Source organism: Babylonia areolata, chromosome 4 (genome assembly GCF_041734735.1).
Source record: "Babylonia areolata isolate BAREFJ2019XMU chromosome 4, ASM4173473v1, whole genome shotgun sequence".
Lineage (NCBI taxonomy): Eukaryota > Metazoa > Mollusca > Gastropoda > Neogastropoda > Buccinidae > Babylonia > Babylonia areolata.
This window is the reverse complement of record NC_134879.1, coordinates 25,458,131-25,530,071: the sequence shown is the minus strand read 5'-3', so window position 1 is coordinate 25,530,071 and position 71,941 is coordinate 25,458,131. Positions and strand designations below refer to the sequence as shown.

At 46.0% G+C, this 71,941-nt stretch overlaps 1 protein-coding gene across 1 annotated transcript; it reads left to right on the top strand.

The window, feature by feature from the left end:
* Positions 1-33,629: 33,629 nt before the first annotated feature.
* On the top strand, positions 33,630-59,071 carry LOC143281421 (uncharacterized). Its single transcript, XM_076586630.1, has 7 exons — positions 33,630-33,901; positions 38,191-38,353; positions 40,856-40,869; positions 41,666-41,829; positions 53,865-53,994; positions 56,170-56,290; positions 58,143-59,071. The coding sequence occupies exons 1-7, from the start codon at positions 33,723-33,725 to the stop codon at positions 59,046-59,048; spliced, it is 1,677 nt and encodes a 558-aa protein (XP_076442745.1). The 5' UTR covers positions 33,630-33,722; the 3' UTR covers positions 59,049-59,071.
* Positions 59,072-71,941: the final 12,870 nt, after the last annotated feature.

Here is a 71,941-nt window from a genome sequence, read left to right as displayed (position 1 = left end):
TGATGATGATGATGATGAATCAACGCCTGCATCAAGCTGCCAGCTGACTGAGGAATGTGAGACCCGCGTGGGACTGTCTGACTGGGGGCAATGTGTCAACTGGCAACAAAGGCACACACACACACACACACACAGCCACTCACACACACACACATACACACACACACTCACACTCACACACTCTCTCGCTCGCTGTCTCCCTCCCACCCTCTCTCTCAACCACACATACAGATCTTTTATTTACGGTTTTCATGATAGATCAGTATGATTCTGATTCTACACACACACACACACACACACACACGCACACACGCACACACTCACACACACACACACACACACACACACACACACACACACACACACACACACACACTCGCGACCCTCTCCCCCTCCCTGCCCCCCGCCCCCCATACCTCCCCACCCCCACACCCCCACACCAGAACCTGAGCGGTGTCAGTAGTGCTGTAAGATTAATTTTCTATATACGCAGTTAAGAACTACTCTGTGTGTGTGTGTGTGTGTGTGTGTATGTGCGTGTGTACGCGCGCGTTGTATGTATACGTTGAATGACGAAGTTTGTATATATCAGAGTCAATAACTGTATGGGAAATGTCTTCCCTTGGTCTAGGATGTGTGGGCCTTCATCACGCAGTGCACTGTTCTCGCTCCCTTTCTATCTTTCTCTCTCTCTCTCTCTCTCTCTCTCTGTCTTTCTCTCGCTATCTCTCTGTCTTTCTCTCTCTCTCTCGCACACACACACACACACACACACACACACACATACACATACAGACTATTAATTCATTAGCGGGCCGTGTGCCACCAGCGGCGCCAAGGCAGGTCGATCTTCCTTCGTCGTCCTCCATGACTATGTGCCTCTCCCCCAAAATGAAAAACGACAGAGGGGACAGCACTCTGGCAGACAGCGCAGAGGCCAGGGAGGTCACCCAGGTGGCGACACTTTCTCCCGGTGCACCAGGGGCAATTAACTCTGCCAGCGACCAGACGGGGGTGGTGAGTGGCGGGCAACAGAAAAAAAGCTGACAAATCAAGCGTTGAGGATACGATTCCATTACGGCACGGCTCGCTCTTTGTCTCGGGGTGCATGGCAGGGCAGGGAGAGTGGGAGGGGTTTGGGTGGGGAAGGGGTGGTTTTGGGGGGTGTGGGTGGTTGGGTGGGGGTTGGGTATGGGTGCTGCGCTTTGATGGATAAGCAGGTCAGGCGGTGCGGGCTGGTGGTGCCAGACAAACGAGCTCCTGGCACAGTCTGGCACTGCTGAGCCTTGTCATCATCACCACCACCACCACCACGCCTCCCCCCCTTTTTTTATGGACCCTGGCTCTGTCGACCATGATTTGCTTTATGCCTTCCCGAAGAATGATGATTTATCGGGGGCATTAATATGTCGTTACGGGATCTTGGAGTGAGAGTGGCGCAAGAGGAGGGTGTCGCTAGTTTTTATCAAAGGCTTTTGTGTGGTCAAACGATATTCTTGACGCTCTGATAAAAGATGACTTGAAGCGCAAAGAGCAGACACTCTTAGATTACAGTTTTCCAGGATATTAGGGTCGCGGGTAACCGCGGTGGTATTTTTTCGGCTATATCCACAATTCACCCCCCCCCCCCCACACACACACACACACGCCCCCCAACCCCCTGAAATCGAAATTAATAGTGTTCACAACAAGCCATGGACGTTGACTCCGCCAGTCACACAGAGGTCGAGTGGAGGGGAAAACATGTGGACACAAAGTGGTCGCAGTGATGGTAAGTACGTCTTGGCATGTCCTCCACAGCAGACGTATTTCTTTGGGATGTGCACCGTACCCTCACTCTTCATGCGATGTGTGCGTGTTCTGGGCAGGTGGGCGGTAATGACGGCTTTCAGGAGAGAAAAATAGTTCCTTGATTATCGTCTCTGCGCTTAGTAAACCCCCCAACAACCAAACGTTTATGTAGCAGGCCCACTTCAGGCGTCTGTCGTGCCAGACATTCTGAACAAACCGTGGCGGCTGCTGCGGTGGTCAGCTTGCTGGAATGGCAATCGTTTCCAGCTAATGGCATCTGGCTATTCTTCTGCAGAGTTGTGGTGCTTTGTGTGATGCTGAAGTTCGCTGAGTGCAGTCATACTCTTTTTTTGTTATGTGCTGACGTCCTGTCTCGTTCCACTTGCTTCATGGGGTCGGGGCGAGACTCGGCAACGACGAAACACTGCCGACACTACACGTCTGGACAAAGGCACCAGGCGAGGATGTTTTTTGCCGCTTTCACGTGGGTGGGTGTTTTGGGTATTATTCTGAGAACTTCGCACGTGCTGACCGCGTGAGGATCGCTGATGGAAGAGGAGATGAATGTGTTTACGTTAATTTGATATGGTTTGGGAAGGGGGTTGGTGGGAGGCGTGGGGGTGGGTGTGTGTGTGTGTGGGGGGGGGAGAGTTTGAGCTCCCCAAGTCGCCGGCATTTCACTTTTCAGGGAAGTTTGGTGGGGGGAGAGAGAGAGAGAGAGTCTGTTGGATCTTCGTTTCTGTTCAACAGGGTTGGGTCCTGTAGCAAAAGAACCGTGAGTGCCTGTCCTTCGGAGTTTTTTTTCTGTTTTTGTTTTCGTTTTTTTTGTTTTCTACCTGAGCGAGAATGTCCACGCTTTGTGAGAGGACTGGTTATTCTGCTGGTGTTGAAGAGAACATCGTGCCGTCAGATTTGTGGGGAATACGAGCATCCCAGCCTTTTGGAAGTTTTGTGCCAGTCATTTCCTCTTTTCTATTGCTCTCTTTGTTTCTTGCCTCTTCTCTTCCTGCTTTTCCTTCTGTCCCGGTCCACCCCCACACCTTTTTTTTTTTTTTTTTTTTTTTAGCAAGCCAAAGCCATTTTCCCCCACACCGTGTATTTTGTATTTGTATTTCTTTTTATCACAACACATTTCTCTGTGTGAAATTCTGGCTGCTCTCCCCAGGGAGAGCGCGTCGCTGCACTACAGCGCCACCCATTTTTTTGTATTTTTTCCTGCGTGCAGTTTTATTTGTTTTTCCTATCGAAGTGGATTTTTCTACAGAATTTTGCCAGGAACAACCCTTTTGTTGCCGTGGGTTCTTTTACGTGCGCTAAGGGCATGCTGCACACGAGACCTCGGTTTATCGTCTCATCCGAATGACTAGCGCCCAGACCACCACTCACGGTCTAGTGGAGGGGGAGAAAATATCGGCGGCTGAGCCGTGATTCGAACCAGCGCGCTCAGATTCTCTCGCTTCCTAGGCGGACGCGTTACCTCCAGGCCATCACTCCACTGTGTATGATGTACTGTCTGTGCCGTTTTGCTCTGATTAGGTACTGATATCGTGTACACTGGGATGGGCACCAGCTGTCCATTCTGCAGTATTGTTTCCATATATGGTCTTTTAAAGTTTTGTGGGGGTTTTCCTGTGGTTTTGAAGTATTTTAAAATCCATTTTTTTAACGATTTGTTTTGTAATCTTGGGATCATAAATTAAGCGGAATGGTTTACGTCCTTAACACAGTCTTGTCTTCTTTGCCTTAAAGAGCTAAATGGTTAAGATAACGTAATGAACTTATGAACTGTGGTGTTTAGATTATTTTTTTTTCTTTCTTTCTTTCTTTTTTTTCTTCTTAAGATGTGTGTTTTGTGTTCAGTTGGGTTGATACTTTTCCCTTGGTGTAGGCTTGTCTAGTCAGCCGGGCTATAAACCACAGTGTCAAATATATTAATGAGAACGTGGCGTTAGTGGAATGATTGTGTCGTTCAATTAATCAGGACGTGTCTTTAATGGACTGGCTATGTTTGGTTTTAATGAGGACGTGTCGTGAGTGAACTGGTTTTGTCGTAGAGTTAATGAAGACTTTAGAAGACGACTGGTTGTGTCAATTAGTTCATGGAGACTGTGTCATGAGGGGGGGCGTGGTTGTGTCGTTTAGTTAACGAGGACGTGACACGTGTTGATTGGCTTGTTTTTTTTTTGTTTTTTTGTTGTTTTTTGGGTTTTTTTTTTTTCTTCCAGCATGGTTAATGAGGGCGGGGTAGCTTCCAGATCCAGCTGCCTTGTCCCCTCTCCACCACCACAGAAATGGGGAAATTAGCGGGCCGTCATTTGCCGCTCTAAGAGGAAATCAATGCTCCCAACACATGCGCAGAATGACTATTGTTGCTCATTAAGTTGTTGCCTGCCTGGCTGAAGACGGCTCTAAGCTCCTCGGCCAGCTCGCCTGATCCCTCTCCGGCTTTCCCTGGGCTGCACACAACGACGGCTCAGGTAGCTGCTAATGCCGCGGCTTCCTTCTAACAACCTGCAGCAAGGAATAGACACAGTCGTCAGGAGGAGGGCGAAACTGTGGAACGCTATTTTTGATGGAAATGATGAGCAGCGATTTTTACAACCCCCCCACCCCCCGGTCCTTTATGGGGGTTTTTTTTAAGGGAAAGAGGGACGGTGGGGGTGTGGGGTGGGGTGGGGTAGGGTGAGGGTATTCATTTTTCCTTCAGCAACGAGTTTGATTGTTAGCCGAAGGAAATTTCACAATGGACGTGACATTTTGTGCGTTGTCCGTGGAAGATCTCCAGTGATCCAGGTCTGTATCCCCCTCCCCGTACCAGCCCTTCCCCCCTTCATCCCGGGGAGGGGAAGATTCCCCGTTCTACTTGATGGTGTCATTGGGGACACAGCGCAACAGTTTAGGATTCTGCACATTTTCTGCGAGCTCTGTGGTTGTCAACAGACACCCGTGGGTGATAAGAGGATTCCAGAGCTTTATGCGAGCGTTTTGACGTGGTCAGGAGATGTGGGTGCTGTGTTCTTTGCCTTTCGTGCACTTTGTTGTCTTGCGTGAAAGCTAAAACCGGCGACGATTTCAAAAGGGCAAGAAAAAAATTATAATGTGAAACAAAATATTTGCGAAGTGCAGAAATTATTCAGAAGAAAAGTAAAGCAAGCAAAAGTAAAGGAAAGGATACTCATCAATGGCGCGGTCGCGATATACCGGATTGTGATATGATTGAAACCGAACAATATACGTTTGGTTGTCGAATGACACGATGATCTGAGATACTTTTTTTTCCTATCTTTTTTTTTTCCTCTTCCACTCTCACTCTTCATTCTCACCTGGACGTGTGTGTGTGTGTGTGTGTGGGGGGGGGGGGGGGGGTGGGGGGGGGCTGCATGAGCGATGTTAGCAGCGCTAAATCAACTTTGCGTAAAGAATTTTCCGAAGCCTGTCATCGTTGTTGTGACCGAAAATTCATCACGATGAGCAAAGATCACCCCTTCAACCCGGCCAGCCCCGATAGAGAGCTGTGAAGACAATGCAGGCACAGACAGACAGTTCTGACTTCCAGACTGTTCAGTTTTAAAGCTGGGGGATATTGGTAGTAGCATTGTTTTACAATATCATGTATTCATTTGTTTTATTTCTTTACTTACTCTTTATGAATATTTTTTATGTTATTTGATACAAAATGATAATATGGTTCATCAGCCGCCATGTTAAAACTGAAGTGCAACGTTGTGAGCACAGTATAAGCTTTAAGCTTGTTGATGCTCTTTTGTCGTTGTAATTATATGTACTGTTTAACAAAATTAATAAAGATTATTTAAACCAAAGCTGAAGAAGTCACTGGGGTTAAAGGCAACCAAAGTGAGCAGTCGTGAAGGGAAGAAAGGTGCAGAAAGAAAGTCTTGCCATGCCCAGTCAATTAGCAGGTCCTGAAGAAAAAGAACTCCAACACAATGTTGTTGCTTTTTTTTTTCTTCTTCCGGTTTCAAGGCGTGATGGAAGCATTAGCTGTCCAGAAAAGTTAGAAATGAAGTAACTTTTAACGCATCCTAAAAGCGGAAAGTAAATGTGCGGGTTTTTTTGTCATCCAGTGTAATAGCAGTGGATGTATCTGCACTTTCCCTTTCGTAGTTTTTTATTTCTTATCAATATGCAGAACTTTGCGAATGTGTGTATAAACTGCTAGAACTATAAACAGCTACACCGGTAAGTTGATGGAGGTGCCCAAAACAGCTATACCGGTAAGTTGATGGAGGTGCCCACACTGTTCCTATAAACATTCCAGATCACGCGATAACACTGTTGGGGAGCGCTGAAATCGGCTTCAGATACCAGTGTGTTTGAAGTACCTGCATTTATCAGTCAATACGTATTTCTCTTTCGGCGTTTACATCTGATTTTTAGATAGATTGGTTAACTGAGAGAGAAGAAAAAAAATTATCATGAACAAGGTAGGATCAGCTTTTGCTAAATGCGAAGGTGATCAGACGGTTCACGATACTGACCCAAATGATTGATTGTGAAGTCGATCTCCTCTTGAAAGTTCCTCCTCGCTCTCTTCTGAACAAAAAACGCATTCAGAGTAAAGGGAAACCCATCGTTCTTCACAAAGGTGGGATTGGGGGAAGGGATATGTTTCTTAAGAAGTACAGGCAAAAGATCGTGGGACGAAAAGAAGAAAAGACCGGGTGAGGGTGGAGAGGAAGGGAGAGATCCTCAGGGGACGCGGCCAGCAGTCGGTCATTCCCTCCTTTGTCATTCCCTCCCTTCCCGAGGTCCGGCCGGACGTCCGGCCTGTCTCCCAGAGCCAGTGACCTCAGACGGGCGTGAATGGTAATTGAAGTTTGCCTGTTGTCGCTTTTCTCGCTGTGTCTTGGGCGAATATAGATCTCATGCATATTCATGGGGCAGGAGTGGTCATCTCCGCGGGCGCCGATGGATCAGTTTTGTCAGCGGTGAAAGAAGCTGGGGGCCGGGTGGAGGATGTGGGGTGGTGGTGGAGGAGGGGGGGTTATGCCCCTAGTGTCGTCTGCCTGATCTGGTTCTGCTGTCAATGGGAGTTGATGAGCTCGGAGTGCTGGCCAGCGTACGTCTTCTGTCTGCTTTTTGAGGAAGGGGGTGGGGGAAGCACGTGTGTGTGTGTGTGTGTGTGTGTGTGTGTGTGTGTGTGTGTGTGAAAGAGAAAACCATCGTGAAAATAATTATGAGGAGCGAATGATATGCCCCCCCCCCTCCCATCCTCCCCCTCTGTACAAGGAAGTGTACTGCAAATACACGTAAGTGCAAGCCCTTGCATGCCAGTGCAGCACTTCAGTTTGTTATTGCCCTTTTTCTTACTACGACCATAATCGACTGGAATGAATTATGTATCAGTCATTGATGGCCATCTCGAACCATGAAGACGTCAGTGACTCCGGAGATGCGAACCCAGCCCAAAGGCACACGCACAAATGCGGCCGCACTGTGTGCAGGCAGTACCAGATGACGGGCATGGTCTTCTCTCTTTAAGGGATTGACGCTTCTGGTCTGGTGGAGGTCCAGAAGACCCCTCTCTCCTCAAACACCAGAACTTTTTTTCTGGACAGCCAGTCGCACCAGGTGTTGCGGTCAGTGACGAGGGTTTTCCACCTGAGTGTGGGATTGCTGCAGGCCTCGAGGGAAGCTTTCAGGCAGTTCTTGAAGCTTGTCAGTGGCCTTCCGATGTTCTTGTCTCCAGCAGCCGGCTTAAAAGAAGAATGTCTGGCAAATCGCGTATCGTCCATTCGGACTATTATGTCCAACGACACTGATGGTGTGATTTCTTGATAGTGCTCGAACCCAAGTGTTTTTTGCTCAACGAAGCACCTCTGTGCTGGAAACTCCGTCCTCCCATGAGATGCCCAGGATCTTACGATCAGGCATCGGAGGTGGAATTGATCCTGTTTTCCTGTACAGCGTCCATGCCTCGCTGTCATTTATCAGAGAGGTGATGACAGCCTCCTCATCTGCCAGCTGAGGGAGAGGTCAGTTTGATGGCACGTTCACCCCACGCTCGTGATCCACAGTCTGCAGAAGGGGGCACCTGCCGGAGCTGGTCTGTTTGAGACTTTTGTCCGTGCTGCAGGGCACGTGAAACTCTCCACACTCTTCAGAGTCGTGCAGTCTATAACGGTTTGAGGATCTGGAGGGGTATGACCTGATGCAAGCCGGAGCACTACTCCTGTTTTCTGCAAGTTGATGATAATCATTCCAAAGGCCTTTGCTGCTGCTGAGAGTGGCTATATCCAAAGCACACGAATGCGTTCTTGCAGGCAGGCTTATTCACACCTTGGAGTGGGTGGGGGCGTAGGGGGGGGGGGGGGCGGGGGGGGGGGGGTATTAAAAACCCACAGTTGATTTTATCGAACAAATCCAAATCCTGTTTTACCACAAGGTAAAAGGATAACATCTCTTTTATTATGGTCTTGTCTTTCGACACAATGGCGGAGACGTTGTGATGTGTTTTACTGTTGTCCGGTGTTGTTTTTTTCTCCTAACTCCTCGCCTTTTTTCTCCTGTGGCTCTGTCAAGAGCGACGGTGGAGGGAGGAGATTTGGCGGCCATGTTGGGAGCTGTTCCGGTGCTTAATTGGCGTAGTTAATGCCTGAAACGCTATCCTTTTCCACAATGCCGCGCGAGCAGTCGAGTTGCCCGGGCAAAGCTCTTGTCAAGACTTTGCCTGGGAAGAGGAGGCAAAATATTGATGTTGGCAAAAGACGTGTTTTGTTGTTGGTTTTTTGTGTTTTGTTTTTTTCCTCTGTGTGTGTGTGTGTGTGTGTGTGTGTGTGTGATTGCAGGGACACCAGCAGCGCTGAGATCTTTTCAGTAAGGGATAAAAAAAAAATAATAATAGTCTCTTTTTTTCTTTTTTTTAAGCCGTTGTCAACTGGCTTCGATGTTTTCTGCTGCTCCTGTTGCCGCTGCAACTTGCAGCTCTGTCTCTGTCTCTCTCTCTTTGTTTCTCACCCCCCCCCCCCCTCTCTCTCTCTCTCTCTCATCTCACTGTCTCCACCCTCTCTCTCTCCTGTCTCTCTCTCCTCTCACTCTGTCTCCCCCCCCTCTCTCTCTCTCCTCTTTCTCCCCCCTCTCTCTCTCTCCTCTCACTCTGTCTCCCCTCCTCTCTCTCTCTCCCTCCCTCTCGCTCTCTCTGTCCCTCTCTCTCGCCCTCTCTCTCCCTCTCTCTCTGCCCTCTCTCTGTGCCCCCTCTCTTTCTTCTCTCTCTCCCCTCTCCTTCTCTCTCCCCCCCTCTCCCCCCTCTCTCTTCTCTCTACCCTCTCTCTCTCTCTCCCTCTCTCTCCCCCTCTCTCCCCCCTCTCCTTTCTCTGTCCCTCTCTTTCCCTCTCTCTCCCCTCTCTCTCCCCTCTCTCTATTCTCTCTCTCTCTCCCTCTCTCCCTCTCTCTCCCCCTCTCTCTCTCTCTAACTTTTCCTTCCTCCTGTGTGTCATCACTCGATCTCATTCCTGGATAGTTTGTAGTTTGTGCACTGTTTTCTTTTTTCGTTTATTCTGTGTCAGGTGAGGATTTCTTTTTTTTTTTTTTTTTTTTTTTTTTTTTTTTTGTCCAGAGATTTATGTTGTCACCTCCCTTTTACTTTTATATTTGTTCTCTTGCTTTGTGACCGGATGTAGAACGCAATGTATATGTGTAAAAGAAAACAGCAACATTAAGCAATGTTCGTGCTTTTTCCTTTCCCTCGTAAATAATCTCCTCACGCTCTCTCTCTCTCTCTCTCTCTCTCTCTCTCTCTCTCCCAACGCCTGTCTTTCTCTCCCACTTTCTCCCTCTCTCTCTCCCTCTCTCTCTCTCTCTCCCTCCCTCCCTCCCTACCTCTCTCTCTCTCTTATTTTCATTAACTGCTATTTGTCACGGTTTTTTTTGTTTTGTTTTGTTTTGTTTTTGTTTTTATCAAGCACTTACATTTTAGAGAATTTGCTGTAAATATATAACAAGAGTTTAGAGAAATTGCTGTATCTTTAATATATTGTACATTCTTCTAGACTGTTCTGTTCTTTTGTTGTTGTTGTTGTTTTTTATTTTGTGGATGCGGTTCACTTGATTATGATGGGATCATGTAATTTGAGACCTGCTTTTTTGATCGTGTTTTGTTTTGTGATGGTTGTGGATGATGTAGTTTGACACAGATTTTTTGTTTGGTTGCTGTAGTTCTTTATTTTGTTTTTGTGATGGCTGTGGTGGTGGATACGTAAATTGACAAAACCTTTTTTCTCCTGTTTTTATTGTTTCGTTTTTCTGGTGGTTGTGGACAAGGTATGTTGAAAACTATTTTCTTTTGTCTTTCTTCTCTTTTTTTTTGTGGTGATTGTAGATTTGTGGTGATTGTAGATTTCGTAATTTTACACAACTTAATCTTTTTGTTGTTGTTGTTGTTGTTGTTTTTGTTTTGCAGTGGTTATGGATTATGTAATTTGACACCGCCCTTTTTTTTTCTCTCCCTCTTTCTTTTTTTTCTGCTTGTTTTGTTTGCTTGTTGTTGTGCTGGTGTCGTTTCTTGTTTGTGAAATGATATTTTTTGTTATCTCTGATGTGGGCGCGATCGGTTACCTGGGTTGTAAACAAAAATAAACGCTGAGAACAGCACGGTTTGTTTTTGTTTTGTTTTTTTCTTCTTCTTTTTTTTAATTCACCCCTGTTGAAACTGTCCAGGAATGTTTAATTGCCCCTGTTTTTGAATTAGGTTTCTTCCCTTGCCTTCTTTTCTTTTGTTTTTTCTCTGTCTCTCTCTCTTTGTCTCTCTCTGCCTCTCTCTCTCTCTCTCTCTGCCTCTCTCTCTCTCTCTCTCTGTGCTTGCCTCTCTCTCTCTGTCTCCCTCTCTCTGCCTCTGTCTCTCGCTCTCTCTGTCTCTCTATCTCTCTGTCTCTCTCTCTCTGCCTCTCTCTCTCTCTTTCTGTGCCTCTCTCTCTATATATATATCTCTCTCTGTCTCTCTTTTTTTCAACAGTAAAGAGGGTTTGGGGGGTGAAGGGGAGGGGGTTGAGCGGGAGGTGATCATTAAATTGAAGCAAGCTTCCATTAAAAAAAAGAAAAAAAAAGGATGTGTTCTATGGAAGTTTTTTTTTTTCAAAGGACAAGAATCAGGCGACATTTATCTCTCCGCTTTGGTTTCAATTTTTTTCTTCTTATTATTCGTCTCTGTGATTGGCTTGCTCAACTTCCAACTCCCATTTTCCCCTCCTCCCCCAACCCTCCCCCCCTCTCCGCCCCCCCCTCCTTCTCTCTCTCTCTCTCTCTCTCTCTCTCTCTACGTCTCTCTCTCTCCGGCTCTCTGTCTCTCCTTTTTTTTCTTTTTCTTCTTCCCTCATATCAACCCATCCCATTTGCTATTCGTTGTGGTTTTGTTGTTGTTGTTTTTTTCTGTTGTATTTTTAAAGCGAGTGACGCGAATATCTCCTATAGGAACATTACTTTACCATTTTGTTCAGTTCTTGTCATGGCTTTAGTTTCTGGCTGCTTCAGGAAAAGGTTCTGTCCAAACCCATCGAGGCCTACATGCGGAGAGTCAGAATACTGTCAGTATTGTCAGCCCACGCCGTGACTTGTATATACTATATAGGAACATAATTTGGTTGTTGTTTTCTTGTGTGTGTGTGTTTGCTTTTGGTTTTTCGTCCGCATGACAGACAGCAGGATCCCGAAGATGCTTTTGTATGGCCAACTGAAGGAAGGCCACCGTGAACTTGGAAGACCCTGTAAGCGCTTCAAGGACACCTTGCAGACAAACCTCAAAGCCTGTGACATAGACATTGCTTCCTGGGAAACTGATGCCCTTGACCGCTGTCGCTGGAGGATGCTGTGCTCTAGTGGCATAAAGACGTTTGAAAACAAGAGAACGCTGGCCATTAAGGAGAAGCGTGAGGGAAGGAAGCAGGGCTCAACTTCTGGAGACGTTTTCCCTTGCAACACCTGTGGGAAGTGCTGCGCATCCAGAATCGGCCTCTTCTCCCATATGAGGACACACACCGACAGATAAGCCTGCCTGCCTACTCATCCGTCGGACCGACGGGAGACTCCATCGTGGTTTGTTTTTGGTTTTGTTTTTTGTTGTTGTTTTTTTGTTTTTTTTGGTTCGAGTTCTTGGCTTTAGGTTCTGGCTGCTGCAGGATAGGTTCTGTCCAAACACATGTATACCTGCAGACAGTCAGAATACCGTCACTGTTATCTGCCCACCCCATGACCTGCATACACCTGCTATATAGGAACATTATTTTGTTGGCTTTGTTTTTTTTGTTTGCTAGTTCCTGACTTTAGTTTCTGGCTACTGGAGGAACGGTTTGGTCCAAAACACATGTGTACCTGCAGACAGAAAGATTATCGGCTCCATTTTCTGCCCATTCCCCTGATGTCTGATTATCTTTATTTTCATTGCCACCAACTTTGTACCATTTTGAACTCGGCCGGTCAAAGACTTATGCCCGCTGTACGTTGTTTTGACGCTTCTGTCAGACGCTGAAGTCGTCAGTTCCTGTGGGTTTGTTTTTGTTTGTTTTTTTCGGGGGGGGGGGGGGGGGGGTTGGGGGGGGGGTTGTTTGTTTGAATCTCTTTTGTTGTTTGTCTTTATTTGTATTTTTCTGCTGTGCCGGTGACCCCACCGTCACGTACAGTGTTCAGTTGTGCCGGCGATGTGTCCAAATCCCTCGGAAAACCCCAGGCTTGACATGTGCCGTGTCTTCCTACGAGTTAATCCCCTCCAGAATTAGTGGCATAGTTAGAGATGGAAAGGGCGGAGCTGACTTATGAGCTGCTACTTAGACATATTTAGAAGGGGCGGGGAGGGGGGGGCAAGGGGCGGGTCGGGACTGGGGGTTTGGGGGTGCTTATTGTATTATTGTATACAGGAGCGAGTGCACACAAACTCACAAATGCACGCATGCATGTACACATGTACCCCACACATGCACACAAAACATGATATGCCCATTGTTTACTTCCCCCAACCTTTCCAAACACACACACACACTCACACGCGCGCGCACACACTAGCACACACTAGCACACACACACACACACTAGCACACACACACACACTGGCACACACACACACATATGCACACGCACGCACTCACACACACACACACACACAAACTTGCAACACACACACGCGCGCGCACGCACGCACGCACACTCACACACTCACACACTTTTCCCCTCCTCGATCACACTGGTGGCCAAAGCGGCACCATGTCTGACAAGCCGGGAGTCCGTCTGAACACAAATGAAGACAAGCCGCAGGGAGAGAGAGAGAGAGAGAGAGAGCGAGACACTAAGCGATCTCTGGCCGTTTGTTTTGGCAACAGCGGCAGGTGAGTGCACGTGCCAACTGTCGCCGTCTTTCACACCTAGAGGTCGGCGCTGGGAGCCACCCAGCAAGGAACTGATTCTAAAAGACCTGTCAGCCCAGGTGTGTGTTTGTCTTTTTGCTCTTCGTCTGCGTTTGTGGGCTTGCAAGCTACCATGCATGTTTATTTATGTTTTCGAAATGGCATATTTTTTTACGCGTACTATCGTTTTCACTCTGCTGTTAAAGATTCATGTTTTGGGGGTTGGTGTACACTGGATGTGCTGGAAGCTGAAGCAGCACAATGACTGACAAGTGAGAAGGTTGGAAAGAACATGGATGAAGATAAGCTGAGGTGAAGCAGTCACTTATACGCTGCTTCTGGCCGTTTTGTGTTTGGCAGTGGCAAGCATCTGCATGCTGTCGCCTTTCACAACTTCAGGTCCACCTTGCAACCACTCTCTGTGTCTGCCCAGGCGTGACACCCGTGGCTTGTATGACGGGTTTTTCTGTCTGTCCATCTGCCGTCACGTGCCAGTGCATCAAAAACATTGCAATAAACAGATCTCATTAGGAACTTATCTGAGGATCTCTGAGTTAATAGATAATGGGGTTTTTTTTAGGAATTGGTTGGGTTTTTTTCTGTCTTTTCATAATGTGTGAAATATTCCAATTCTTCTTTCAAAAATGTTCTGTGCCACCCTAGTGATACAACAATCCGTTGGTCACGATCAAATCGGGTCTTTCTGTACAGTGGAAAGATCCACCAGGAAATACCTGACAGACGTGTATCCAGTCTGTTTAAACCCCCCCTCCCTCCCCGAACACCACCTTCCCTAAGTGGTATCGTTAGAGAGGAAAGAATCGATGTTTTGCTGATGGTCTGCAACAGGTCATGTTCAGGATTTGTTCTTTGTGGGCGATGGGAGGAGACAGGTAGGTTGGCGTGGATGCATATGTCTCCAACACGTACACGGTCACACACACAAGCGAGCACTGACAGACACACGTGTTTGCATACATGTGCATATGCTTGCACACACACACACACACACACACACACACACACACACACACACATTTAATACACATAAACGTGTGCACGCACACTTACACATTACACACACGCCAAACCAACACACCACCACTGACCAACCCAATCCTATCCTCCACCACCCACTGACTACCCACCCACCACCAACCATACCACAAGCACCAACACTACCACCACCAACAAAACTACCGCCTGCACCAACATCACCAACACCAACATTACCAACACCACCACCAGCACAACCGTTCACCACAAAAGACAACACTGACGCTTATGGCCAAAGTTCAGCATGTCTGACAAACCCAGAGGTTGGTGGAACAGGGATGAAGACGAGCCGTGGAGGCGCTCAATATAATAATAGTCTGGTTTGTTTTGGCAGCGGAAAGCGGGTGCACGTGCCAACCGTCTCCGTCTTTTATACTTACAAATCTGTCTGTCTATCCGGGAACCGACCAGCTAGGAACTGATTCCAAACGACGTGTCTGCTCCCTGAGGACGCCACACAAGTTCTGCTTTGGCAAGATGAGTGTGTCCATCAGTGAGATGTTTCAATAAAACCGTGTCTCTTTGGAAGTATGGAGCTGCAAGCAATGGTGGGAGGCTGGACAGCCAATGTCATAGGCTGGACACTGATCACTGGTCCCCCCCCCCCCTCCCCCCACCTCCCAAGCAGCCTCTCGCAAGGAAAGTTTTCCCTTTTTTATGCATAGCCCGGTAGAAGAGAGAGTATTGCAAATACCCATATGTGTAAACCATTGCACAAATGTGCAGAAATTCAAATTTCATGTCGTCGTGCTTTAACGCTTTTCAGTTGATACGATCTCTGGCTTTTGCAACAGTTAATCGAGGAACTGAGTTTGTTTTTTTGTTGTTGTTTTGTTTTTTTGTTTTTTTGTTGTTGTTTTTTTTTTGTTTGTTGTTGTTTTTTTGTTTTGTTTTTTTTTTGGGGGGGGGGGTTCTGCCGTTACGTGTCTCCATATAAGCTTCGGAAAGTATTTCTTCTTTAGTTGATGTTTTTCTTCTTTTTTCCTTTGGTGATATGGATGGGATATGAACGTGAGGTGGATGGGAAAAGGCACTGGCTTAACTGTGTGTATTCCTTGACCTCTTTAAATTATTTTTTTATGTTTCGTTTCGTTTTTTCAATCTATATCCACGTCTGTCCTTCCACTTATTTCTCTGAAGTGAGTGAGCTGAACCCCCCTTTACCCCACCCCCTACACCCTTCACCAAAAAGAAATGCTACTTTTTTGATTTGTTTTTTTTTTTGTTTTTGTTCAGAACTGGTTCCTGTCTTAGTGTTTTTGCTGCCAAGACAGGGTGTTCAGAGTAACTCACTTAAGTACTCTCTACCCAAATGCCCTCTTCCTGACACAACAGCATCCCCTGTGAACTCAGCCTGGGCCTTGTTATCTGAAACTGTTTCGACAATTCAGTCAAACGATGAGGTCGTCAGTTCGTGAGTTTTTATGTTTGGCGTTTCTTTTCCCCTCTTCGTTGTCAGTGCTTCCCTTGTACAGGGGCAGAGCTGTGGTATAGTTCTCTGTGTGTGTGTGTGTGTGTGTGTGCGCGCTCCCTCCGAAAATCCCCAGCCGACGTGTGTCGTGTCTACGTGTTAATCCCCCCAGCATTAGTGCCATCGTTGGGAGGGGAGGGAGGGAAGGAGGAAGTGTTACTGACTGATCTGCTGCTTGTCATGTTTGGGGCATTAACTGCCCTCTGTGTGTGTGTGTGTGTGTGTGTGTGTGGTGGAGGAAGGAGTTTGTGGAGGAAAGTGTGAGGATTTGTGTGTGAGTCCATGCATGTGTATACGTATGCGCACGTTTGTCTTTCCTTCTGTGTGTATGTGTGCGTGCGCGCGTGCGCCTGATTTTCTTTTTCTTGGGCTTGTTTCCTACGTGCGTACGTCCACACATACGAACACACACATGTACGCTCACGCACACTCACACACTTTTCCCCTTCTCAATCACACTGGTGTGGCCAAAGCGGCACCATGTCTGACAAGCGGGGAGTCCGTCTGAACACAAATGAAGACAAGCCGCAGGGGGAGAGAGAGAGAGAGAGCGAGACACTAAGCGATCTCTGGCCGTTTGTTTTGGCAACAGCGGCAGGCGAGTGCACGTGCCAACTGTCGCCGTCTTTCACACCTAGAGGTCGGCGCGGGAGCCACCCAGCAAGGAACTGATTCCAAAAGACCTGTCAGCCCACGTGCTCTTGAGCAGTGATTTTTTTGGGGGGAGGGGGGCGGGGGGGGGGAGTGGGAAGGGTAGGGGATTTTTTTTTGTGTGTATGTTCTCAGGCTGCATTCCCCACATTCATTGTGTTTGTGAGTAGGTGAGTAGGCTTTTACGTGTGTCATCATTTTTATTAGGCAACCATGCTCCGTTTTCAGTCACTGTGTATGGGAAGGGATGGGTATACTTGGTATGTTCATGTTTTCCGGAATCCACAAAACTCTGCCAAGGACTTGGTGTGTGAAATGTATGTGTTTGATTTTTTTTTCTCTCTCTTTTCTTTCTTTTTTAATTGAAACCACACAGAGAGGACAAAGACACCAACAGATACATATATACATATATACGTTAAGCATGGGTTGGGGGAGGGCGGGGAGGGGACAGAAAACTCCCTCAACTTATCAGATGCTGTTGCTGAGATTCGAACCCAGGATTCTCGGATAAAGTCCAGAACTTGAGGCAGTCTGGGGCCGTATTCATGGGGACTGACTTGCATAAGTCGGGCATAGAGCAAAACGTCTGGACTTTGAACGTCAAGACTTTCACTGCAGCTTCTTCTTCTTCTGCGTTCCCCGTGATCATGGTCTCAGACTTGCAGTCCTATGTTGGAAATGAAGGTGGTGGTCTTGATGAGGTCTTCTTTGGTGCCCCAGAGCTTTTCTGCCAGTGTGGCTCCATAGGGCCACTGCTGCGTCCGTGCATCTTGATACAGGGGGCAGGACTGCAGGATGTGCTCCGGTGTTTGTGGGCTTGTCTTACACGGGCAGTCAGGAGTGTGTGACAGCTTCATTTGGTACATGTGGTCTCGTAGGCGGCAGTGCCCCGTGCGTAGTCGGAATATGATTGTCTGCTGGAGCAAAGTCGGTATTCATGGGGCGGGCGTGAAGGTCTGACAACGAACGACTGGACTTCTCAAGTTCCCCAGTATGCATGCTTGTCAGCTGCTGAACGAAGTCAAATTTACGCATGGTTTGTTCAACCTGGAGTTCATTGGTTTGTTGTGTCCGGAAGAGATCACCAACACGTGTGATCGTATAGCATGCACATGGTTGACAAACTCCAGCGAAGTCGCTGTTATGTTTTGAAGCACCAGTGTGTGTGTGTGTGTGTGTGTGTGTGTGTGATCATAATATTTATGTATTATGTTTCTTTTTGTTGTATTTGAGGCACAATAGAAATTAAACTTATTATTTTCATCATTATCATCATCATTAACATAATTACATATTTGACACAATAAGCGGTCGGAACGGAAGTCACGCGTGTCCTATGTTGTAATGAAACTGTAAACACCTGGAGCCAGTTGCATTGCTCGGACGGAAGAGCCTAGTATGGTGGTAACCCGCTGCTAACTGTGTGTAGTATGGAACTGACCAATGGCGTAGTTCGGTCAACGTAGGCATTTAGTCACGCGCAACTGTCAAAAAGTTAGAACCAAGCAATGCAACTGGCACCGGGTATGATAGGTATTGCACCATGTAAGTGGCTTGTTTGCTTTTGCAATAGACTCTACCTACATGCCTGACAATAAACGGCTACTATATCGTAGTGTAGTGTAGTGTACTGTACTGTACTGTACTGTACTGTACTGTACTGTACTGTGTACTGTTATGTGTTGTATTTGTCTATGTGACATTGAAGCTCAGTGGACGCCAAAGCGATTTGTCGAAAGAGCACATTCCTTCGATCAAGCCGCTTCCAAATCCTTCCCCAAAAATGACACTGTTCGTGCTTGTGACATTTTGGAATTTTCAGACTTTTTCAGTCAGGGAAGGGAAACGATAAAAAGCGCACCTGTGTGACATTTCGACCTTTGCAGCCTTTTCTTCAGATGGGTAAAAGAAATCGCATGATTTCAGGAGAACGTTGAAATGACTTAAGAACAAATGGCAAGAGCTTTTGATCACTTAACTTTTTTTTCTTTTTTTTTCACAAAGAAAACCTGTAAAACGCACGCTGTCTTTCTCCGCTTTTGGAGGAAAAGGAAAACCGATAACTCTCTCTCTCTCTCTCTCTCTGGATCTCTGTCTCCCTCTGTATGGATATGTATGTGTGTCATGTTCTGTCAATCTGTATATTGATTTTTGGATGAGACAATATAGCAAAGTCTTGCATGTAGCGTGAGGTGGGTTTTTTTTGGTGGTTGTTTGTTTGGTTGGTTTGTTGGTTTTTTTTGTTTTTTGTTTGTTTTTTGTTTTTGTTTTTGCGCACGTAAAAGAATCAGGCTACAAGAGAGTTGCCCTGACAAAAACCTGAAGAGAGGTACATTAAAAAAAAAAGAAAAAAAAAGCAAAAGCAAAAGCAAATGAAGTAGAATAGTTCATAGTTCGAGGGTTAACCTAGGCAGAACTGTACAGAAAGCCCCACATCGATAAAGTTAACAAACGTGCGCTCGATAAGGGTCGTATGGGGGTTAGGGTGGGTGGGAGGTGTGTGTGTGTGTGTGAGAGGGGGGAGGGAGGGGAGGGGAAGAATGTGCCATTCTTTTAAGTGGATCTGCGCTGCACCCCTTCACGAAAATGGATGTGTGAGGGTGTGAAGGGGGCCACTTTAAGAATGGAGCTGTCTGCCTGGCTGGTCCGCATAAAACTCACTCAGGGCCGGCCTGTAATAGTGGCTGCTTTTACCGGCTGCCTTTTTGGTGGTACCTTTGAGGGGGTCGTAGAGAGAGTTAGCGTCCGTAGGTCCATTGCGCCTGCAGTGCACCGTCGCCTAAATTCTAAAACGATGTCTTTCTCTTTCTGTGTCTGTCTGTCTGTCTGTCTCTCTCCTCTCTCTCTCTCTCTCTCTTTCACGTACGCCTTCATGAGGGGCATTGGCCTTTTCATGAATAAACCATCTTGATTCTCTCTCTGTCTCTCTCTCTCACTCTCTCTCTCTCTCTCTCTCTCTCTCTCTCTCTATCTCACCCTCTCTCTCTCTTGCCCCCTGTATCTTTCTTTTTCGCTTTTTTGACTTCTCTCTGTCCCTGTCTCTCATTCACTCGTACACATTCAAACGCGCACGCACGCATGCACACACAAGCACACACAAACACACGCGCACACACACACACACACACACACACACACACACACCACACACAGTGAGGGAGAGGCTGTCAGTGATTGCTGCCACTCACAGTTGTATCGGTCGTTTGCGAGGTTTCCTTGGTTGTTTGCTGTTCTGCGCTGATATCTCACCGTTTGTAATTGTATTTCTTTTTATCACAACAGATTTTTCTGTGTGAAATTCGGGTTGCTCTCCCCAGGGAGAGCGCGTCGCTATACTACAGCGCCACCCCTTTTTTTTTTCTTTTTTTTAAAATTTTTTCCTGCGTGCAGTTTTATTTGTTTTTCCTATCGAAGTGGATTTTTCTACAGAATTTTGCCAGGAACAACCCTTTTGTTGCCGTGGGTTCTTTTACGTGCGCTAAGTGCATGCTGCACACGGGACCTCGGTTTATCGTCTCATCCGAATGACTAGCGTCCAGACCACCACTCAAGGTCTGGTGGAGGGGGAGAAAATATCGGCGGCTGAGCCGTGATTCCAACCAGCGCGCTAAGATTCTCTCGCTTCCTAGGCGGACGCGTTACCTCTAGGCCATCACTCCACATTGGGACAAAAATCGACATTCAGACTGCTGGTGATCAAACAGTGCAGAACACATGAACTGACGTGTTTCCAAAATTAAGAAAAGTGTTGTTGTTGGGTTTTGTTGTTGTTGTTGTTTTACTCCTCTCAGAAGTGCCTTTCTTTAATAAAGAAGGGGAGGGGGGGGGGTTATGTGACGTCCTGCCACACATACCGCTGATTCTGGACACCTAATTAAGTGTTCATGTTCACATTCGACAGCCTCTGTGTGATTGTAGACATATAAGTGTTCTTCGTTTTCACATTCGAGACAGCCTCTGTACTATTTCAAACCGCCTTCCACCTCTCCCCCTCCCCCTCCCCCACCGCCCCCCCCCCCCCCCCCCCCCTCCTCTTCGCCCCTTTCCAACACTACCGGCCACCCACAAGTCCACACAGCATTATCGCAAAGTGCCAAAGTTTTTATGTCGTCACTAAAGGGCGCTACAGGATCTTTCATGACCCTGGGTGGTTGGTTGGTTGGCTGGAAGAGAGAGAAGTGGGAGATGGGGTTCGTGGAGGTGACTCCAGTAAGCACTTACTGCTGGAGACTGGCTTGAGGTGTGTGTGTGTGTGTGTGTGTGTGTGTGTGTGTGTGCACAATGACTTGAAGCGTCACTTCAACGACAGTTGCCGGGCTGTGTGAAGACGACCTGTTCGAGTTTTCGGGACCTTCTGTCATAGACCGTGCGAGTCTTAGGAGTGATCACTTATCGAGCGCGGTTGCGCGACAGTTGTGGAGCGTTTAAGTGTTCGTATTGTGTTTATAATATAGCTGCTGCACACGGAAGGTGGGTTTTGAAGTGATTGTTAAGTGTCGTCAGCACAATACGTGACAGCGGACATTATTCAAGTGCATGCAGGTGGGTGTCATTTCATGTTCGCGACAAAGGACATTGCAGTTTGTGCATGTTGTATCATCCGTATACAGGAGCTTCAGGACAGATGCTACCAATGTCTCTGTGTATTACCTTGCTGTCAAGCGCATGTCATGACGTGATGTCAGTGCACTAAACGACTGGTGTTCAGGTTTTAGTTGCATTGCTTGGTTCTAACTTTCTGACAGTTACACGTGGACTAAAATTAATGTCAACGTTGGCCGAACTACGCCATTGGTCAGTTCCATACTACACACAGTTAGTAACGGGGTTACGACCATACTAGACTCTTCCGTCCGAGCAATGCAACTGGCTCCAGGTGTTTACAGTTTCATTACAACATAGGACACGCGTGACTTCCGTTCCGACCGCTTATTGTGTCAAATATGTAACCAGGTGACTCCCGTATGAGTGCTGCCAGTTGCACTGACGACTAAAACTGACATCAAAATGGTCGTGTAATTATCGGTGTGCACAATGACATCTAACTGTTTCATTAGTGACGTTGACGATGACATCCTAGTGTTCGTGGTTGTTAGTGCAAGCAAGTGCAAGACATCCTGGTGCTTGCAGGTACTGAAGCACAAACGGTTAACAAATAGTAAAGAGTGATCACTCTCGATTCACAAGGTAACACAACTTCAAAGTCAATGCTGCTTATGCTACCGATTCAGCTAGCACGCAGGTAAATAACAGCGCATTTTGAAGCGCTCTAGGTGTGTCTTAAGTGCCACAACAAGTGACTTTGAAATGCTTGTGCTTTCACTGTGGTAGCGATCGATTGACATCTGACAAGTGACCACATTGCCGTTACCGCTGATGATGCATTTACAGCGTGCCAGGCGAGGCAACGTTGCACACGACGAACAACTCGACTCGACTGCTGTATATGTCACCTAACTTTCCAAGGTTTCCATGAGCCAGTTGCATTGCTTGGTTCTAACTTTTTGACAGTTACACATGACTAAATGCCTTCGTTGACCGAACTACGCCATTGATCAGTTCGATACCACACAGTTAGTAGCGGCTTACGACCATACTAGGCTCTTCCGTCCGAGCTATGCAGCTGGCTCCAGGGGTCTCTCCACAGCAAACATCAGTGTCTGTGAGTGTGTCAGTCGGTGACGACTGTGATACTGGGCACGTTGCGCAACGAATGAGTGATCCGTGTTCGATTACTGAGGCCAAGCGTTGGCATAGTGCGTGGGTGAGTGGGAATAAGGAAAGGGTGGGTGTGTGTGTGGGGGGGGGGGGGGGGGGTGGGGGGGGGGTATGTACACTGCAGACAATGTTTGGGGTGGGGCGGAGATGGGAGGGAGACAGACATGGAAACTGTGTACTATATCATTTTTATCATAAAATCACTGGTGGTAAATATTTGTACAAAACTCCCTCTCCTCCTCTCTCTCTCTCGCTCGCTCGCTCATTCTCGAGCACACACTCACTCCACACACACACACTCTCTATCTCTCTCTCTCTGTCGTTCGCTCTCTAAGCTCGCACGCACGTGCACACACACACACACACACACACTCTCTCTCTCTCTCTCTCTCTCTCTCTCTGTGAGAGAGATATATAAACTCTGTCCTCCAGTTTCCCCGAGCTGTGTAAACACAATGTGCACGCGCGCGCATGCTGGCGTATCGGAACTGCCGGCAATTTACCTCGTCTCCGTCGTGGCGGGTGCAGAAGCTGTTTTGCCTGTAAACAAGTGAAGGGCTATGGATGTAACATCCAGGGCTGCAGTGTTTCAAACAATCCGGGGCCCATGCAGGGTGGTCTGTGCAAAGCTCAGCACGTGAAAACGACGACATCGTTTTTTTTGTTTTGTTTTGCCTTCTAACACCGATGCAGCGCTAGCAGCTCGTGTTGGTGTTCTTTTTTTCTCTCCACTAGCGTAAAAAAGCCGGGGAGAGCTTTGTCCAAATCACATCTGGTAACAGCCCGGTAAAGGATTTTTTTCTACCGTCTGTTTCTGAGCTTTGTTCTTCTGTCCTCGAGTTTGTTGTTGCAGCACCCCCAGGCCCCCCTTCCCCGCGCCCGCCCCCCTCCTCCCCCACCCCCTTCCTGTGTAAATTAAGGCCGAGAGTTGCAGCAGGAGGGGTATTGGTGGGAAATCCATCTGGTACGAGCTTTGACACACAAGAAGACGAGCGAAGCCGACGCGTGTTCATTTGCCATTGCCTGTGGGTTAGTATAGTGGTGCAGCTTTTGTGCAGTCTCGTTACATTCTGGTGTGACGTTCGTCGACTGTTAGATTGTTCCGGTAATGTCGCAGTTTAGCATCCTATAAAGTCCTGGAGCTGAATTTAGGATTCTAAAGTGGGACGGAATGTATAGTAATGTTGCAGTTTGGCGTCCTTATTTCCTGGAGCTGAATTTAGGATTCTAAAGTGGGACGGAATGTATCGTAATGATGTATCGTAAAGTTGCAGTTTGGCGTCCTTATTTCCTGGAGCTGAATTTAGGATTCTAAAGTGGGACGGAATGTATGGTGATGTTGCAGTTTGGCGTCCTTATATCCTGGAGCTGAATTTAGGATGCTAAAGTGGGACGGAATGTATGGTGATGTTGCAGTTTGGCGTCCTTATATCCTCGAGCTGAATTTAGGATGCTAAAGTGGGACGGAATGTATGGTGATGTTGCAGTTTGGCGTCCTTATATCCTCAAGCTGAGTTTAGGATTCTAAAGTGGGACGGCGCGGAATGTATGGTGATGTTGCAGTTTGGCGTCCTTATATCCTGGAGCTGAGTTTAGGATTCTAAAGTGGGACGGAATGTATGGTGATGTTGCAGTTTGGCGTCCTTATTTCCTGGAGCTGAATTTAGGATTCTAAAGTGGGACGGAATGTATGGTGATGTTGCAGTTTGGCGTCCTTATATCCTCGAGCTGAGTTTAGGATTCTAAAGTGGGACGGAATGTATGGTGATGTTGCAGTTTGGCATCCTTATTTCCTGGAGCTGAGTTTAGGATTCTAAAGTGTGACGGAATGTATGGTGATGTTGCAGTTTGGCGTCCTTATATCCTCGAGCTGAGTTTAGGATTCTAAAGTGGGACGGAATGTATGGTGATGTTGCAGTTTGGCATCCTTATTTCCTGGAGCTGAATTTAGGATTCTAAAGTGGGACGGAATGTATAGTAATGTTGCAGTTTGGCGTCCTTATTTCCTGGAGCTGAGTTTAGGATTCTAAAGTGGGACGGAATGTATGGTGATGTTGCAGTTTGGCGTCCTTATATCCTGGAGCTGAGTTTAGGATTCTAAAGTGGGACGGAATGTATCGTAATGTTGCAGTTTGGCGTCCTTATTTCCTGGAGCTGAGTTTAGGATTCTAAAGTGGGACGGAATGTATGGTGATGTTGCAGTTTGGCATCCTTATTTCCTGGAGCTGAATTTAGGATGCTAAAGTGGGACGGAATGTATCGTAATGTTGCAGTTTGGCGTCCTTATTTCCTGGAGCTGAATTTAGGATGCTAAAGTGCGATCATACCGATTATTCCGTATTTTACATCTTCATCTGTCCAATACCGTCACATTTTTTTTCCATATATGTCTGTTCCCTGTCTATTGATGCAACCACAGTTCTATAAGGACTCGTTGCGCGCGGTTTTAATTGTCAGCTGGGTAACATGCAGTGTGATTTGATTTGATTTGATTTGAATCGGCGTCTCCTTTAGCGGGCTTGCCACATGCAGTCCTGTGAAGGTGTGAGTACTTGGTATTTTCGTGTGAAGAAATCTCGATCGATCCTTTCAACCAGTCAGGGCAAGACATTTCATTGATTCAAGCAAAGTTAAAGAAGAGCGCTCGATAGTTTGGCACAAAATGACCTTTACAAGATACGTTCTCCAGTGTTAGAAGGCGTATTAGAGTGGTAATCCCATGTTCTTTTCAGTTTTCTCGTGTGCATGTGTATAGTTTGAACAGTTTGATCGGTTTTTTGATAATTGAGCTTTGGGCGCCGTGGGTTGGTAGAAGGGTTGAAGCGAAGACAAAACATACATGTAACATGTAATGGAGATCACTGCGCCACAGTCCCATTCATTCGAACACAGAAAATATAAAGATGCATCATTCCTCCCTTAAAGAGAGCTCAAAGAGCTTTACAATCAACATCAAACACATACTCACACATACGCGCGCGCGCGCGCGCAATAACTCACAAAAGAAAGAAGAAAAAAAAAAAAAGATTTAGCGTACAGTAATATAAAACAGATTCAGACACTACGCGTATTACATAATTACACACACACACACACACACACACACACACACACACACAACGAAAGAGAGAGAGAGAGAGAGTTTGCATGGCTTATAACTGAAAAGGTATGGAAGGTCTATGGATAGGCGTTTTCAAAAAAGATGTGCTTTCAGACCAGTTTTGAAATGAAGGAGAGAGTGGCGAAGATCGTGAGGTAAACTGTTCCACACATTATGTATAAAATAATACGACAGGGGAATTACTCCTTTACTTTTTTTTTTTTGTAATTTTCTTTTTATTCGATCGTAATCTGTTCGGCTGACTTCTTAACTAAAAAAAAACCAAACAAACAAAAAAAAATCATTGAAGAAGTATAAAGCAAATGTAGAGAGCATTTTGTTTGTTTGACATGGTGTGGGTTTACTACACCGCGAATCCACTTCGTGAATCACCTGCCCCTTGATTTGTTTGTTTGACGGGGATGTCAAGCCCGTATTGTGATCGATCAGTTTGAAGTGATCGACGACTGTGCCCGTCCCAATCAGTGGCAGCACTTGAAGTCCATTACCTGGAGGAAGCACACACGCAGCTCTAAGAGCAGACGTGTTGCTGCTGAGTGTTGGTGGGTGAAAGAATGCAGGACTGAGCCAGTGTGACTGACCCACCCCTCCGTGTTGCCGTTTTGTTATCAGCGTGGGAAGGGGGAACAGTCAAGCGGTGAGGACAGGGAGGTAAAGGGTGCAGTGAGACACTGTCCTAATCCTCTTGTGTGCAATGAAAATACCTTAAAGCAAAAAGAAAAAAGAAAAAGAAAAAAAAAACCCACCCTGCTCATACTGACCCTTGTTTTTGATCACTATCACAGAGTGAAACAGGCATGGAAGTGTGTGTGAGAGAGAGAGAGAGAGAGAGAGAGAGAGAGGGGGGGGAGGGGAGAGATCCTGAATGTGGACAATATAGTTCATGTCTTACAAGTGCAGGTGGTTGTAAAAGGCCACGTGCACACAGCAGAAGAAAGAATGGTCCAGTGACAAGGCTCAGCAACACGCGTGTGTGCTGCGTGTTGGGCTTCAGGTGGACGTCGTGTTTTCAGTGGAACAGACGTTTCACGAAGAAAGAAAACGAAGCAAAGCAAAAACAACGAAAAGATTATGCGCTTGTTCTCTCTCTCTCTCTCTCTCTCTCTCTCTCTCTCTCTCTCTCTTTATCTATCTATATCTTCTCTTGCTCTCTCCCCCCGCCCCCCTTTAGATAGAAAATCGGTTATGCATTGTGGGTGTGTTCATTTATTTGGGCTTAAAAAATTTTTAGGGGTTGAAGTGAGAACACCCAATGATTTAGTATATGGAGAAACTAATCGGCACCCAATCTATATTAACTCTGCTATTAGATGCATTCGTTACTGGTTAAAGTTATTAAAAATGAATAATACTCTACTGCCAAGTAAATCTTACAATATGCTATATGATTTAGACTTAACTCACTCAGTACGGCCAGTCCTCTCTTCTCCTCCACACAGACCCCTCGGATGTCCAGTGGGTGTCTGAATGACCCAACCTTTAGCTTCCGTCGTCAGAATTGTGGTATTCTTTGTCAACATTCACGTCTTCAGTATAAGAGCCTTCCGCTTGCAATATTTTGATGATGGTAATTGGGGTGAAACGCTGTTAACGTCGTCTCTTTCGCCGTTCGTATGGAAAGAGTTAAGAGGCAAAACAAATTGGGTATCGAATGTACGAATGTGTTTACGTGAACTTGGTTCTGGGTATGTATGTATGGGAATATCAAGGAGTAGGGGATGAAATTAGATTTGTGCAAATTCTTCAACGATTGATAGACTGTAGGTGGCAGGAGTGGGAAAACCATATTCAAACGAGTGAAAGATTTGAAATTTATCGAAATTTTACCTCTGATCATATAGTAAAGCGATACCTTTTGTTTGATTTTAACAGACACCTCAGATTTACATTGACCAGATTTAGATTTGGAATCTCTAAAGTAAACACACACAGATATCGTTACAAAGCAACATGTCATTCTGAACAATTGTGCCCATTGTGCAAAGAAGGATGAAGTTCACTTTGTTTTAAAATGCCCCGTGTTGACTGACTTACAAATCCAATTTATTCCCCCAAAATATTATATAAATCCATGCTTGTTTCGGTTATGTTTATTAATGGCATCTAACGATGAAAACATTATACGTAGTTTTGCTATGTATCTTTATAAAGCACTGCAATTAAGAGAGACACTCATTTCTTAGATTCACTGATAGTTTGTTGTGAATGACGTTGCATTGTTTATATTACCAATTGCAATGACACATGTAAAACTGTTATTACCCCCTATTCATATGCGGCTATGGCCTTAATTGAATAAACCATCTTGAATCTTGAATCTCTCCCCCCCCCACCCCCCACCCCCCCCCATCCCCCCTCTCTCTTCCTCTCTCTTTGCGTGCATGTTCATGAGTACTCAAGCGCTCGTACCCGTATTTGTGTGCGCGTGGGTGTATGTATGTATGTACGTGTGTGGATGTGTTTGTGTGGGTGTGCACTTACGCTTGTGAGACTTGTGCGCTGGAGAAAAAAAAAAAAAAAAGTCGCGGAGAGAGGTCCTTCCGGGTGTGCAGAACAACAGCAGAACTGCGCCCCCCCAACATAAATGTCAGTGGCTATTGGCAATTCGCAGCATCCCCCATCTGCACTTCACGCTATAAAGGAGAGGATGTGGTGTGAGGATGCAGACGCTGCCCCCCCCCAAGCTGCTGGCTGAAAACGACTTGTCTGGGAAACGGTTCTGTTAGAAGGAGGGTTGGAACAGCCTCACAGAGAGAGAGAGAGAGAGAAAGAAAGGTGGGGGGGAGGGAGAGTGGGGGTGGCGGGGGGCGTTCAAGGGGACTGTTGGTGAAATTCATGTTTGCATGCGGACGAGTACTGACATGGGTGCGTAGGGTGTGTGTGTGTGTGTGTGTGTGTGTGTGCGTGTGTGTGTGTGTGTGTGTGTGTGTGTGACTTTTGCGTGTGTATTCGTGCGGTTGTGTGTAGGTGGAGGAGGCACGTGGTGTGTGTGTGTGTGTGTGTGTGACTTGTGCGTTTGCATTCGTGCGGTCGTAGGTGGGTGGGTGGAAGAGGGGTTTGGTGTGTGTGGGTGCCACGCGCATGCATTTGTATTCGGATGATGATGATGATGATGATGATGGTGGTGGTGGTGTGTGGTGTGTGTGTGTGTGTGTGTGAATACGTATCCAGAATTTTTCGATGACATCACTCATGTGATCAAGAGTCATGTTTACAGCTCAGTTTGTACCTCCAATGTGTGATCGTTCTGTTTCGAGAGTTCGTGCCTGCTAAGAAGATCAGTTGAGAATTGGTAAGCTTTTAAAGAGCGTCAGATCCAGTCATTGGCACGGAGATCGCTTTTTAGAATCACCTACACACACACACACACACTCATCTTCTCTGTCGATTCGATGCCATGAGAGACAGATCAGGCTTAGAGGTCGATTTACATCTTTACAATTGTCTGAGTACGAGTGTGGGCTGGTTCACCTGACGCACGTTAATCGAGGATAATTATACGTGTTGTTGTAAGAGAGAGCGAGAGAGAGAGAGAGAGAGAGAGGAAGATTATCATATGGTTTGCAGACGATTTCCGGGGAGCAAACATGAAAAATGTGTACCGGAAACAGATGATTTCTGCCACAGGGGTTGGGGAATGTTGGGTTGGAGAGGGAGGCGGGGGGGGGGGGGGGGGATAAGGGAAGGGAGTTAGTAGGGGGAGAGGAAGTGAAGAGAAAAATGAAAGAGGAGGGGGGGGGATGTTGGGGGGATGGAGAAAAGAGAAAGAGAGAGAGAGAGATCGCCTGATTGCTCTTGTCTTACCTCTTTCTTAAAAGCTCGGGTTTTACTTTATGCAAGACAAGCCGCGATTCTTGTTTGTTGTATTACGTTGTCGCATGCCACCTTAGCACCAGTTTCAAATTCGCTAAAAAAACCTTTCCAGAACATCTCGACAGAAATCTGCCCAGTCAGAGAAGTAAAGAAAAAGCAAGAAAAGAATGGAAGACTTGACAGCACTGTCTTTGGTACACTGTGTGGAGAAGAACGGGCACGGTTTTGTGGGGGTGATGGTTTGGGACAGGGGGAAAGGGGGGGGGGGCGGGGTAAGAGGAGGGAGGGAGGGAGGACAAGAGTTCTAACCGCTCCACCACCTCCACCACCCCGCCTTCACTTCCCTTTTTCAAGCACTTGCAGCCAGCAAGTGGCTGGGGGAGTGGGAGAGTAGCAAGGAGGAAGAGGAGGAGGAGGCGGTTGTGGCCAAAGATAGGAAGGAGAGAAGGGGGGTAGGATGGGGGCGTGGGAGGAGGGGCGGGGGGTGGGGGGAGGGAGGGGTTCTGGCAGTGACTGTATACTGGAGCACCAGATCGATGAAGGGAAGGGAAGTGAAGTTGTCTTAATGCACTTTGCGCTGTCTTTGATGGCCCTTTAAGTGCCTCCTCCTCCTCCTCCTCCTCCTCCTCTTTCTCCTCCCACGCCCGCCACCCAGCCCAGCGCTTCAGACGTCCGTGCTGCTCTTAACATGGACAACTCCCACCCCACCCCCTGCCCCCCCCCCCCCCTACCCCCCACTGACTCCCCTACCCCTCCCAGGGGGGGTTGTGCCAGACTCGTCAGGGTGACGGTGCCTAAAGGGCCGTGTTGGGGTGAAGTCACAAAAAACAGCAGCACCCTGTCTTCAAAACGGTCTTGTGTTGCTGCTCGCAGGGTTTTTTGTTTTTTTATAGTTTTTAAATATACTTTTATTCCCCTACTCCGTTGTGTAGGGGAATAGAAAATTGAACACGAAAATCTCTTCATGTAAGTGTTCCCGTGTGCATGCGTGCGCGTGTGTGTTGGGAGGTGGGGGTGGGGGTAGGGAGAGAGGGAGAATAAAACCTCCAAACTGGTGGATCAGCTGTGGTGGTCTTCGATAGAAATGGCGAGATAAGTCAACTGACAAATGTAACTCAATGACTTTAAAAAAAAAAAAGAAGTAAATTGACCGGTAAAACACAAGATTAAAAAAAAAAAAAAGTAATCAAGGTGAATTTGTTGACGAATTCTATGGTTACCCTATTTCTCGTGTACCCTCGAATTTACGCATTCTTTGTCTTTCTCAAGTAAGTTACTTGTTAGAAAGACAAGGAACCTCACTGAAAACAATTTGACCATAAAAACACCGGTTGAGAAACAAAACCTTTGGACGTTTTTAAGAGGCTACGAAGTGACTGGACTATCAGGATTTAGGATCCCTGAGAAGAGCCATTAATGTGTGTGTGTGTGTGTGTGTGTGTGTGTGTGTGTGTGTGTGTGTGTGTGTGTAGATTGGGGGGGGGGGGTGTTGTTAACGAAGGCCAACCTTTGGAAGCTACAACTTAACCATCATCATCTTGTTTATAACGGGTTTTAATCTTGTGTAAAAATGTGTTCTCTCTCTCTCTCTCGCTCTCTCAGCCAAGTCACCCATTATCCCATTATCTCCGATCTTTTCCTTTGAACGATTTTTGATGCTACCAAGGAAGAAAACGAAACGTATTGTTCGACCCGAGATCATTGATTATCGGGGATGATAGATAAGTAAAAATGGGATCTGTCCCCCTCCCTGCTCCTCCTCCCCTCCCCCCTTTTTTTTTAAAAAAAAACGTTGAAGAGGGACACGCATAAGGGAGTAAAAAAAAGTCCGCCAAAAAAGGACGTGAACAGAATGTTCAAAGAAACAAAATGTCTCCACCTCAACACAGTCGCTCGTATTGATTCAGATACACAAAACCAACATCAAAATGTCATCTGTAAACTACGTGAGAGAGAAAGACACAGACAGACCGACAGACAAACAGACAGAGAGAGAGAGAGACACAGACAAACAGACAGACAAACAGGCACACAGAGAGAGAGACAAGACAAATGGTTTATTGTACATTGGTCTCAGGCCATTTTTCAAACACATGGGAAGGGGGAGGGGGTGTTGGGGGGGGCAGGGTCTGGTGCGGTCTGGGGTCGGGGGGTGGGGTCAAGAGAGAGAGAGAGGGGTATGTTGTTGAACTGTGATCACAAACGTAAAATTAACAGACTTCAATTTTCCATCCCGATATTTTACAACGCACCATCACCATTGAAATGAATCAAGTTTGTGCAGCCTCCGATACTAAAAAAAAAAAGATAATTAAATGAATTATCCAGCTCCCTTTGTTCAGAAGTCAAAACGATTTTTTTTCCTGGGATTAAGATTTTAGGCACGGCCTATTCTCCCAATCTGTCCTCGCTAATCTGCATCCATTACAAAATAGTGCATACACATGTGATAATGGGGGAAGAGAGAGATAGATCTGGAATTGCTCTGAATTAGATTATGCATGATTGTAATATATCGAGAGGTGGATCGAGAACATTTACGAACCACCCATCGCAAAACACTTGCTGTTTCAGGATGGCAAAGACGTGTGAATTCTAATTCTCTCGATATAACTGCATCCCTCACGATACTCTTCAGACTTGAAGTTATCGTCACGAAAATCGTGTACTCCTTATGGAATGCTGCTCACCCATCCACACTCTCAGAACACACACACACGCGCGCGCGCGTGCATGCACACTCTGTGTGTGTGTGTGTGTGTGTGTGTGTGACACAGAGAAAGAGTGTGTTTGTGTGCATGTGTGTGTGATAGTGTTGGAAAACGTGTGTGTGTGGTCATGAATGTGACAAGTGCGTGCATGTGACCATATTTGAAACGCACAAAAACACACTGACACACACAAAAAATGCACACGTGGTCACCTGCTGTCAGTCAGATAGTGTTTATAATTTATGTTTCCATGCGTGACTGTGGAGTGTTTGATTTGCCTGTCGGCGTTGTCTTGTGCACGCGCGCGTGTCGCCTTATGTTCTGGAGAGGGACGGGCGCAGTAGCCGAGTGGTTAAAGCGTTAGACTTTCAATCTGAGGGTCCCGGGTTCGAATCTCGGTGACGGCGCCTGGTGGGTAAAGGGTGGAGATTTTTCCGATCTCCCAGGTCAACATATGTGCAGACCTGCTTAGTGACTGAACCCTCTTCGTGTGTACACACAAGCAGAAGATCAAATACGCACGTTAAAGATCATGTAATCCATGTCAGTGTTCGGTGGGTTATGGAAACAAGAACATACTCAGCAGGCATACCCCCGAAAGCGGAGTATGGCTGCCTACATGGCGGGGTAAAAACGGTCATACACGTCAAAGCCCTCTCGTATACATAAAGTGAACGTGGGAGTTGAAGCCCATGAATGCAGAAGAAGAAATTCTGGATAGGGAAGGGTGCTTTATGTGTGTACGTGTCGTAGTCTTCAGTCGTAGTCTTTCCACTCAGTGATGTGTGTGTGTGTGTGTGTGTGTGTCTAAAGAGAGAGAGAGAGAGAGGGGCGAGACGGAGGGTGGGGGATAAAAACCACTGCTGTTTTGAACGCATCTGAGGGTGTATTTTTGCGTGATGAGTGTTGTCCACCACATGCCTACTCATCCTCCTCTCAACTAACCGCAAGCAAACCACTTGCTGATTGAAGAACCCAGACTTTTAGTTTTGGATTGATACGTCGATGAATAATATGTCATTGTTTAATTCTGGCTAGGCTTATTCCAAAGTTATTTCCATGTCGCCCCAACCCACATTTACTTCCAATGCTGTGTGTGTGTGTGTGTGTGTGTGTGTGTGTGTGTGTGTGTAGAATCCATTTTCCCCTTCCACCGTTTAGGTTGTATCTAAACCATGTCTTTTCTTTTGCTTTTTATGTTGACCGAAGCTAAATCCGGATTTGCTCCCAAGTATTTTTGGCCTTCGATATATCCCAGGTTTATATCATGTTTTCAGAATGTAACAGTGTCTCACAGAACATGCCTCTGTTTTGTTTGGGGTGTTACAGGACCAGATCGGAGTGACCGGACATCACACCTTCCCCTGACCACCAGTGGACTGTGTACACACACACACACACACCTGTACACACACCTGTACACACACCTGTCGATCATCAGCATTCCCACAGACCAGCCTGGTGATTTTGAAAAGCCGGGGATTCTCCGCCACCCTGCCGACGTTCTAAAGACCTCGGGGGAAAGAGTCCGGCAAGCGGTAGAAAGAATTAACGGTATGAGTTTCCAGACGACCTAAGACTTCAGTCCACAGTGATATTACCAGCAACAAAAAAAAGTCAGCAGCAGCAGCAGTATAGAGTGCTTTTTGGAAGATTCTCAGTCTTAGTTGCCAGACCATCTGAGACTTCGTCCAGAGTGATATTACCAACAACAAAAACGGCAACAACAGTAGCATAGATAGTGGGGTTTTTTTGGTTTTTTGTGTGTGTGGTTTTTTTTTAGATCTCAGCCTCAGTCCGAGACCTTTATTCACCACAGACACCATAAAGAAACATTGACAGACCCCCGATGGTGTCGATGGTTACGTCATTCTGAGAGCCTGAGTAGTGTAGGAGAGAGAGAGAGAGAGTAGATCGGAAGGGCAGGGGAGAGAGAGGGAGAGAGAGTGACTGGGTTTTTTTCCCCCCCCACAGCCGGTGGATGACGTCAGCCTGGTAGGGCGACGTAGCCTCTCTGGGCGCTGTGACGGTCATCCTACATGTCGACGACGCTGAGCGTGCTGCACGTGCTGATGGCAGGCCCCGGACGTGACGTCAACCTGCCGGCCCATGACGTCATCCAGGGGGCAGGCGGGCTGCCGGGCCTGGACCCGCTGCTGCAGGACTTCTGGTCCGCCTTCCCCTGCCCCCCGCCCTGGAACCATGCCCTGCTGTTCAGGTCAGATCATGTACCTGTGTAGTCAAGTCTGCTGCTATGGTAAAGTCCTATTTCAGCGTCCTGTATTCAATTCAGGAACCTTTTTTTGTTGTTTTTGTTGTTGCTGTCCAGCTATTTTCTGTGCTTGTATGAAGCGATATTTATCATTAGTAGATGTTGTTGTAACCCATTTCAGTGGATTCGGACTCTTTTTATTTTTTGTCCGTTATTTTACGCAGTTTTGATGCGGATTCAGTCACTGGAACTAACGAACCACCACCTTGCTTTTTTTTTTATTCCAGCCTTTTGGTCCCCAAAACCACGAAAATGTAACCAATAGGTGCAGTGATTTAAGGACGCTGAAACAGGACATTGCAGTGATGGATGTATGTAGTTATTATGGATTTTTCTTCTTTTTTTCTTTTCTTTTCTTTTTTTTTTTTGATTGTGTATTGTGAATGTGACGGACTTGCACGCGCGCGCTAGAGGCGTGTTCTGGGTCTCTGTCGTTGTTCTGTGAATTGCCTGAAGGTTAGGTTTTCTCTTCCATCCAGGGGCTTACTTCTTTTGAGGGTTGAGGTCGTTTAGCTTTTATTCTCGCAGTGGCGATCGTGCTCTTGCGCGCTTGCGTCTGTCTTCAGACTTTTTTTTTTTTTTTTTTTTTTTCCATTTAACCTTTCCTGTATGACAAACGCGCAGTCCATCAACAGTAATTGTAGCAATGAAAATATTATGAGAAAGAAAGAAAACATGTTTTGAAGTCGGTTTTTAGTTGTGGGGGCGGGTGAGTATAACGTAACGTGTCCTCAGTTCGGATGTGTGGCTATGTGAAGTCCGCTGTGCTCTGTGTGTGTGTGTGTGTGTGTTTGGGGGGGGGGGGGGGGGGGGGGGGGGGGGGGGGCGTGTGCGCCTGTCTCTCTGTGTGTTTGTTAGCGTGCGTGTGTGTTTGACATTTTGCCGTGCATTGTTTTCAGCTTTTTTTTTTTTTTTTTTTCGCTGTGTCAATTTTGTGTTTCAAGAAAACATAAATCCTAATTTCTTATGTTTTTGTAGGGCCAAGAGAATTGAGAAAGAGTAACAGGTTTATTGGCTGATTTAGGGGAGCCCTTTAGCCATTTGGGGTTGTTGTTCGGTTCGTCCAGCCGAAGACACACGCACACCACAAACACACACACACACGCTCTCACTCACGCACGGGAGCGCACACTTACCCCATATGCCCCCACCCACCCACACACACACACGCGCGCGTGTACGCACGCACATATATACGCGTACGCACACATACATACACGTGCGCACGTACACACACACGCGTGCGTGCGCGCGCGCGCACACACACACACACACACACACACAGAAGCACGCTGAGGAATCGTTTTCATATCGGCATGGGACAGGGTGTCGGCAATGATTTCTCATAACTGCGTTAAGGACGGCTCTTTCTCACGCTGCGCGCTTTCGCTCGTCCGTCAAGGGAAGGGCAAATTAGTTTAAAGGACATAATCCTTTGTCACGGGAAACCCCTCAGCTCCTGTCTCTCTTTATCACTAATTGCTTCCCGGCTGTTTATGGGGCTCAGGGCCTCCTTGTTTATGGACCCCGAAGAGAATCACGTTTGCGGGAAAAGGCCTGTTTAGTGTAAATTGAAATTTAATGCAGCGTGCCCATACAACAGTAAGGAAGTTTGCGCATTCGGCAATTTTGTGTGTGTGTGTGTGTGTGTTCCCCCCCTCTCTTCTTCACCACTAGGGAGGAGATAGATTCACGGGAACGTGTTGGCAATAGAATGACTTAATGCTGTCTTTATGATGCGAAAGGTGGATGGGGCGGGGGCGTGGGCGTGTATAGGAATGGTTTACTGTCTGTATGTTTGTCACCGATAGCAGTACTGATCCAGTCTGCTGGCGTGGACGTTAATTTTGCTTCCTCCCAGTCCAGCGCATTATAACTGCTGAGCCAACGCAGCGTTTTAATTCCCTGTGGTTCCATTATGTCAGTGTGTTTGAACCTGGGCTCTGAAGTAGTACTTTTTTTTGTTTTTCTCTCATGATCGCCGTGAGTTTGAAGTTGTGTGCCGTGTGTTAAAACGTGGTTAGGACTTGGGTGTGGTGATGGATAGTGACCATGCCACAACGTCCTGTGCTGTGCTGTACTGTGTTGTGCTGTGTTGTACTGTGTCGTACAGTGCTGTGCTGTGTTGTGTTGTACTGTGCTGTGCTGTGCTGTGCCGTGCCGTGTGGCCCCTTTATGGACATCTCTGGAGGCAGGAGCATCCTTCGTTGCTTTTCAGCTTTACGTAATACTGATTTTGATTTTAGACTTTTGGACAGGAAAACGAATGTTACAGACTTCGATGGAATTATATATATATATATATATATATATATATATATATATATATATAAACACAAGATAAATCCTGGACCCGCTGGCACCATCCCATGAAATTGATTCCACAGGGGCAGATTCTTCTCGAAGAAGAACCAAAATCAAACAGCTGTATAAAACCCCAAAGAAAAGAATTGCCATCCTTTTTTTTTATCCACTCTCAAATTTTCTCCCATTGGGCTTCACCAGGAGAACGTCTTGTCTATCTACGTCTGTGTCTCATGATGAAGAGGTATGGGCGGGTAAAACAAACTGTGTACGATAGCCTGTTGTTTTTTTTTCTTTTATGGCTGTCCTTTTTGATTATTGCAGTCGTATGAATGTTATCATTGTATGTGTCGTTAACTTTCAAGTTAACATTTCAAAGGAATTTGTATCTTTTTATGAATGCATAATTATAAAATGACTGAGGTGTTCTCGTTCATTGTTTACGCGTTTTCACACCAGACATTGATTTTTCTTACTCGGTGATAAGTAGCATATATATATCCCCCCCGCCCCCCACCGTATTTTTTAAGTCATTTGGGGCGTTGCACACTAGAACTGTTCACCAGGAGCTAGTTGCATTGCTCGGACGGAAGAGCCTAGTATGGTCGTAACCCGATACTAACTGTGAGTTGTATGGAACTGACCAATGGCGTAGTTCGGTCAACGTAGGCATTTAGTCCACGTGTTACTGTCAAAAAGTTAGAACCAAGCAATGCAACTGGCACCAGATTCCTCCAGTTCTGTGGGTCGTGTGTCAAAAGCCTGGGTCTCTGCAGATGGGTTTCCTGTCCATTCTTCAGCAGTGTTGTCACTCCATCGACGGGCGCAATAGCCGAGTGGTTAAAGCGTTGGACTTTCATTCTGAGGGACCTGAGTTCGAATCACGGTGACGGCGCCTGGTGGGTAAAGGGTGGAGATTTTTACGATCTCCCAGATCAACATATGTGCAGACCTGCTAGTGCCTGAGCCCCCTTCGTGTGTAAACGCATGCAGAAGATCAAATACGCACGTTAAACATCCTGTAATCCATGTCAGCGTTCGGTGGGTTATGGAAGCAAGAGCATACCCAGCATGCACACCCCCGAAAGCGGAGTATGACTGCCTGCATGGCGGGGTAAAAACGGTCATGCACGTAAAAGCCCACTCGTGTACATGCGAGTGAACGTGGAAGTTGCAGCCCACGAACGCAGAAGAAGAAGAAGTCACTCCATCGTTTTTTTCTTCTGTTTTTGAAAGGGAAAGGCAAAACGTTTATTTCTTGCCGCCACCACCCCCACCCCCCCTTGGAGGAGGAGGGGTGGGGAAAAGTGGGCGTTAAAAGGTTACATTAATACTTCTTTTACACGTAACATAATGGCATATTCATTCTTCAGTCTGTCTGCCTGACTCAACAGTTCCTTTTGAGGATTTTTTTTTTTTTTTTTTTTTTTTAAGCAAAGCTGCTAGGTTCTTGCTACATGGCCATGCCAGCATCGTTGTATTGCATAACTCTTTTATCACAGCAGATTTCTCTGTTTGAAATTCGGGAATTCGGGCTGCTCTCCACATAGCGCGTCGCTACCCTGATAGCGCCCCCCCCCCTCCCCCCCGCCTGCAATTTTATTTGCTTTCCTATCGAAGTGAATTTTTCTACGGAAATTTGCCAGGGACAATCCTATTGTTGCCATGGGTTCATGCTTCACTCACACACACATACATATAATTATATATATAAGCTCCTACGCGCAGTAAGATTGAAGTTAGAAGCCTGGAATACCCAACCAGTAGCGTTTGCAGCGTTGTGTTCTGATGTACATTGTAATAATTACACACACACACACACACACACAGACACACACACACACGTCAAAAATTGTAAAGCCTTCCAGACACCTGCCTCATACTAACTCAGCGCCCACGTGCGTGTTGTGTTGTGTCGTTTCCTGTTGCAGGGTGAACTGGACGGCCTGTGTGGGCCAGGCGGTGGGGGAGCGGCTCAAGTGGTTCCTGGCGGACCGCTGCCACATCCCGCACGACGGCACCCGGCTCCTGCCCGTGCCGGGCGGGGAGGAAGGCGCGGAGGGCGAGATGGAGGCGCCCGATGTCTATGCCCTCGTCCCTTGCATTACTTAAAATGATTGTCTACGCCTGGCCATGCCTCACATCTTTCTCGCTCTTCAGTTGACACCTTTTGCTTGTTCATTCTTTCGTCGTACTGCATGGTGGTTTTTGTATTATGGTTTGTATATTTATTTTGTATTCTCATCATTGCTTTTTGAACAACCGGTAGTTCCGGTTTGTTGCTGCATGATGGTTGGTGCGTGGGATTGTTGTGGTTAATTATGTGAGTGGTTAGGCCTTCTTGGTGGGTTCGGGTGGTAGGTGTCATTTGTGTGTGTGATGTGTGTAGACTCTGGGGAAAGGGGAGGTAGGGTTCAGTGTGTATATGGTCAGAGTGTATGTATGGTGGGGATAGGGAGAGGCAGGTGTCCATGTGTGTGTACGAGTATTTTTCATTGTGTGCGAGTGTATCGATGTATGTATCTGGGGAGAAGGGTGTATGGCGCGTGTGTGTGGTGTGTATGTGTGTAGGGGGTCTAGGGGGTTACGGGCTAGGTAGGTGTGATTTGTGTGTGTGTGTGTGTGGAGGGGAGGTGGAGGGGTTAGGGGGTAGGTAGGTGTCAAGTGTGTGTGTGTGTGAATGTGTGCGAGTGTGTATGTATCTGGGGAGAGGGGTGTATGGTGGGGAGGGTAGGTATCTGTGTGTGTGTGTGTGTGTGTGTGTATTTGTCATCGTGTGCGAGTGTATCTATGTATCTGGAGAAAGGGGTGTATGGTGTGTGTATCAATGTTTCTGGAGAGAGAGAGGGGTGTATTGTGTGTGTCGGGAGGGGCGGGGGGGGGGGGGGGGGGGCTGGAGGATAGGCATAGGCATGTGTCAGTGTGTGTGTGTATTTGGCATTGTGTGTGTGTGTATGTGTATTTGTCAGTGTGTGTGTGTGTGTGTCTATGTATCTGGAGAGAGGGGTGTATGTTGCGTGTGGGGGGAGGGGAGGGTAGACAAGTGTCAATGTGTGTGTGTGTGTGTGTAGTGCGCGCACGCGCGCGTATTCACGAACCTTTGTGTTGTGTGTTGTGTGTGTGGTATTGGGGATTTCGGAGAGGGGTCAGGGGAGGCGGGCATGTGTGTGTGTGTGTGTGTGTGTGTGTGTGTATGGTGGATCTTCGACTTTAATTAATGTTGTGTATTGTTTTAGTACTGGTTTCACACCAAGCAAGATGGATTGTACACACTCTTTCAGAAAGACTGATGATGACCAGAGAACAATGTCTCTCCAGCAAGTGTGTATGAGAGTGGGTGACAGGGAGTATACACAGAGGGCCATAGCGGCCGGGGTAACTAGTTCTTAAATAATCCTTAATTGAACGTGTGGTTTGTTTTCGCTTTGTGTCTGCTGTCATGCGTGCATGCTATTGACTGACTGGCCGTAATTAGTCTGTGGTTGACAGTGGGTCCGAGTCCGAGCGTGTGTGGATGTGGCAGGCAATCAGCATGTAGGGTCTGTGTCGACACAACACCTAATGCCGTTTCATGGATTACTTCAACGGCATTGGTCAGACATGGCATCATGTGCTATCGGGGTTCCTGCTGTATTGAGCTGTAGGTTTCCTTTGTCATCAAAACATATTCCTGTTGCTAAACTGTATGGGGTTTTTTGTTGGGTTTTTTTTTTGCCATCAAAGCAGATTCCCGTTGCTAAAATATAGAGTTTTTTAACCATCAATACAGATTACTGCTATGTTGAGCTGTATGTTTCCTTAGCCATCAAAACAGATTCCTGCTGTGTTAAGCTGTGGGGTTCTTTTGCCATCAAAACAGATTACTGCTTTGTTGACCTGTAGGTTTCCTTAGCCATCAAAACGGATTCCTGTTGCTATGCTATATGGGGATTTTTAGCCATCAAAACGGATTCCTGTTGCTAAGCTATAGGGGATTTTTTTTAGCCATCAAAACGGATTCCTGTTGCTAAGCTATAGGTTATTTTAGCCATCAAAACAGATTCCTGTTGCTAAGCTGTAGGGACTTTTTTTTAGTCATCAAAACAGATCCCTGCTGTGGTTTCCTTAGTCATCAAAACAGATTCCTGCTGTGGTTTCCTTAGTCATCAAAACAGATCCCTGCTGTGGTTTCCTTAGTCATCAAAACAGATTCCAGCTGTGGTTTCCTTAGTCATCAAAACAGATCCCTGCTGTGGTTTCCTTAGTCATCAAAACAGATTCCAGCTGTGGTTTCCTTAGCCATCAAAACAGATTCCTGCTGTGTTGAGCTGTATGTTTCCTTCGCCATCAAAACAGATTACTGCTATGTTGACCTGTAGGTTTCTGTTGCTAAGCTATAGGTTTTTTTTTAGCCATCAAAACGGATTCCTGTTGCTAAGCTATAGGGGTTTTTTTAGCCATCAAAACGGATTCCTGCCGTGTTGTTAAACTGTAGGTTTCAGATATATTCCTGCTGCGTTAAACCGTAGGTATCTATAGCCATCAAAAGAGATTCCCGCTGTGTTGAGCAGTAGGTTTCTTCAGCCATCAAAATTTACCCTATATCGTTTCGAACAGGTGCCCAGACCCAGGTGAGTAATTTGTATACTATGATTTTTGCATGTTTTTGCGATGCAAATTCAGAATGGTATGTAGTCAATATGATATTGGTTTCCTCAGTACTTCCTGTGAGGCAGCTCTCCGGCCGACTACAAGAAGATCATTGCGACACCATGTACCGTCAGCACGTTCTGTCATCTGTTTGAAAGTATTCTGTACTTTGCTTTCTGTTTGTTTTTGTTAATCTCCTGTGGACGTGGGGAAAAATGAAGCGGAGTGTCAGGCGTCAGTCTTCATCCATGGCCCAGTTTTTCGTTGTTGTCTCATTAAAACATGTTAGTAGCTCTACGTCTTGGTACTGCTGTTTGGCGCTCTGCGGACTCCTCTGCTAAAAAGCTGATAAAACTGCAAGTGTCTTTATTCACGGAAGTGATAAGGGTTACATCAGTTACGTGTTTTGTAACCCTGCCAAATACTAGGGGGTAACATCGCGAAGCGATCGTGAAAAGTAAGGCAAAGTCTTTTAAAGCTAACAAGAACAGGTGTGTGTGCATGCTTACTTTACACACACACACACACACACACACACGTGGAGGGGAGAGAATGCAGAAAAGAAGTCTTTAAAAGTTAGACGAAGACTTGTGGCGGGCAAGAGGGAAGGGGTGCAGAGAAAGAGAAAGAAAAGAAAGCACGAAGAGGGAGGGGGGGGGGGGGGGTCAGAAAGGTGGAGGGGAGGGGGGCGGCGGGGAGTACTGCTGTTTATGGATACAGTAACAAGGAGTTCTACCCCACCCCCCCTCCCCCTACCCCCTCTCCCCAATGACGTAGAGCCGTGATTGAGCGGTCTGCCGTCAAGCGGCGCTGTCTGGCAGGGGCCATCACTCACGGGGACGCCCGGAGGCGACGGGGTGTGCGTCAAGACAAACATGGCTGCTACCGCCACGTGTGGCTGGAACGACAGGGGCTGCCGGCTCCCTGCACCTGCGCCGCCCGTCCCTTGCTTCCAGAAAAGCCACCACTTGCAGCACACACACACACACACACACACGATGGAGTTAGTTAGCTTCAGTAGCTCTGTCTGTGTGGTCTTGTGCTGTGTGTGTGTGTGTGTGTGTGTGTGTGTGTGTGTGTGTGGCACAGTCCGCCGACCTTTGTCTGAAGGTTCGTCGATCGGCTGCATGACTTCTGTCAAGTCTTCCGGAAGATCACCCCCCACCCCCTTTCCTCTCCCTCCCCTTCATCTTACCCCCTTCCAGTAGGGAGAAAGGGGGAGAGGATGATACTAGGGTGGGAGCATTGACCGGCATTTTCAATAGCTCAGTGGATGTGTGTGTGTGGGGGGGGGGGGGGGAGGAGGAGGAGGGGAGAGATCTGGAACACATCTCTATCTAGTTCCTGTCAGCAAAGAATGGATCAGCACCTTTATTTAAAGACAACAGGGTGAAGTTTGAAACTGAGCAGCTTGCTGTAGACTGGCTGCAAACTGTGCATTTTTTTTCTGAACAGATGAGAGAGTGAGAGAGTGAGCAGGGATGTCAAAGGTATTTCACTGAGACACGTTTGAAATAGGTTTGTTTATCGCAGTGTCATATTCATCCGTTTTAAAGCAGTAATAATAAACTCATCAACGGTTAAGCCAGACACTTTACTTTTTGTTTTTCTGTTCTATTCCTTGCTGATTTTAAAAAAATTTTTTATCAGCATTGATTAGTCTGCGATCTTGGATAAGAGTCTTGAAAAAACAAATGTGGCAAATTCAAATATATTCCTGCTGTGTTAAACTGTAGGTTTCGTTAGCCATCGATTACTGTGGATTACTCAAGGCCTGACTAAGCGCGTTGGGTTACGCTGCTGGTCAGGCATCTGCTTGGCAGATGTGGTGTAGCGTATATGGATTTGTCCGAACGCAGTGACGCCTCCTTGAGCCACTGAAACAGAAACTACTGTGGAAACAGACTCAAATGGCTGTCAAACAGTGACAATGACATTAGGTGTACTTGCTAAACTGACCAGATTTATATCCCGAGATACTGTCGGGGTCCAAAACGTGCTAACTGGTACATACAAAATAAAACCATGTGTCTACAGGTTGAGTTTTAACGACCTATTGGAGTGACGCCCTTCAGGTGAATTTTTTCGGGGCCGAGATCTTGCTTGCTCCGTGGTAGGTGGTGGGTTTGAGGCTAGGCTTGGGTCCATCTGGTGTCCTGTGGGGAGACCTGGCTGTCAGCAGTGACGTCCTGGCTGGCTGTCCGAGTGGGGGTGTGTGTGTGGGTGTGTGTGTGGGGGGGGGGGGGGGGGGTAAGGGGGGTCCTCGTTGGGTCCTAGCTGCTCTTATGAGTGTCCTTCCGGGATCTGGTTGTCCGTCTGTGCTTTGTGTCCTCTACCTGTCGACAGATTCAAACACACAACATCAATTGCATTTATACAGACATCTTTTCACACAGTGTGATTGGCTGTAAAATTTACAGGAGATGGGTTTGTTTTTTGTTATTTTTTTAATCCCACGAAAAATGAAATTGTGGAATTGGCATGAATAGTTTCAAAGTTATTCCTTTCTTCTCATTTGAATAAACTTCTATGAAAATTATATATTCCGAGAGGGGTTGGGGTGCCGGGAGAGAGTTGCGGGGACAGGGGGGGTAGGGTCACGATGAAACAGAAAAAAAACATCAGTCCCCCACCCCTTCCCTTACAGTAAATATATTGCATGTGACATGTACATGAGATGAATGTCTACTGATTTAGCTGAATGCTAACTGTAAACGTGGGACCAAAATCAACAGCATTTTTTTTTAATTGGGGGCAAAACCGACCACCGTGTCTGGCTTCAACAAGATGTAATTATATATATATAGACAGAAGCCTTCCATTTCTTTAGTTCCGTTCCTGTTGGTTTGTTTTTTTTCATGGTGATTTTGTTTTCTCTATGATCTAACGAGACGTGCAAACCACCACGTTTTCTTCTTTTCCCCACAATCGCAATCAGGAGTGGAGCTGCGGCTACGACTCTGAAGGCTTGGCTCTGATATGGAACTGCAGTTGCTTGATTCTCTCTGTCTCTCTGCTCCCTCCCACCCTCTCTCACACACACACACTCTCTCTCTTAGTGCCTCCTCTCTCTATCTCTTACTTCACGAGTGGAAGGAGATGGTGAGGAAGCGAAATGTGGATGAACCCTGATCGTCTGGAACCGACACGTCGCGCCGTCTCTGTGCATTCCGACGAAAGAAACGTAATATAAAAAAAAAAACCAAACAAACAAACAAAAAAAAACTTTCCACGCACGCGTGCGCTCGCATCCCCTAGTCTTGTTTGTATGTGTGGGCGCGCAGCGGCAGCAGCTTTTTTTTGTTTGTTTGTTTGTTTTCCCAGCGCGCGCAGAGCGCAGACAAGGAAGATTCCACGAAAGTTAAATTGTATCTGAAAGGTGTGGTGTAAAACTCCATGTTAGCCTGCGGAGTTGACAAAACAACAACAACAACAAAAGTAAAACGACAGGCCTGCCCACAGGGTCAGGCAGTTAATATTCTCACTTCTGCCCCCCCCCTCCCCCTCTCCTCATAAAACCCCCTCAGCCTGGTTCGTTCAGTCGTCCATCTTTATTTACTTTGTCCCCCCCCCCACCCCCCACCCCCCCCCACACACACCCTTTTCTTCTTCTTTTTCTTCCTCCTCCTGCTATTCTTTATTCGATTTTTTAATCCCCCCCTGTTTTGAAAACTGGCGGCGCCAGACTTGGGCCGTAGAGAATCATAACAAGGCACACAAGTTGCAGTGAGTGATCATGTTTTTCATCGGCAGTGGGGTTTTTTTCCGGATTTTTTTTTTTTATCTCCCTGAGGAGGGTGTGAGGGGGAAGGGCTTAAAGGTGGGGGGTCTGTTTCTTGGGGAGGAATTAACATATCCCAGTAGATGTGGCGGCATGCATTACGCTCTTCCCTCCTCTAGCTTTTCCTTCACTTTTTTTTTTCTTCTTTCTTTCTTTTCAAAGGAAAGTCTTGATTGGAATGGACACAGGCAGGTTCAGAAGATGGTCAAGATATGCCGACGTTAGCCTTTCTTGTGTCATTTGTCTTGGGCGGAAGAATAGTGTGTGGGTTGGGAAATGGCAGTGGAAGTTATTGCTGGTAGTGTATTGCATTCCATAAGTGGAGTGATGGCCTAGAGGTAACGCGTACGCCTAGGAAGCGAGAGAATCTGAGCGCGCTGGTTCGAATCACGGCTCGGCCGCCGATACTTTCTCCCCCTCCACTAGACCTTGAGTGGTGGTCTGGACGCTAGTCATTCGGATGAGAGGATAAACCGAGGTCCCGTGTGCAGCATGCACTTAGCGCACGTAAAAGAACCCACGGCAAGAAAAGGGTTGTTCCTGGCAAAATTCTGTAGAAAGATCCACTTCGATAGGAAAAACAAATAAAACTGCACGCAGGAAAAAAAAAAAAAATGGGTGGCGCTGTAATGTAGCGACCCGCTCTCCCTGGGGACAGCAGCCCGAATTTCAGAAATCTGTAGTGATAAAAAGAAATACAAATTTGCAAATGACGACCTTTTTGTGTGAAGTTTCGAGCCTCATTCCTCTGGGTGCGTTCGTCGGTATAGTCCAACGCCGTGCACTTTTGTGTGTGTGTGTGTGTGTGTGTGTGTGTGATGTCTGTAAATGGGATCTATTGTCTGATCTGCTTGCGTGCTGCTGCAAATGGGACTTCGGTTTATCGTGTGTTACGAAAGACTGGAATCCAGACACGACCCGGAAGGGGTGAGCACCTGGGCACGTGTGTGTATAACTCCAATCAGGGACACGGCGGTTGTTCCGTTCCTGGACGGACACGTTCACCCAGAATGCCATCATTTGTCATCCTGGGAACACACAGTTTTCACTTCCGCCCATCTCGTGGCATAAACCGTTTGAGTTTAACTCACTCAGTACGGCCAGTCCTCTCTTCTCCTCTACACAGACCCCTCGGATGTCCAGTGGGTGTCTGAATGACCCAACCTTTAGCTTCCGTCGTCAGAATTGTGGTATTCTTTGTCAACATTCACCTCTTCAGTATAAGAGCCTTCCACTTGCAATATTTTGATGATGGTAACTGGGGTGAAACGCTGTTAACGTCGTCTCTTTCGCCGTTCGTATGGAGAGAGTTAAAGGCCATATAGCCTTTAGATCACCGGGGCTCTGAATTTCTGTTCCATTGTGTCCAGGGCTCGGCATACGACGGCGGTTCCCAATCCTCCCCTTCCGCCGTTTTAACCCACTGTTCTAAAAATACATGGATAGCGCATACCTTCTTTGAGCCCCTTTGCTAACTGAAGCCAGCGGAAGTGTTCAATCAGCCATTTTGCTTCTCGTGTCAGTATAGCGCGAAGCGGTGACTTCATATGTGTAGCCGAGTGCTCAGCTGGCTTCACGGCAAGCTTTCACTTGCTCGTGGCGTCAGTTAAGCTGACATTCCTGTGTGTGTCTCCACTGCAAGTTTGCGCCACGTGTCACTGTACTGTTTTCCTTCAAAAACTTTGGTAGATAAACCATTGGCAGATTTCAATGGGCAGGCGAAACACGATTTCATCGAATATACACGGTTACAGTTCAGAAACTACCACCAGTTAGCAGACGACTTGTCAACGGACTGACGGCCGGATACGGGAAACAATATGGCGTCCAGTTGGCTTCAGCTTTCCTGGCCAATGAGCTATCCATGTATTTTTAGAGCAGTGGTTTTAACCCCCTTCAACCGAAATCGGGTACCCACTCGCTCCTGGGTGGAATAATGTGTATTTCCCCAAGGACACAATACCAGGCTTCGTACCCTAATCACTGGTGAACACTTGATCACAAAGTCCAACGACTAACCGATTCTGCAACTGCGCTCTCGACATTTTGGGCGGTATTTATCACGCAGTGTTCGCTGACTTTGATTTTGAAACATTTGCCTTCATCCTCGTTTGGATCTGTTGATGCTTATTATATATACTCTTGCTAAAAGAAAACTGATTGTGAAGCGACAAAATATACGAAACAAATCAGTGAAGTATTGTGTGTTTGTATTGTGTTTTATATTTTTGTCCTGTCATGGGAGATTTTTGGGTGAAATTTGTGGGTTGGTCCCCCGAGGCAGATAACGATGTGACCTTATCCATCTCTCTCTCTCTCTCTCTCTCTATATATATATATATATATGTGTGTGTGTGTGTGTGTGTGTGTGTGTGTGTTTGGTTCTTTTGTTTTGTTCTCTGCGTATATCAGCTATTTTGTTTTGGACTATCAACATTTGAAACGATTTTTCAATTATGTATATATTTTTTTTCCATTTTTGCCGGAGTGTTGGGTTTTATGTGCGTTTAGCGTAAGATGCCCGTGTCTTCGTTTGTGTGTCTGTGTTTTGTCGTCTAAACCGAACGGATACAGCACTCTGGCTTTTCAGACAATAAGCGATGACAAAAAATAACAACAACAACAACAACAAAAAGAAAAGAAAAACAAAAGAAATAAACAAAAAAACAACTTAGCCGGCGCTTGACTGGAACACTGCAGATCTGTTATGTATTTGTTTTCAAGGCGCACGCGTTTCCAATGGGACCGTCTATCTTAGCCCGCCTGTGTGTGTGTGTATGTGTGTGTGTGTGTGTGTGTGTGTGTGTGAGCGTGAGAGAGGAGGACAGAAAGAGAGAGAGACTGAAATCATATAAATTGTACTTCACCTTCCCCAGTATTCAGAGCCATTGACTTACACTTTTTTTTCCCTTGGATCTTAATTCTTTTACCAATATCTAAAATAATAATAATAATAATAAAGCGGAATACGAAAGTCCAGACTTCAGACGTGTACAGACTGACTTCGACTGTCCATGCTGTGCCAAACAACACGCGGGCGATTTCAATACACTGTTCAGCCTGTCAACCCTCACTTCTCTCCCGCGGCCGCACCCCCCTCCCCATCCAACTCCACTTTTTTCCCCCCACCCTCTCCCTCTTTCTCCTCTCTGGGAAATGATGAACTGGGGAAAAGAGGGGGGGAACGGGTGACGTGAATTCCGAGTTGGGAGCTAAATTATCTTGATTCACACCTTCCTTTTTCTTCTTCTTCTTCTTCTCCTGGCGGCGCCAGGACAGCCCGGACTTTGCAATTCAGTCTGGCTCTGGTTTCACACTCCTCAAGTGCCCGAGGCAAGAAGCATGATTGCTTTTAATCATTTAATGGAAACTGAAAGGTGAGGGGGGTTGGGGGTGGGGTGGGGTGTGGGGGGTAGATCAGGGGGTTGGGGAGAGGGGCGGGAAGAAGTGAACAACAAAAAAACAAGGGCCTGGGGACATTGTTCAGTGCGGTGCAAACCAGCAGCCAAAGTTTGATCAAAATGAATCGAATTTTACAAAGCTCGTCCTGGCGTTTGTACGAATAGTGTTTGTTGTTTTTATTTCCTGGAACTTCTCTCTCTCTCTCTCTCTCTCTCTCTCTCTCTCTCTCTCGTGCATTAAACGAGACATGACCAGATCATGTGAAGGGGAAAAGCCACTTTATGTCTGTGTGACTGTGTATGTGTGTGGAAGGTAAGCAAGTTCTTGACACAATCTAATCCAGTTACAAAGCAGAAACCTTGGGCCGACTCTGAAAGCCAGCCCAGAAAAGGAGTTCTGTATATTGTTTCTTTGCATGCATTAAGAATGCTTACAAAACTTCTTTTTTTTTTGGAAGCAAAAGTATTTCAACCCACTCCCTTCTTCCCCTCTCAATGTGTGTGTGTGTGTGTGTGTGTGGTGGGGTTTTTGTGCGCGTACAAATGAATATTTTGTAATGTAAGCTGTTTCCTATTCGTAATTCTATCTTGGGACCGAAATGTTAGCCAGAGCAATGTTAGCTGCGGGCGAGTTTCAGTTTATTTAATGCTAGCGTGGTCAGGTCTTTTTTTTTTTTTTTTAGACGAGAACACGATTGTGTCTATAATTTGTACCGTAGTGCATATAAATTTCGACTGTTTTAAAACCGTTTTCAACAGCGTCACAAAACGGGAAGACATGCTGATCTCCACCGAACAGACGAGAAATGCAAATTGAGTCGGTCCATGTCTGTATCTGACCACCCCCCTCCAAAAGAAAGGCCACCGCACGGCGTGATTTTTGTCTGCACCGTTCGCGGTGTGATCAACATGCAAAGTGTGCAGCACAGAAGAAAAGAAAACATCGATTAATTTAAGAGAGACATACCTCCGCCTGTGTTACCGATACCGATGAAGTGTTCTGTTATTTCTGTGAAGGGGGGAGAGGGAGGGAATAGCGGGGAGTAAAATGTTCAGCAGTAACATCACGTATCTGTTGAATATTCTTTGTGACTCACTCTCTCTCTCTCTCTCTCATTCGTTGAATGTTGTGAACTTTGTACATAAAGCTTTTGCCATTATAAAGCAGAGTTTAAGTTAGTGATTCGTTATGTGTGAACTTCGTACATAAAGCTTTCGCCATAAGGAGGCAGAGTTTAAGTTAGGGATTCATTATGTTTGTGCACTCCATTTGTAAAGGGTCAAGGCCTATACAGTTAAACCAGTTGTGTGTGTGTGGGTGTGGGTTGGGGCGGGGGGGGGGGGTCGACAGGGGTGAGGCTGGGGTACGAGCAAATGTTAGAGGGATGGGGATGGTTGGGTTTTTTTTTTTTTTTTTTTTTTTTTTTTAAGAGAAGGGGGTGGCAACAAGTTGGAAGCGGCGAAGCAGACAGAACGTGGCCATAAAGTGAGTCAGCGATTGAATCACCACCACTGTCTAGGGACGAGTTCGGGACGCGATCGAAGTCCTAGATTAAGCATTCCCTTTGGGTCGCTGGGCTGGGTCTCTTTAATCAGGCAATCTCCAGTCAAAACTATTCGGCCAACACAGTTGCAGCAGGTCTCTTTTGTCACTTTTCGTTTCCTCTTTTAATGGTAATGTAGTACCCGTGATTAGAGACACTGGTCACCATCCCCAGAGCAACACACACAAAAAAGAAGAATAAGAGTAAAACATAATAAAAAAATGTTATGCTTTCACGACAGCACATAAGAACAGACCTGAAGATGTCAGACTGCTCCATTCATCGCCACCATCACCCGCCCACCCATTCCCACCCGTTCCTCCACCCCCCTCCCCCTCCAAGGCCTCACAGGAAGCAGCCAATGGCCTGTCCCATGTTTTCCGGGCAGTAAGCAGCCTCTTTATCGGCCCTATAAAGGCAAGGTCTGTTTGCCCGGCAATAACCGGCCCCGAGTCAGCCGGCCCCCAAGATGCCATAAACTGCTGTGTCGGCACGACATGCAGGAGATAGGACGGCCTGCTCTCTCGGTCAAGTGACGGGGCTGAAAGTGGCCAGCAAAAACTTGACATCCTGGGCTGCAGGCGAGAGAAAAAAACAACACCCAAAAACACACACACAAAAACACACAAAACTCGGGCTGAACACACACACACACCCTCCCCCCTCCCACCAAAAACCACAAAAACACCTCAGTGTGCAGACAATATCAGATAATGTTTTGTTGGTTGTTTTTTTTCGTTTGTTTTTTTCAAAAGAGGAAAGTCGTAAGGTACATGAAAAAAATTTAATGTGATTGATGCGTTACATAAGTCAATATTTGGCACATACTAAACAATTATGTATGGTGTTCCTGTTGTGAGTAAAACTGTTCTTTCGAATTTAGAAAAGAACAGAAACACACACACACACACACACACACAAAAAAAAAAACAACAATATATATATATATATATATATATATATTACAGTAAGTCTAGGATTATGCTTTTCAAACTCCTCTTTTTCCGTTCAGGATAGATTTCTGATTTCAGTAATTATGGTGAATTCGTTTGGCGCATTTATTGTACTCACAAACATTTAGCGTGACTTCATACAATCGCGCACGCGCATTTTCAGGTCAAAAACGATGATGATGATGATGATGGTGACTTGCTTTTGCAAGTGAGGTAGCCACGGCACCACACGAAGCGTAAACCAGGGTTAAAGAGAAATAACAGCAGTGCTTGCTGCCAGGTACACATCACGCTAGCCACTGCATTCAGTGCTTGAGTGAAAATGAACTGCCCTGAATATCTTCCAGAATTTTGTCGCAGCACAACAAGTAGTAAAGGCACTGCCATGAACATCAGTGTCAACTTGATGGACATTTTAGCTTCGTTATTATTTTTTTTTTTTTTATCATCATTCTTCCCCAGTAGGATCGACTGTCTGGAGAGGTCTTGGTGTGCAGTATTTTGCCATGGATACTCGAGATAAAATCGGGGGGGATAAGGTCGAGGGCTTGTTCCTGTTGTTGTTTTTTTTCTTTTTTTTTGTTTGTTTTTTTTTTAGGCAACAGTACTGTCCTGGGAGAACGAAAGATGGCTATAGACCCTGCTCTGCATGTTCAGATCCCTGTATAGTAGGCCCAACACTCGGCTTATATCACAGATTGACATAAGTTTACATTTGGGCCAACAGCAAAGTGAGAGCTGTATTATCAATGGTTTCTCCAGTCAATAGGAAACCATTTACAGCTTAGTCTTTTGTGAAGGACTATGACTCAAACTAGGAGGCAAAATTGCGCTGGTTCTTAGTGCTGCAGCCTTGTGGGCTAGTTGGCCTTTGGGAACCATCCCAACGCCGACTGTCCTAAAACCATCTTGGCCGAGAGAGTGGGGATGTACTTGGGCAAGACACTCTCCACTATAATCAAATTCTAGCCCAAATAGTCGGAACAGCAGTTGCCTCCTCTGCTGTTCTGATGGTCATAGTCGGGCACGACTAACTATCATATATAGTAGGGCCACAACGAGTGAGGGCCATGTGCGCCATGTTTAACAACTGTCATGCAGAGAGGGCTGAAGAGTGCAAGCGCTTGTCTTCCCGGTTTGTGAAGGACCCTTGAAGACCCCCTCTCCCCCCTTTTCAGTGGTCCGACAGAGCGCTCCACACCCACTCCGGACGTCATAAACCGCTGAGAACTCAGCAGCTACGTTCCGGACGAGGGCATCGTAACCCTAACAACGATTGATGGCCTGCCCGCCTGCCTTCCTGGGAGAGCCTGCAGGGTTCCAGACGTCGAGTTCTTTACGACCAGAGGGGTGGATCGTGCCACAAGGTTCAGGGCAGCTTTTATGCCCCCCTCCCCTCTCCCCCCCGCCCCCCGGGTCGTCGTGTTGCTGCTAGGTTACAGTGGCAGATTTACTGCCGTCTGTCAGGGTTCCCGAGGCAGTGATACACCGGTGTGTACAGTGGCCCTTTTCAACGCCACTGGCGTCGTTTTGCTTACTGGTGATTGCCGTTTGATTGCTTGGGGTGTGTCGAGCAAATAGCGCGGTGTAGATTTGTGCGATGTCACAGTAAAAACAAAAATCGATATCACGCTGTGCAGAGCATTGGAGAACTACGAAAAGAGACAGACAGAGAGAGAGATGCCCATACAAAACAGAAAACTGGGACAGAAAAAAAGGATAAGCTATAAGCATATATATATATATATATATATATATATATATAATTAAAAGGAAAGAATAAACTTGAGAAAAGTACAAGCTACAGAAAAGAGTGCAAAAATCCATTGCTTCCCCCACACATTACACAACCAGAAAGACGCTATCTTCGGAAAAGGAGGGAGAGAGGAGAAAGGCAGCGGTGGGAATAACATTCAAAGCAACCAACCAGATAACACTGAGCCATATCTAGATTGAGTCAGCTCTTGACCCCCCCCACCCCCATCCCCCCAAAAAACTGTCTGGATGACATTGACGTGGGACCTCATTCCTCAAATTGGTGAGTCTCTTATCACCCAATCCCTGGTTAGTTAATTAGCAAACATAATTACTGACCACGTTAGTTTTATCTGTGATTGATGTACATGAATCAATAATCAGCATGACTGAAGTGAACAGAGTAAAAGAGTGATGTCATCATGACAGCGCACATGGACATGCCCAAGAAGCCTTCCTACGGCCTGCTCCTTCCCTGCACCCTCCCAACCCCCTTCCACCCAGGTCTCACAGGAAGCAGCCAATGGCCTGTCCCATGTTTTCCGGGCAGTAAGCAGCCTCTTTATCGGCCCTATAAAGGCAAGGTCTGTTTGTCCGGCAATAACCGGCCCCGAGTCAGCCGGCCCCCAAGATGCCATAAACAGCTGTGACAGCACGGCATGCAGGAGATAGGACGGCCTGTTCTTTCTGTCAGGGGGGCCTCGGGGCCGGGCTGAAAGCTGGCAACAAAACCTGAAACCTTGGACCCGGGGGGTGGGAGGGGTGTGGGGGGTGGGGGATAAAAGCCGTTAAAAGGACAAAAACGGGCGCGAAAACAACGGATGCAAGTGGAAAAAATAGCTCGGGTTTGGTCGTGTGTCTTCAATCTAGATTTACAGATCAAGAATTCGTTTGCCAGTCTCTGCTTCACAAAGTGGAGTGATGGCCTAGAGGTAACGCGTCCGCATAGGAAGCGAGAAAATCTTGGCGCACTGGTTCGAATCGCGGTGCAGTCGCCAATATTTTCTCCCCCTCCACTAGACCTGGAGTGGTGGTCTGGATGCTAGTCATTCGGATGAGACGATAAACCGAGGTCCTGCGTGCAGCATGCACTTTGCGTACGTAAAAGAACCCACGGCAACAAAAGGGTTGTCCTTGGCAAAATTTTGTAGAAAAATCCACTGCGGATATTAAAAACAAATAAAACTGCACGCAGGAAAAAATACCAAAAAAAATGGGTGGCGCTGGGGAGAGCAGCCCGAATTTCACACAAAGAAATCTGTTGTGACGAAACAGAGTTATACAACTTCAAACGTTTCAGTTTACATGCGAAATCCAAAACGTAAGTTGGTACACACATGCTGACACGCTCATTCTGACAAATTGAATTGTCAAGAGAGAAACCGAATAAGACCGACTTTGAAAGCCAGGCCATGGATGACACGATGCATACTGGTGAAGAATAAACTGGGGTATCAGAGAAATAACCGTCTGCGCTTTCTGCCAAGTCCACATCATTCAACTTGGTGTTCTTGTAGAATTCTTTTCAGGCAATGTTTTCAGATATCTTGGATAGTCGCCAGCTGCATCACGAGGTGTGCTATGGATCACTGACCACTCGTCGTGTTGTTTGGAGGGGCATGCTTACGTCAGGTTGTCACTTACAGTACGATGAAGACCTGGGGGATGTTAGGTAAGGGAAAGGTTTTAACATGACTTGAGATAAACGGAGTTATGAAACAGAGGGCTTGTTTCTCTTTCTTCAGTTCTATCAACAGTTGGTTGCTGAAAAAGAGGGATTAGATCTCTCTCGTGTTTTAACTCTCTTCATGAGTAATGGGGTGCTCAAACAAGAGACGGCCATGTTGAATGACTGTTCTGGAGAGGGCTTGAATAGTGCAGGTGCTTGTCTTCCGGTAGCGAAGGACCCATGAAGCCTTCCTTCAGTGGTCACCAGACAGAACGGTACACACCCACAACGGGCGTCATAAACCGCAGAGACCTCAGCAGAGCTGCCAGCCCACGTTGTAGACGAAGGCAATCGTAATGGACGAACACAGCTGACGACCTTCACTTTGGGGAAGAAGCAAGCAAAGAGTATCAGACTCCGAGAGGTTTATGGCCACAGTTCAGTGGTGCCGGGAGGTTCGAGGCAGGTTCTTTACGATCAGGGTCGCTATTTGTTGCCTCTTGGTTCCACTGGCAAATTGACTTGCTGCCTGCGAGGGTTCCCACGGCAGTGATGCAGTGGTGTGTACACAGTGCACTTTTCAGCACCACTAACGTGGCGAGGCCTTCTGGTGATTGCCGTTTAATCGCTTGGCTGTGTCCAACAAATAGCCTGACCTGGTTTTCTGTCGTGTCATAGTTCAGTCGATCGCACGCTGCGCCGTGATTGGATGGGGGTGGGTGGATTGGTGGTGGGAGTGCGTTGGAGGAGGAGAAAAAGAGAGAGAGAGACAGAGAGAGAGACAGAGAGAGAGAGAGAGAGATTTTTCTTGCTAATTCCATGGAGTATTTTATTTTGGCTATTTTGTTGTTTGTTCTGGCTCACCCTTCTGCTTCCTCTGATAAATCAAGATTTTCCTTTGCCGTTTTTATGTTATTTCCATATTGACAAAGATGCTGCTTTTATTGTAAAGCGCATTTGTGTGTGTGTGTGTGTGTGTGCGCGCGCATGATTTATTTTGCCATGTGAAAATTTGAATAACAGCGTTATATTAATCTTCGTTGTAAGTTAACATTATCATTATATTGCTAGGGTTGTTACCTGCTCTGTCCAGATGTCACCCGGGTTTTTAACAAAATATTAGATAAATATATAAAACAAATTCCGAGAAAGGTGAAAACAACAAGAAAGCCACCAACATTAGAGAAACACAGGCCTGTGGTCTGATATCTCTCCCGTTTTGTTGTCAGACTCGTATTATTCATTGTTTCCTGACTAACATTCTGTACACCACACACACTCTGAAGTGACGTGGTACATAAACAAGTTAAATCAACAGAAACAGGGATCCACATCCGCTGCTTGACTGGGCTGCAATAGTGACCTTAACAGTAGTGCTAAAGTTGATTAGCGTTAAGAACTTTCCTAAGTTTAAGGAAGTAGCTAAAGCTGAATAGCGTTAAGAACTTTCCTAAATTTAAGGAAGTAGCTAAAGCTGAATAGCGTTAAGAACTTTCCTAAATTACAAATTTTAAGGAAGTTGCTAAAGCTGATTAGCGTTAAGAACTTACCCAACTCTACGGAATTAGCTAAAGTTGAATTAGCGTTCAAGAAAATTTTCCTATGTCTAAGAAATTAGCTTAAGTTGATTTGCGTTTAAAAAAAAACCCACCAACTTTCCATGGTCTAAGGAATTAGCTAAAGTTGATTTGGCGTCAAGAACGTTCCGAAGTCTAAGAAATTACCGCAGACTTGGGCTTAAGAAAATTCTGAACGCTAAGCAAACTTTGCGCTGCAGAGGTCGCTCATGCGCATCAGCAGCCCTGTTAACAGCCTCGAAGAATGAACATGACATATCCATGTGTTGGACGTATTCTCAACGAATGCAGTGATGATGGAGTCTCCCGTCGGTCCGACGGATGAGTAGGCAGGCAGGCTTATCTGTCGGTGTGTGTCCTCATTGAAGGGCTAGCTCGTCGTTCCGACATTAGCCTGGTTGCCTGACCAGCACAGGTGATTTTTGTTTAGTGAGGAGGAGTGTGCAGTCCCATCCCCACTCTCTCGCCTACCGACGCTCACAGTCCGACAGGGGCAGATACTGCCACGTGTAGGACGGCCTCGGCAGGTGCAGGTTTTTTAATGCAGTACAGTGTGTCAAACTACAGTCATTATCCTCCTTTGGGATTTTCCTTCTTTCAGAAAACGACCGAAGAACTCGAGCCCTACACACAACTCGGCCCTGAACGCCCACCCTGACAACGCCAAGTACTACACCAGCTGCCACTACGCCTCAGCCCCCGTCATGTCCAGACCCTCAGAGGTACGCAAGGCCAGGGTCACCTGCCTCTGGGGGTGATGACTGTGTTCACTCTCTGGCCTGTCTGTCTGTCTGTCTGTCAGCAAATCAGATCATGTTGCTTTTTACCCCGCCGACCGTAAAGGTGCCGTTCATTTCAGGGCGGAATACCTGACAGTTCTCGAAAGCAGACTGCTAGTAGGATTACACATACGCGCGCGCGCGCACACACACACACACACACACACACGACAAAAAAAGCAAAAAATGAAACATAACTTCAAACCACTATTCCTAGGCGTCAATAAAATTGAAGGGGTAGATTCATATAAAATTCTGGGTGTCATTATTGATAAAGGTCCATCTTGGACTGATCATACGAAGTACTTAAGTAAATGTCTAATAGAATACTTCAGTTAGCAAAAATCAAAAAGATCCTTAATGTCCATGAACGAAAGCTCTTCTCTGCACATGTTCTGCCAGTAATCAGTTATGTGTCAACTTAGTGTCCGAACATTTTGTGTTCGATTGTGTGTGTGCATGTCTGAAATAGAAATGCAATTGTTTTTCTTCTTTTTTTTTTGTTTTGTTTTTTAATCACAATATTCTTGTATGTACATGCATTTTGTTTTGTTGTTGCTTTTCATCTGCTTGTTTCTCCCCCCCACCCCCCCTCTCTCTCTCTCTCTCCCCAATATTTTTTTTTCCTTTTTTTTTTATTGATGGCTTGATGTAAAAAAAAAAAAAACACAAAAAAACAGTTGTTGCTTATTCAATTTACCATCATGAAAGCAAAATCTTGACTTGACTTGACACAACACTTGGGAGATCGGAAAAAAAAATTCTCCACCCTTGAAACCCACCAGATGCGACGGGGATCGAACTCAGGAGACTCGCGCTCTTAACTACTGACCACCGGCACCCTTCAACCTGTCACCGTCTGCCAGGTTTAGGAAATGGATCGGGTTGCTTTCATGCCAGAAGTGTAGCGAAAGGCCGCCGTCACAGCAGGTACCCGTTTACACGGCGATTCCAAACGACTTGCTCTGATCCGGGACAGTTTCAGTTTCAGTTTCAGTAGCTCAAGGAGGCGTCACTGCGTTCGGACAAATCCATATACGCTACACCACATCTGCCAAGCAGATGCCTGACGAGCAGCTTAACCCAACGCGCTTAGTCAGGCCTTGAGAAAAAATAAATAAATAAATAAAATAAAAATAAATAAATAAATACATTAAAAAATAAATAAATACATAAAAAACATTAAAAAATAATAATAATAATAAAAAGAACTACTGCTACTAATAATAATATGTATAAGGCGCAAAAGCTTGATGAAGTCAACTATAAGCGTGCAAAAAAAAAAAAAGAAAAAAAAATAATAATAATGACAACCGGAACAAAGTCAGCTGAGGTGCACTGCAAAGTTTCTAGAAAGCTATGGAGATTGATAAGACATCGAGGAAGGCCAGGATGGTTTTTGTTGTTGTCTTCTATCTTTCCCTGTATGTGTGTGTGTGGGGGGGGGGGGGGGGGGGGAAGAGGGGCGCTTTGTGACGGTCACGAGAGGAGCGGTGCGGGGTTTTATTTCTGTGTGTGTTTTTGTGATTTTTTTTTTTTAAACGATTCAAAAATTTTCATGTAATTTTCATCTTATGAATTACTGTAGTGTTGTGAATTAGAGACTCCGTTATATACTTAGGAAAAGTTTTGGCTGGTCATTCTTCGTTTCAGACACCCTTGTTGCTTCTGTTTTTTGTTATTGTTTGGTGGTGGTGGTGGTGGTGTGTGTGTGCGTGTCTTTTTTTTTTTTTTCCTGTCCGTCAGTTCCGTTCTGTTTTCTTTCTTCACCTCCGCTGACACTTGTTGATTCCAGACGACGCTGTGCGGCAACCGGACGGAGACCCGCCTGCTGAACGGCACGTGCAGCCACCAGCTGTCCCCCTACCACCAGCAGCACGAGCACCACCCGCTCGTCACGCCCCAGCACGTGCCACACTGCAGCCACGCCCACACCCACCTCACCCCCCTGCTCGTCAACGTCAACGGCCAGACAACGGTGCTCCGGCAGGGGGAGGTGCCCACGCTGGCCCCCGCGGGTCGCGGGATGCTGAGCTACCGCCGCCTGGAGGGGGGAGGGGGCGGAGGGGACTACACGTCGTCCAGTGCCGCCAGCCAGACCAACAGTGACCGCTCCCACACCTACGAGTCCATCGGGGACGGCCACTTCCCGGACGTCCTGAAGAACGGCGTGGTGGTGGGTGGAGGAGGAGGAATGGTGGGTGGCTGTGGTGGGGGTGGGGGTGTTGGGATGGGGCTGGTGAGCCCCCCCTTCCCCGACCCGCGGAGAACCACCCCCGATTTCTGTGACTGTGACTGCGGCGCGGCGGCGGCGGCTGCTGCTGCTGCGCATCTGGACCTGGACCCGGCCGGCATGCTGACTCTGGACGGCTACTACAACGACCGCTGCACGCAGACTCAGACGCTGCCCGTCCGGCACTTCCGCCACGTGATCCGAGAGACGGGGGCGGTGGCCGGGGGGGAGCCGCCCAACTTTGGCGGGCCCTACAGCTTTGACATCGAGGACAGCCCCCACAACGGCCCTCGGCCCGACTCCCGCCTGTCCAACCGCTCCCGCCGACGGACGTCTTCGGGCAGCCACTACAGCGACCGCAGCCTGGGCGGCGGCTACCGGGAGGGGCAGAAGAGGAACATTCCCGCCCTCCACCCTAACTACTTTGACCCGCCCGAGCCTGCCGCCCCCGACACCTTCACGTCGTGAGGTGAACAGACTGCCTTGACCCCCCCCCCCCCCCCCCCCCCCGTGTATGTGACGGATGTTGCATAGGATTCGTTATCAGATGCTGTGGAGAACATGGTTCTTATACCGTTAAGGAACTGGAGCACTTTCCACCCTGTTCACTCTGTGTGTGTGTGTGTGTGTGTGTGTTTCGTTGGATCATTCCGACATACACACTACTTGTTGAGAGTTCAAAGTGGACCCCTTTTCCCCTGCTACTCTGTTCGAACCAAGTTGTGTCTGCGATGAAGTCATCTGTGAGATTGTTTTTTGGTGTGTGGTTTTTTGTTGTTTTTTTTTAAAGAACAACAATCATCCCTAGAGGTTAAATGATAAAAGCGTTGATGTTTTTGTTTCACAGGTGCTCTTGCAATATGAAACGGAAAGAGCTTTCCACACAACTTTTATGAAGGTGTTTCCTGATGATAGATCGCCCTACATCGTTTTGAAAATGTTTTGTTCGTGAACTAAGTAAATCTGGCTTTGAAACGTTTCCCTGAACTAATCGTTTGTAAGACACACTCGCGATACAGCATGTTGTTTATCAAACTAGCTTGGATGTTATCTTGACTTATGAAAAGCATTAAATGGGATAAAGAAAAAAACATAATAGACCTGTGAAATGTATTCATGTTCACGAAGCATTACAGGGAAGAAGGAAAACCCAGTGTGATCTGGATAGTTTGTTTTACCAGGCATTGATCTGAAGAAATCCCATTGTTGTATGCAGTTTTAGCACCGACCAAATTATCCTTTCCGCTTTAAAGATGGGTGTTATTTGTCCTTTGTCAAGCATTACATGGGGAAAGTCGACCCAGTTGTTGTGTGTAGTTACCGTATCAATGATCACAACAGCGCTTGCCTTGTTCCCCCCCCCAACCCACGCCATCTTGTTTCCCAAGCTGTCCGTTATTTTCGTCATTTACCATGCAAATAGGAAAGATGTGTTTTATGCTGGAAGACATTTATCCATTGTATTTAAGGCACGAGAGGTGTTTGTACAGAAGGGACACAATGTGTGTTGCTGTTACTCAGTGGAGATCGATTCTTGTACATACGATACAGATAACCGTGAGGCATGTTTTAACTCTCCCCATACGAACGGCGAAAGAGACGACGTTAACAGCGTTTCAGCCCAATTACCATCATCAAAATATTGCAAGCGGAACGCTCTTATACTGAAGTGGTGAATGTTGACAAAGAATACCACAGTTCTGACGACGGAAGCTAAAGGTTGGGTCATTCAGACACCCACTGGACATCCGAGGGGGTCTGTGTAGAGGAGAAGAGAGGACTGGCCGTACTGAGTGAGTTAATAGAACGGGAAGGTACGATTTGTTTTCGTATTTACGATGCAGAATGTTTTGTTGGAAACGGTGGAGACATGTTCTTGTATTTCTTACTTTTTTTTTTATTGGAAAGGGGATTATGTATTCACATTTTGTTTGGTTTTGTTTTGACTAGAGGGAGAGCATTTGTTTTATAAATACATATCTATATAAAAAGGAGCGATAAATTGATTTTGTATTGATAAATAAGACGTGCAGTTAATAGGAAGAAGAGAACAAATATACGTGCACAGTGGTATCAGACGTATGTCAGCGATGAATTATACAGGTGCGGTAACCTAATTTTCCAATGAAACCGAAGACAGTTTTGTCGTTTGAAATTTGCTGGGAACGGTTGAACTTGGTGGTGTTTGATGGAATGGGTAGGGGAGTTTTCAGTTTTTAATTCAGTACATTTTATTCTCATCCTGATGCTGGGATACCGACAAAAAAATTGTACTTTCATTCATTGTATTGACACGCCATTTCGGGTGGTTGGTTTTTTTTGTGGGTTTTGTTTTAGTTTTCTTAATCATAATGGCAGTATGCGTTAAAAAAATACACAATGTATTTTGCATAAACTCCAAAGTCAGTGCTTCGTTTGGGCCGCTAGCACAGATCAAGATACCCCGTCTTTTTCATTTTTAATTTCCTCACGATTTCACTTGCAATTTTATTTCAACACTTTTTTTTTCTTCTAATGAACGAAAACATCTACCGATGCAGGGGCATGAGGTGGGGTATGTTTGTAATATAATTGTTTAAATACATCTGCAAATAACACGTGTCTGTCACTTTCATGAAAGAACTTACGCTAGGAGTTTGTTTCTCTCTCTCTCTTCTTCCCTTTCGCGACTGGTGATGTGTTGGTAGGCATGTGCACATGGACCTCGTCCGGAACACATATCTCCTCCGTGAAATCCAGTGGGAAGTGGTCACAACAAAGCACGTGACAATCGTGGCCAAAGGACATCCCCCACCCCCACCCCCTTAAAGCACGGCACTGGGCCACAGCTCTCAGTTGAGGTTTGATTGCTGCGGACAACTTGTGCAGAGAAGAAGAAAGTGATAGACGTCTATCACCACATGATGTGTGTGTGTGTTGTGGGGGGGGGGGGGGAGGAGATGTGAATAGTTCAGGGGTTGTGGGGGACCGCAGTGTGAGGGGGCGTGCTTCACGAGGCAGTGTACAGTTTTCAGGGTGGTTGTTTTTTTGTTGTTTTCTTTTTTTTTCAAACTGTGCCATTGTAGTTTCCGGACTAAGAGAGCAAGCCACATGGCGGCGTCGTATCTTCAACAACAACATTCAACGACTTTAGAGACCCGATGTTTGTATGTAAGAGTTTAAATTTTGTTATTTGACCTACCAGAAAATCTTTCAGTGCACTGGACTGATTTCAGACCTCATGTTTCCTTTATGGATTACCCCCACGGCGTGTGTTTATTTCCTGTACATACTGGTGGGACAGATGTTTCGTATTTTTGTTCACCTGGGTGTACAGTTCATCCTCTGTAACCCTGTAAAGACAAACATGTCGTGCGAGAGAGAGACAGTGTGTCTTGTATGTGATAAGTGGACTTGACGCTGTGTGTGCGGTTTTATATCACCATATCCTATCAAAGAACCGAAAGGGGGAACACCATTATGCATGATCATGAGAAGAGGTTCCCACTTTTCCGATGCAATCAGTATGAACCTTACCTGGCTGTATCAGTCACTGGGCGTCATACTCTGATTACGTAAAGCAAAGGGTCTGTAAAAAAAACACAAAAAAAAAAACGTGACTTATATTATTTAGTACTGTTATGTGGAGAATGCCAGCTTTGAAACAGAGTTGGTCTGAAATCAGAAAGAAATCAATGCTGGCGGTCTGGTTATGATATATTTGTGAATGCCGAAATAGCTTAACGCGTCTCGACCCCATGGACTTTTTTTGTGTGAAAGGTTTGTTTTTTTGTTCAATTTCACTTCCCGCTGGTGTGAAGAAAGTTTGTTCCATATTGGTCACTGCACGGTCACTTCGTTTCACTTCACTAACCCGTAAGTGCGAAATTCCCAGCAGAATCACTACAATCACCCCCCCCCCCCAACATCCCCCATACACCCCCACCGCATTGGTGCTAAGGAGTTTGCCCTATCACTCAATTGCAGTGTGGTTACGCTCCCACCCCCACCCTAAAGTGTGAAAGGCTTTGTTCCACCACCAGTCCCCCCAGCAGTGTGAAAGGTCTTTTTAAACAAAACTGCTACAACAGAACGGGGTCATTATCTGTCACGCTGCCTCCACTTCCGGGACGGAGGATAAGGGGTGGTGGGGGAAGTTAGAGAGGGCGGGATCGTGTGTGAGGGAGTTGAAGTTTTAATATTAAAAGCACCATGCTTTCCACCCTCTATACTCTGTCCAGTTGGGTTTCTGGACTTGTCGTGGAATCTGTGCTGGGTAACGTCTTAAGCCGAGGTCTTATAGTTCACCTCAAGCCTGTCCTCACCATCGCAGGCTGGACTCCTCCCACAGTTGATTTTACACGCCTCCGTTAGTGTTGCTTTTGTATAACGGATGTTAGCACACAGAGTCCCCAACCCCTTCCCCACACCCTCACTGTCACGGGCAGAAGAGGCCTAATTGATGAACCGGTTAAAGAGGTCAGAGAACTTTCCCACACCAGTTTGTCACAAAGGTATATAGATCCCCCTCCTTCCTACCCGAGGAACTCTGCTGTAAAGAAATTTACGTTGCTTCACTCATCACGTAATTTGGTGTTGCTCCTGTCTCTCTCCCACTCTCCCTGTGTTTTCGATGAAACGTTTAGGGCACACATGGCAAAAGTGAAAAATAAACGTTACTTTTTGAGTTCAGTCCGCACAATCAAAATTTCTGGTTCTGCCGAGGTGGCTGTAGGGTTGATACAGAACATGATCCGACAGGACACACATCACAGTGTGTCTGTTGAATCGCTCAGCCCTCAGTGCTTCCTGTGTGGAGGGAAAGTTCAGTTTTCCACATATAATGTGAGGCCCTGAACATACCCTTGTTTTGGCCCAGGACAACATACCATCCACCCCCCCGTTACCTTGTCTCCCGCTGCATGGCGAGATCAATTCGCCGTGTGATATATATCAGGTTTTTCAAACACGACGGTTTTTGTTTGCTGCTTTGTTGTTTTTTTGTGTTGTGTTGGTTTTGTTCCTACGAATATTTTTAACGCATGTTTATAATTTCATGTTGCTGTTGAATATTTTGTTATGATTTTAGATGAACGGCGAAAGAACGTTTTTTGTTTTTTTTAACCAAACAAGGGAACACTTGCAGATTTTTTTTTTCTTTGGCCGAACAATGCAGTGCGCGCGCTTGCTCGCCCTCCCCGATCCCCTGACATCTCTATCCTGCGTTTATTTATCTGTTTCTTTAGTTTGTGGTCATGTTTTCCGTCTTTCCAAAGTAAATTCACACTGCCAGGCGTTTTGCTGGTGGAGCAGGCTGTCGGATGTGAGACGTAGCATACACACACACACTGACAATGGCGGGTAGGAAGCTGTGGAAGTGCTGGGTATGACGCGTTCTTAATAGGGTGCGAATCTTGGTTGATGCTCTGTTAATGTGTGGTATACAGCTTTATAAAGCCTTGCTTGTGGGGTTTGAAGCTTTTTTTAAATGGGGTATAAAGATTTGGTTATGTTGATCATTTCCCCCGTCATTACCGCTCTGTTGTTTTTTTTGTTTTTCGTGAACACACTTTTTTTTTTTCTTTCTTTTGAAAAAAGACAGCTGCCGTGCATGTCCGTCCGTCCGTCTTTGGTGTGAGTGATATGGCAGTGCCGTGCGACTTGTGGTGGTGGTGCTGGATGTCTTGTCCATCGTGAACACAGCCTCTGATAACCCCCAAGGCCAACGTGTGTGTTGGTCAGATAAAAATAAAAAGGGGTCAAGCTAAGAATTAGTTCGTAATAATAATAATGATATGTGCTTCTCTTTTTATCGAACACTATGAAGGTATGACAGTAATTTGCATGTGTGTGTGTGTATATATATATATATATATTGTGTGTGTGTGTGTTTGCGTGTGTGTGTGTGAGAGAGACGGACGGAGCAGGAGCGAGAGATAGAGATGTGGTAAAAGTTGTTCAGGTAAAGGCTACGATTATTCCCGAACCCCATCGAACACGTTGCCAGAACAGTTTCGCCTTACACAAGACATTTGAGTTGACGACATAGGTTCCAACATTTGACGACATATGTTGCTATTTGTATATGTTTATATTGGGAACATAATTTTGATTCCCCCCCCCCCCCCCCCCCCCCAAAAAAAAAACGGAACCCCTTATTTTTGTGTGTGTGTGTGAAACTCCGCTCGTCATTTTGAACACTCCTCCGTCTTCGTACATCGATTATCCGAGAACACGGTCATGTTACGTGTATGCTTCATCACGGACTGCGGAAACTGCTTTTCTACAAACAACACTGGGCGTGGATGAAAAAGTAGTTGCTGCAATATGGTATTACAGAGATTAACAAGACACCTTTTTGGTTTATTCATTATTGATTTTATTTGTTGTCGTTTTGTCAGGGGGACACGGAGCTGCATATGATGCGTTGCATAGATAGGATGTCGATGCTGGATGGCTGAGGCCAGATTCCTAGTTTCCCATCATTTTCATCTGTTATTTTCCGTTTTCGGTTGTTGTTGTTTTTTTGTTGTCGTTTTGTTCCACTCTGTTTAATCATCAGCCATTCCAGTCCTTTTTCAGATTTGGTTTTGATGGAACAATTATATTTCACCCTAGCAATTCCCGTTCGCTATGTGTTCTATCATCTCCATGTCTCTCTCAGTGCCCAGATAGATTGCTGAGCTGACCAAAAGGGTGTAATTAACCAAGGGGTGGAGGGGGGGTTGTGGTGGGAGAGAACGGCAATCTGAACCACCTGGAGGGGGTGGGGGAAATATGTGTACACCTATAAATTGTGTAGGTCTATAACTTGTGCAGGCTGTGTAGGCCTATAAATTGTGTAGGCCTATAAATTTAGAATGTCCATTTCAGGATAATCAGAAAGGCTGGGTATTGGATGAATGCGATTCTGTGTGGGACGTGCCTTTATTTCCAGGGAGGTGGGGGTTTGCTAACGATTTTTAGACACCGTACGCTCCCACCTTTGGATCATTTTTCATTTTGTTTGTTTGTAACCTCCCAAAGGATGCCTGATAATTTCTTTTTCCTTGCTGCCAAGATATCACTGTTGCATACACACACACACACAGTGTATACACACATTATGCGCGCTTATTGACCTTTGATGCAGTAGCATACTTTTTTTCTTTCTTTTTTTTCCCCTTCTTCAAAGGTTTCACCATGACATCGTAAACATTCTTGCTGAGTACCAGTAACGACACTTGCCGTCAGAGGTGGGAGGAAGGGGCTTGTGGGAGGGTGGAGGAGGTGGCATGATTGCCGCCATCATAATGTATGTTATTTCATTCAAGGGGGAGCCACTGAGAAGACTTTAAGTGTGATGAAGCTTGATTTTACACCTTTTATTTTTCGCCGGAAAACTGATCTATTTGCGTGCGTGCGTGCGTGTGTGTGTGTGTTTGAGTGTGTGTGTGTATATGCTGGTGTCTGGAAGGTGGGGAACTATGTGTGTGTGTGTGAATTTAGTCGATTGGGTGGGGGGGTTCGTGAGAAAGAAAACAAATTATATACCGTTAACAAACCGAAGCACATCTTTATTTCCTCGGTCAACATGGAAAAAAAAAAGATGTTTATGGTCTCTGCTATGTAGATGCTGTCAACAAAAGCTGTCCTACTCGGATTCTTTTTTCGTTGGTTTTTGTGTGTGTGTTTTGTGTTGTTTTTTTCAGTGTAAATTCGTGTCAGGCAACTTTACCCAATCGAATTATGTGGCTGCTGGCAAGAAAATAGAATTGTTTGTTGGTGTACCAGTTTGTAATGTACTTTCTGTGGAAACTTATTATCATCAGTTCCACTGTCAGTGAGGCGCCAAAGCGTGCAGGCTGATCCATATTCGCTACACCGCATCTGGTTTTAAAACCACTACCTCTATAATCGTTTACCACAAGATTGTGTGGTGTTGGGGACGGTGCGAACAAAACAAAAAACATAGCTTGGAATTAGTAAACAGCTCGGTCGGAAATGACTAACTTTTCTCCGTTTGACATTGACTGGCTAGCAGACGGCAGGCTGAAACCGAAGCGTCTTATTGCCGAGTTAGCCGCGAATGTTGGTCAAACAGAGCAAACCAATAAGGCCTAGTTTGCATCAGTTTAACAATGAAAAGCATAGTTAACCAAACTGGGAGTGTAATACAAACCCCATTCCAGACTTTTTTCTTTCTTTAAAAAAACAACAACAGGTCATTAATGATATATAGCAAACTATGACACGGGAGCACAAATTTGAAGAATCACGAGTGTTTATATATTAATGTGTTCTGAAATGTGGTCCGTGTCGCCTTCAACGTTTTTTGTTGTCAAATCCTACCTGCCCCCGAAGTTGAGCAGAATTTACTGCCGTGGACATTATACGGGTCCGTCCCCTCCACCCCCCCACCCCCTCCCCCTCCCCGCCACGAATCCTCCACCCTCACTCCTCCCAAGAGACGTCGGGGAAAGATATAAGTGCGGATTCTTACTTTGACAAAAATCATAAAATAATGAGGAGGGAAAGGGTACTTGTAGATTGACGGGGAGATGAGAAAGCGGTGTGTGTGTGTTGGAGGGTGGGGCGGGGGGGGCGGTAATTTCACCCCATTCATGACGTATTTTAGTGGCGAAAAGGCTGACGAGGTGAAGTGTACGAGTGCCTAATCGGTTGAAAAACTTAGCTGCATAATTACGTTGTTTTGTTTTTTTTGTCTTTTTTTTCGTTTTTTTCCTGTCATGATTGAGAGAGGGAGAGAGAGTACGCTAGCGTGTGTGCGGTTTTTTTTGGTTTTTTTTTAAGCCTTGCTCGTGTAATGAGCTCCATTGTGAGCTGAACCGAAGTTTAATCTGACGTTTAGAATTCTTCCGAATTTGTGTAAAATATGCGCACGCGTTTATGATGTTCGTGGGGGTATGGGAGACGAGGGACGGGGTGGGGCGGGGGGTCGGGGGGGTATTGAGAGGAGGGCTTGCGTGGTATGGGTGTTACGGGGAAAGGATATAAACTCAGTGATGACGGACTCTTGTTCAGTGTCACTGAACGATTTCTGTTCCACCAATGGATGATATATACGTAAAAGAAAACAAAAAGGTGGTAGAACATAGACTACAAGATCACGCGCACGCGTGCACCCACTCACGCGCACACATATATTCACATCACCCGATATGCAGTGCGATGTACATGTGTAGACGTCGTGTATAGAAAATGAGCACAGGTCAAAAGTCCGATCAGTAAAGGGTTATCAGAGGAGTACGCAGAACTGAAGCTTTCGCGTGTGTCTTAAATCTCATGTACCACTGCCTGTGACTTCTTTATATGGATGCTGCGATTTTGCCCCCGAACACAGAAAACGCCTTGGAGGAGCAGTATACAGCATATTGTTTTGTGTAGCCCCCCCACCCCCAAGTCCATGACTGTCTAAGACTTTAATGTATACCCTCTTTCCCGCCCTCCCTTGCTCGACGCTCGCAATGGCCCTTAGCCAGGTAATGAGTAACGTGATGTGATAGTACTGGATTGAATTCCATGACACCACCTTACACATTGTGGAGATAATTATGTGCATGCTGCTGCTGCTGTTCTTACTTGCCAGCTTTTTTCTTTTCATTTCTTTTGTTTCTTTCTTTTTTTAATTTTTTTTTTAGGGGATGGGGTCCACTTTGAGAAAACGTGTTACGTTGTGATAGTAAAAAAACAAAAGCAGTTCTGCTGGTTTGACAGTGTGACAGTGTGGGTTTGGTTTTTATTTCGAGGAAGAAATGGTCGCACTGGCCTCCTTCAGTACTCGCGGTTGCCTTTTTGTCAAGTTAATTGAGGCACCTTCTTCCCACAGAACGACAAGGTGGGTGGTGGCGGTGGGCGGGGGGGGGGGGGGGGTGAGGCGTCTTTGAACTCTTTGTTACTGTCGGCACAAATCTCCAAACAGAGGATCCGCTGAGAAATGATTGACAGGTTCATTGCCTCCACCACCATTCCCCTCGTCCCCATTTTTTTTAATGTGTTGAATTGCGTCCCTTCCTTTTACGTCCGAGTGTTTTCTTCAGTTTAACGTCTATTCACTGTAAGTGTTTTTAGACGGAAAGGAGTAAAGCAGTGTATAAAGGAAAGGGAATGCATGTGAATATTAGTGTAAAAAAAATTTTTTTTTTTAAATTTCATGTTATGTATCAGAGGAAAAGTATATTATAAGAAAAAGTCTAAAGAGGTTGTGGTGTGTATTCAATGAGTTGTCATGGGAAGGAGAATATGTATATGCATATCAACAAGTATTAACCTACAACAATGTAAATATAAATAACAGTATTAAATATAATACATCAAAGGAGGCTACCAACTGGACTGGAGTTTAAAATTTCCGAAAACATTCTAAGCAATGAATAATCATTCAAAATCTTTTCAGTGGCTAATTAAATATCGGAAGAAAAGTCATCAACTACATCTTTTGGAAGTAACTGTCTTATGCTCGGACAATGAATGAGTAGATGGCTTAGTTATTTGCTTACCGCATATACATTTTATATTTTTAGAAAATTTTGTACGTAAGGCATTTAAACGAAGTCTATACATTAGACTTGTAATTTGTCTTGAATGTGCTGCTGGTGTCGAATTTAGAAAATGTTTAGGATTAGTCAGTGAGTGTGTGTGTGTGTGTCCTCGCTCCATCCTGTATAATTAAAACAAAATAATGAAAAAAAAAACCCAAACAAACCGAGATGAAGGATTGTCCAAGACAACACGCGTTCTTTTGATGTCATTAAAAACAGTTATACAACAGTGATGTGAACAGAAGAATTACTACGAGTTTGTTTGTTTTGTTTTTTTTTCTCCCCAAAGACAACAAGGAGTTAACAGTTATATGTTGACCCCATTGCACAACGAGCAAAGCAAGCTACATCAACGTTGTATTGTATTGTATTGTATTTCTCTTTTTATCACAACAGATTTCTCTGTGTGAAATTCGGGCTGCTCTCCCCAGGGAGAGCGCGTCGCTACACTACAGCACCACCCATTTTTTGTTGTTGTTTTTTTCCTCCGTGCAGTTTTATTTGTTTTTCCTAGTAGATTTTTGTATAGAATTTTGCCAGGAACAACCCTTTTGTTGCCGTGGGTTCTTTTACGTGTGCTAAGTGCATGCCGCACACGGGACCTCGGTTTATCGTCTCATCCGAATGACTGGCGTCCAGACCACCACTCAAGGTCTAGTGGAGGGGGAGAAAATATCGGCGGCTGAGCTGTGATTCCAACCAGCGCGCTCAGATTCTCTCGCTTCTTAGGCGGACGCGTTACCTCTAGGCCATCACTCCACATGATGTTGTGGCTGTATAATCTCTCATACTATTTTTTGTAAGTTTTTTTCTTTTCTTTTTCTTTACTTCTGCATATGTGAACTGCAATTGCCACGACAAATGATTTTTACCCCCTCGATCATGCAGCCTTGGTCTTTTTTTCGCGAGTATCTTTTGTTACGAAGCCATCATAAATCTATCTGGCTTTTTCGCTCCCCCCACCGCCCTCTCCCTGTGTCGACGGTGGGGAAAATCTTTAGTTTCTGTGAACAGTGGTGAAGTAATATTCTAGCATCTTTGTATCATAAAGTTTGGTTTTTCATTCATCTTGCGTTTGATTCGTACCATGATGTGGCATCAACCGACCTGAACTGGCGATATGGGATCATTGTCTTCATGGAAAAATTGGAGTCCATTTTCTCTACTTGGGTACCATCATTTGGGGGTTTTGTATGTCATTTTTTATTGGGAGGGGGCGGGGTGTGTGTGTGTGTGTGTGTGTGTGTGCTCTAGTATTATAGACTCAAAGATAATGGGGGACTGCATTGCTGAATCGTGTTCTGCCAACTCTGCGTACTGCATTCGTGAAAAAATTTCTTGTGTTCGCTTTTGTTTTCGTGAGGTTATTATTGATTATTTCATGACACGAAGATAGGAATTGTGTTGCTGCTGTGTCGCAGATCATTATGTTTTTTGACAGTCCAGACTGCCCTTCCTCTGAAATAGTAAAGACAAACGATTCCTTTTTTTTTTTTAACAGAAAAGCGCCTGTTACCTTGTGACCTGTATAACATATAAATCGGCTGTTATAATTTTTATTTGACGTATAACTAAACGGCGGATCTGTTTATCGGGAATACTGATCTCGCTTTTATCGAACTTTTGTTTCCCTCACGCATGCGATGAGCCAGGTGGTTGATAGGGATGTATCATTGGTCATGATCTTTCACCGATTCACATATCATATCCGCGAAAGTCTTCTGCGAATGTTCGTCGCTGAGCTGTCACAGGACGTTTTTGGTTTGAAGTTACGAGGACTGGCTTGCTCACAGGGGGTGGACGGGGGGCTAGCCTCGTGTGGTAACTGTCGTCAAAGTACAGGCTTGAAACCGACGGTTTCCACGAACCTGATATCCTTGATTCCTTAATTGCAGGCAATCGTGTGTGTGTGTGTGTGAAATAAGACAGTTTTCAAAGGCAACAGCTGTTTTTTCAAGGGTACCACGGTAGCACATAATAACATCCTTCCCCCAACACCCCCCCCCCCCCCCCACCATATAAGCAGAATGATGAAGATGGATATGATTGTCAAACAATGCCTTTTCACGAAGTGACGATTTGTTTTGTTTTTGTTGGTTTTTATTGTAGGCTGTAGAGAAAGATGTGTATATCTTCCCTCGATTGCCCGCATGGAAAGAGCCTTTACTCAGCTGTCACGCCGTGTTTCCAAATACCAACGACATGAGTGCCATAGAACACAGCTATCCTATGTGTGCGACATGCCATGCGAGTTGCTGACTTCTGATATGTACACACACGCACACACACAGGATAGTGAAACAGCTCTATTTTGAACATCTTTCGTATGAATGCTATTCTCTTCACTCTCCCCATCACTCTAATAAATGTTGTTGTTTTGGGTTGGGTTTTTTTCCCTTGTTTTTTGTTGTTTTTCTTCAAAACTGCGTAAGCAGTATTATTAATATTACATTCTTCCAGCCTCATGCCCTTTTGACAAATCGCGTCAGTTGCCGCTCGGAGAAAAAGAGACAAGATTAGTCGTAAATGTCCGAAACTGGGTGGATGGATGGATGGATGGGTGGATGACTGGATGGATGCAACACTATCTCGGGCTCTGTTTTGGTTGGGGTTGGGGTTGCGGAGAAGGAAGGGGGAGGGGGGTTGGGGAGGGAGTGGCGGGTGGTAGGGGGCGAGGTTGTTTTTACTTCACTTCAAATAACAGCGACCGCACTTTCTGTTCATTCACCACTGAACAGACTTCACAATATGGTCCGTTTTCCAATCCGCACATCCAGCTGAAAAGGCGTTCAGTATGCTGGTGGAGGTTTTGATTGGTATCAAGCACGACAGAAGTAGGCC

Excerpts from the sequence above, each read along its gene's own strand:
- LOC143281421 (XM_076586630.1), top strand. The coding sequence starts at position 33,723 with ATGTCGACGACGCTGAGCGTGCTGCACGTGCTGATGGCAGGCCCCGGA. Across the intron at positions 33,902-38,190 it reads AACCATGCCCTGCTGTTCAG|GGTGAACTGGACGGCCTGTG; the intron begins GTCAGATCATGT and ends TTCCTGTTGCAG. Across the intron at positions 41,830-53,864 it reads TCCCTGCACCTGCGCCGCCC|ATATCTTGGATAGTCGCCAG; the intron begins GTCCCTTGCTTC and ends CAATGTTTTCAG.